Raw genomic sequence first — 72089 nt, forward strand, 5'->3', positions numbered from 1 at the left:
AAAATCATGCTCAAAATGCTCACCCTACAGCTGATTGGAGCAATGAGGTTCTCGATTCAGTAGTGAAAAGGGGAATGGAAAAAAAGATTTGCACCAATATCATGCATGTACTGGCCATAACTAATAACCACCATGTAACCATGCGGCATTTTTACAATCATTAAACACACCATCAATCAGGCAAAATTTGCATCTCATAATCTGTAAAAAATGCATACCATATTTTTACCTAATAAGTAGTAATAATATCGTATCTTCGGAAATTTCATAAAGAGTAGCAATACATTAAATAGTACAGTAGAATGAAAGGTTATCAGTTTATACCTACTGCATATGGTTACTACTGATAGTACGACAATACCTAACACATTTCTTTGAAGTTCTGCCAGCAATCAGTCACTTCGGTCACAATAATCCTCAAGGAAGGCTGCCCATCACCCCGCCATCATAAGCCACAAGAAATATTCGTTCTTATTCACCTATTTGTGCCAAATCTTATCCAAAGATGAATGGACCACCTCTATTTTTATACAAGTATACGTGGCATAAACAGAATACTATAGTATTTGAACTGGATTGCCATGACAAAGTAGTTTGTAAATTATAGAATTGAACTAACAATTTAAAGATAACAACTGACGTCAAAACTGACCCCGTTATGGAGACTATATATGACTCCAGCTGAGAATGTGGCACTGTCCAAGAGGAAGCCATCAACATGCCAGCCCGGCAGCATCTTGGTCAGGTATTGGGAGATGCTGCTGCCATGGCTCGCGCTCGCCTTGGCACTGGCATCGCTGCAGTAGCCTGCATGAGCCCGTGTTGCAGGGGCTGCTGATGTTCTATTCCTCCCCCGGTTCCTCCTGACAGTGATGACATTGTGGGTTCCACCGGCACCATCGAGAAGGGCACGTCGGTGAGCAAGAACCGATTGTGCAACCTTGTAAGCTCACTGGACATGTGCACCCATGGTCAATCAAGATGTATTACAAACATCTGTCACACTCATCAAATCATAGTAGAAGATATCGAGCTCATCAAATCATGAACAAAATCCCACTTCACATAAACTTGTACAGGATGTGAAAGCATGCACTTATGCAGTTTGTCAAGAATCGCATCCGCATTTGTCCTTGGCTCCTTGACATCCCTAATTCCACCAGAAAAAAAGAATAGGTGGAGACCGGCAAAAGAAAAAACAGAGAAATTGAACCTGACACCAGGAGCCGCTTCACACTTCGTGGCTCCGTGCGCTGGCAGCATCGCTCCTCCCAATCCCAACAAGCTGAAAAAGAGCAGAACTCACGTTACAATCACGACATAAAATTAGGCGCAAAATGAATACATCGACATCTTTCATGACTTGATCCAACGCTTCTTGGGTGGCTTGGCCTGCTACTCCCTGCCACTGTCGTCGCTTTCTTGGACGTTCCCATCGCCGTCAGCGACCCCAACATCCATGATCCAGCGGAGGAAGGAGGTTGGAGGTGGAGGACCCGTACATGCCGCTATAGTGCTGGAGGCAGGGTGGCGACGAGGGGAAGAAATCATCCACGAGAAGGCGAGAGGATGCGGCACAACACATTGGTGGGGATGCCAAGGGCAGCGCTACGAGTTGACGTGATTCCCGTATCCTCCAGCACGCGGGTAGTTCCACTCCGGCGACAACGCCCGTGGCATGGCTGCTGCTGCCGTCGCTTTCTTGGACGTTCCCATCACCGTCGGCGATCCCAGCATCCATGATTCAGCGGAGGAAGGATCTAGCATGCTCGACGCCGCGACCATGCCGCCGCTGTAGAGCACCACGACCTCCCAGTCCTTGCGCCGATGGTGATGGGGGTATCCCATGCGACCAACGTGGGTGAGGGACGGTGAGCATAGGCGGCGGAGGCGGCAGCGAGTTTTTTATTGAGACACATGGGATCGAGAATGAGAGGGCTGGGGGAGATCATGCCTAGGACGTGGGTCGCGGAGATGAGAGCGTGGGCTGGTTTTCCGGTTTCCTCGTCCTCGTGCATGCGGATGGACCGATTTTTTTTCGGGTTTCCTCGTCCTCGTGCGTGTGGGATGGATTGATTTTTTTACTGCGCTTGATTGAGGGGTGAGACCATGAAATCGAACGAGGCGGGGGATGGAACGAGGTCGAACCATCACGACATTCGATCCCCCTTTAATAGTAGAGATAAGTACCTCTCCACTGAAATAGTTGGGTTAGATGGAACTAACCCACTCTAACCCTCCCTATTTGGATACTTTTGGGTTATTTAAGCCTCCAACTAACTTAAACTAAGAGGGCATTACAAGTCCCGTGGATGCTCTATAACACGCCAAAATGGAATGGAACTGACAACCATTAATTGCCTTGCCTCTCGCGGCAACGGTGTCAAACCCGGCATCAATCATGAAGCGACCGCATTAATTGTCTTGCCTCTCGCTGGAAACGACCCCCACTTCCCCGTTCTCCTCTCCGCTCCTCTCCTCTCCTGCCGCACTCCACGGCTGCACGCCTGCACACGTACAAGAGAACCCCAAGCGTCAGGCCCCAAGTCGACTGGGCTCTCCCATCGGATCCAAGCCGAATATGTCGTCGTCGGTCGGAGGTGGAGGGGGAGGCGGCGCGGCTTTGGCCGGAGGGGACGTCGCTGGCCTTCTGGACAAGGCCAAGGAGCTGGACCAGCTGCGGAAGGAGCAGGACGATGTGGCCACCGAGATCAATAAGATCCACAAGAAGATCATCTCCTGTAAGCAATTTGCTCGAGGCCCGTCTCCCTTTTCCATGCTGTCATTTGTCTGGTTGTCATTTAGGTCGATTCGATACGGATTTTGAGCTCCTTCGTATTAGTTACTTACATTAGGGAATTTTGGTGGTATGTTCGACATGCTTAGCTGCTTGATTGCATTTTATTTGTCGTGCATGTGGGTGCCAGATTTGTGCACGAAGGGCTTTTGTCTTCACTCTGGGATGTTGGAAATGTTTTCTTTTGGCTTTGTGTATCAGATATTCAGATACGTTGTCCTTTTCCCTTTCTTCACTGATATATTTATGCCTTCATTGATTTGTTATGCTCCACTGCCTGGCGAGGGCTTTCTTGTTGGTGTGAACTATGTGTCAACAGAAGTAAAAGTTACTCCATGACAATTCTTCTCAACACGTCCCGAAGAGCAACATTAGATGCCATAGAGGTGGGCAAAGTGGTGGTTTCCAGGAAGGGGGAGCAAGATAAATTCGAAGAGTTATTTAAAAACACCATGCGTTAAGTTATCTAGCTTAACTCTATACTATTCATTAACATAAACATAAAAGTATAGTTAACAATCCTGTGTTGGCATTTTGTAAGATACTAAAATCTGTAATATAAGCACTAATTGCTGATGAAATGCTGATTAACAGTTGATTAATTGCTGATAAAAGTATTAATTGAGTAGTATCATAGCACACAAAAAGATGTTGTGGCACTATAATTAATGACGAAAGAGGTGATAGTACATAAAATGAGAACATTTAATGCTAAATAAATCTTGTATACTCCCTCCTTTCCGGTTTATTAGTCTCATCTCATTTTCTTGGTTTTTCCGGTTTATTAGGCTCATCTCATTTTCTCCTACCTCATTTATTGCTATGCCATGTCGTCAATATGCCTAGTTGACATTGCATTAGGATGTTTATACTACCCTATGATAGCCCATGATTAGTAACCTTGTATGATGTGATTCAGTAGTTCTGTGAAAAAAAAATGTGACGGAAAAGAAGAGTTCTAAATTAGTAGTTTTCTTGGCATGGCCTTACAAAAGTATTCATGTAAGAAAAGAACAGAAAATCAGGTATTTAAAGTTGCTTGTTCTGTACCGGAAAACAATCAGCAAATATTCGTGTAATTTCCCTGCTAGTCTCTAATATGGAATTCAATAATCAGTTTGCCCCTTACTGTCTCACTTACTAAGGCATCTAGGTCCATCTTGTTGGTTTACTTGGTCAATTGCTTATCCCTTCAACCTCCCAATCCATTCCACTTGTAACTGAATTGGCAACTAGCTTGTTTGTAGTATCCTGATAAGGGTCAAACCAATGAATGAAATGCACCATTTTTGAAAAATGATCAACTACCACAAAACAAGCAATAAATGTGGTCATTTGAAAAGTTGCAACATTTGAAGCATCATAGCTCTTATTGCAAGGAATGAAATGCGCCATTTTGGAAAAATGATCACCTAGTGCTTCTACTTGATCATCATAGACCAGCAAATCCATTTGAGAGTCGTCTTTCTTTGATGGCAGTGTCCTTTCTTCACGCTCACCATCTTTGCAGAGCTTAACAAGATAATTCACGCCAACAACCAGAGCCAACAAGCCTCGCTTGGAAGCTCTTTCTTCATCTAAGCTTTTAATAACAAAGATAGGCCTTTCCATGTTTAGTTCTAGGTAACCCAAGCACAGAGTCTATACTAACATCTTCCCAAGGTGCATGTGGAATAGGCAAAGTTATATAAAGACCATGGGAAAGAGCTTTTGACTTAGATTTCCGACATGTGATGCAGCGATGGACAAAGCGCCCAACGTCTCGAAACATCCTTTGTCAAAAGAAGTTGTTGGAGAGCGTGGCATAGGTCTTGTCACATCCAAAATGTCCCATGAGTCCACCGCCATGTGATTCTTGCAAAAGTAGTAAACATAAAGAACTTTCGGGAAAACAGAGTTTGTTAGCACGCATAAGATATGCATCACATATAGTATGCTCCCACCAAGTGCCATCTTGGCAGTGAGCAAAAGGCTTAGCAAAAACTTTGATGTGATCAAATCCAATGACATTACGCTCAAGCTTTGAAGCAACATGTATTTGCGGGGAAGAGCATTCGCCACAACATCATCTTTACCCTTCTTGTACATGATGACATAAGGAAAATATTATATGTATTCACTCCATTTAGCATGTTGACGGTTTAGTTTGGCTTGGCTCTTAAGGTTCTTAAGTGGTTCATGATTGGAATGGATAACAAATTCCTTAAGGTGCAAGTACTGATGCCAAACTTGCAAGACTCAAAATATGCAATTCTTTATCATAGATGGGGTAATTCAATTGAGTGCCAACCCCCCCCCCCCCCCCCCCTAAAAGTAAGCTAGGATGATGCTCTTGCATAAGCACACCCTCTATGTCGGTACCTAGTGTCACACTCAATCTCAAAAGTGTTTACGAAATTCGGCAAAACAGGCAATGAGGCATGAGTTAAGCGGTTCTTAAGTTCAAGAAAAGCTTTATCTTGTGAAGGACCCCATGTAAAAGGCACACCCTTCTTGGAAAGAGCATGTAATGCTGAAGCAATGATGCTGAAGTCCTTAACAAAGTGACAATAAAATCCAGTCAAACCAAGGAAACTACGCACTTGAGTCAAATTGGTTGGCTGTGGCCAAGTTTTAAGGCCTGTTCGGACTCACTCCCACTCCGCAGCTCCGCTCCGGAGCGGAGTGGCATGCAACTATAATCTACGGAGTGGCCAGAAGGGCGCTCCGTCCGCTCCGCTCCGTGGCGGGGGAGTGGAGGCTTTCCGAACAGGGTCTTAGTTGCATCAGTTTCGGACTCATCTACTTCAATACCATGGGGAGACACAACAAAGCCCAAGAAAATGAGTTTTCAGTGCAGAATGTGCAATTTTCAAGATTAGCATAAAGTTCCCATTTCTTAGCACTTGAAGAACTTGGTTGACATGCTTGGGGTGATCATCAATATAATATCAAGATGTCATTAAAGTACACAACCACAAATTTGCCAATGATTTGCCTAAGAACATGATTCATCAAGCGCATGAAAGTATTGGGTGCATTAGACAATCCAAATGGCATAACAACTTAACAAATTATTCATAAAGCCCAAATTTGGTTTTGAAAGCAGTTTTCCATTCATCTCCCACTTGCATATGTATTTGGCGGTAACCACTTTTCAAATCAACGTTGGAGAAGATAGTGGCACCATTAAGTTCATCTAGTATATCATCTAAGCAAGGTATGGGGTGTCTATAGCGAACGATGGTGTTATTAGTAGCACGGCAATCAACACACATTTCGCCAAGTTCCACCTTTCTTTGGCAGCATGATAACGGGAATGCCACAAGGGCTCAAGCTACCGTGAACTTTCTCATTGTCAAGTAGCTCTTGTACACGCCGTTGTATTTCCTTGGTCTCTTTGGGGTTGACTTGGTATTAAGTCAATCCGGTGCTTGATGCCGCATAGTGGAGGAAGTCCCGGTGGTGTGCCTGGAGGGAAACTCAAATTCCGCCAAAACATGCGACATGGAGCTGGGAAGAGCTTGTGAGGTATTAGTCAAAATGACTTCATCTTTGTAGAAGAGCACAAAGTGAAGCTTGGACGGGTTCTCACGCACTTCCCTCAAATCAGATTTGGTGGCTACGAAGACAATGTCCTTCTTGGCACTCATCATGGACACACTCATTTTTGGCTTGTGGCGCTCACTCTCCGTTTGATCTCTTACTAGACTCACCATGATCACCCAAAGGTCTTGGCGATGCTTGTGTCTTTTCGGCGATGAATTGGTTTGGGGCGGACCACATATTCCTTTTTCTTCCACTTGTAGCTATGGTGATTGGTGCGTCCATTGTGGATGACGCCACAGTCAAATTGCCACGGGAGTCCCAAGAGAAGGTGCCAAACGGTCATGGACGTCGATCTTGAATGGTACTTCAACAATGTGCTCGACGGTGCTAGTGCCGATGTCACTAAGCCATTGGAACTTGTAGGGTCGAGGATGGCACTTGTACTTGAGGTGCAACTCGGAGCAAAGTTTTTCACTAGCCAAGTTGTAACAACTACCACCATCAATGATCATTTTGATCGATCTTCCATTGATTCCGACTCTTTTGTCAAAAAGGTAGCATCGTTGGTCGGCATTATCTTGTTGTTGAACAATCAAGATCATGAAGAGACAACAAGAGCGGGGCTCGCATCATTGTCACAAAGGACTTGATCATCTTCTTGATTTACATGCTAATGACGAGCAACGTGTTGCGAAGATTCCATTTCTCCTTCACTCATAGATTTATACTCTCCATCTTCATTGATCACCATAGTGTGTTTGGAGGGGCACTTGAATGACTTGTGGCCGTGGCCCTTGCATGTGAAGTACTCAATCTTGCTTGTGTTGTCGGTTGAGTCCCTTGAGTCATTTGCACTTGGTGAAGCTTTAGGCTTGGAGGATCTTGGAGGTAGATGGCTTAATGTAGTCGCCAGTGCCTTGGAGCTTGAAGGACCACCACTAGAGGGTGTAGCCCATGGGTATGGCACCACACTTTAGGTAGCTTGATGATTGGCAGTAAAGTTCATTGAAGTGCTTGGAGTACTTGATGTCATCGTGGACTTATCGCTCTGCCTTCATTGCTTGGTGAACCAATTCGAGCAAGTTGCTGTAGGGTTGAAAATCCGCAGTTCTCTTGATGGGATGGTGTCCATTGAGGAAACGCGCCATCGTTTGCTCATTGGGTTCCTTGACATTAGCTTGGATCATTGCAATCTCCTTGTAGTACTCTTCGACGGTCTTGGTCCCTTGCTTGAGAACTTGGAGCTTCTTGAAGAGGATGCGAGTATAGTGTGTGGGCACGAATCTCGCTCTCATGACTTGCTTCATTGCATTCCAAGTGTCAATGGGGGTTTCTCTTTGTTCTTGGCGAAGGTCTTGAACTTGTTCCCACCATAGGAGTGCATACTCGTCGAACTTGAGGGAGGCTATGGCAATCTTCTTTGTCTCGTTGAAGTTGTGGACTTGGAAGATCTTGCCCACCTTAAGGGCCCAAGAGATGTCGTCTTCGGGGTCTATGCCTCCGAAGAACTTAGGCATTGTGAACTTTAGTTTGCCAAAGTGATCTTTGCCTTCTTGAAGGTTGCAAGGCTGATGTTGTTTGCATTCTTCTCCTTCTTGAAGGTTGCGAGGATATAAGAAGTCCTGGTTGCCTGCATGATACACTTTGTCTGTGCGATTGCGATCAGCTTGCAACTTCATGCGATTTTGCGTTCAGTCAAGTGTTGACGTAGGAGGGTGTGTGCGCTGCTCTTTGTTGTAGTGTTCCTTCCAAAGATGCAACACTAGATGCCGAGGAGGGGGGGGGGGGGTGCATAGCTCCAAACTTACAATTGCCGCCATAAAGGGCACAAAAGGGAATCAACTGAGAGCGGTGGGAAAAGATGCATTGTACCAAAACTCAATAGGGGGGAGCCAAGTGCGCAATTTTTTTAGCTAAGTCACGCACTACGCAGCGGAGAGACATATCGAGCCATTGGTTCATCCTAGGTCAGCCCATCTGTTTGCGGGTGGAGTGCCGTTGAGTAGAGAAGCTATGTGAGCGTCATAGAGATCTTTCCAGACACAGCTGGTGAACACCTTGTCATGACCGGTAACGATTGATTGGCTCATTCCATGTAGATTGACAACATTGTCTAAGAACACTACCGAAACTTTGGTAGCAGTGGGTGGATGGCAGAGCGATACAAAATGAGCGTACTTTGAATAGCAATCGACCTTGGCGAGAATGATGTTGTAGCCTTCAGACAATGGAGCCCCTCGACGAAGTCCATGCTGATGTCTTGCCACACAACTTTGGCTATGGGCAGCGGCTAAAGAAGGCCAACCGACTTTTGAGTTGTTGTGCCTGGCGTGTTGGCATATTGCACATTGTTGAACGTGGATTTCCACTTGTCATTTCATGTTGGACTAATTAAAAACATTCTTCAGATGCTGATAGGGGCAACCATGCTTGAGTGATCTCCAACCACATTGGAACGAAAAGAGTGGATCCATTTGATTTGGAGTGCCGAATTCTCCCCAATCCATAGCTGGTTGTGTTGATAGATCTTGCGCGGTTTGAAACCATGGTCTTCAGACAATTGCAAGGTGGGTGGCTGGGTCAATAGCATAGGAATTCAGTACCTCTTGAAGCCACAAAGGGCAACATTCAGAAATGGCTTGCAGACATAAAAAGGTGGCCAGTGTGGGACAAACCATCCGCAACATGATTTTCCTTTCACTTGCGGTAAATAATTTTAAACTGGAATCCCATGAGCCTCGTCATGGCCATGTCCTAAAGATCAGAAAGGAGAGTTTGTTCCTCCAAATAGCTGAGGCTGTGGTGGTCAGTGCGAATCACGAACTCAGCTTGCTGAAGATAGGGCCGCCACTTCTTGACGGCGAGGAGGAACTCCTTGTAAATTGACGGGTGTTGGCGCTGGGCTCAACACCTTGCTAGGAAAGCAATCGGATGATGCTTTTGGATAAAGACCAATCCAGCGCCAGTGTCGTGCATTTGTTTCCACAATGAACTGCTACTGGAAGTACGAGAGGGTGAGGATGGGGAACTGGCCATCGCTGTTTTGAGCTGATTGAAGGCAGATTGAGCAAGGTATGTCCAAGTTCTTGTGGAGCGAAGTGAGGGAGGGGCTTGGTGATGAGATCGTAGTGCCTCATGAAGTTGTGGCAATACTTTTTCTTACACCCATGCTGACATCATCAACATTAGTCGCCAACTTTGAAAAGTCAATATGATTTATTACATAAACCATTAATCCGTTTAGTGATCCGTCTTAATTGTAGGGTCCGTATTACAAGATCTCATGTTGTTTTTTATATTTGAGGTTTTTTGCCGTCATTGCTAGTTGATAGGTTATAGTACCGTGGTTGCCATATTATAGGCGAACAATCAAGAACACCAAAATGTTGGTTGGATAAGTTACACGAATCGATGTTACAAATATAGGACAATATATAACTTAACTGCGCGATTAATCCTTGCTCAAGGCATTTCGATATGAATAAGCCCTATTCAATCCAATTAAACGGGATATTTATGATTAACTTTAGTCCCATGGGGTAGACAGCCAAAAAAAATGGGCACTTGGCCCCTAGGGTTGGGGGATTGGGGCGTGCTCCTTGCCTTCCCCTCGTATTTCCTTGGCCACCAGCCAGTTCCTCTGCTATGGAAAGGCTGACTAGGAGCCGTGGGGGTGGCCGCCGGGGAGCAACGAGCCTTCAAATCGGCTGCGGCGACCTGTGAGATGGCAGTGGCCACGAGCGAGCGGGTGATGGGCAAGAGCAATGACAAGAAGGCTAGCAAAGGGCAGCAACATACAAGGAGCAGCGGCTGGTCAGCAGAAAGCTGGCGGCAGCGAAATGCCCATCCTGGGGAAGCCAGCTTTGAGGTGGTCCAACACGGACTTGAGGCAAAGCAGCATGGGGGAGCAGCTGGAGCGACAACTTAAGGGGGCTTTGTACATGGCGGAATGAAGCGAATTGTGAGATTGGAGCAGCAGTAAATCGGGTCAAGGTGGTGGAAAGTGACAGATCGGCCAAGAGATTGATTTCGAGAGACCGAGAACTTCGATCAAGAGAGGAGAGGAGAACAAGACCGAGAACTTTGATTGAAAAGCGGGGGATGAGTTGCGGCATCCGGTGGGAAGAAAATAAAATTAAAAGTTTAAAACCCTAAACTTGGGGTTCTAAAACCATGTTAGGAAATATTTGACTTGTATTCCCATGGGGCCGCAGGCCAGTATATATACACGTACAGGTGCAGCAAACATCCTGAAAGCCCCTTATACAATGGGGAAAATACAAAGGCTCTACGACGCTTTAATATAACTCTAACAATGATTAAGTATATGTTGTTGCATCAGACAGATAACACTTGTAAGAGTCTGTCGTATCTGGTTGGACTTTTTTAGCACTGTGCTCGAGTTGGTTTCGAGATTGTATGGGTTTCAGCTCTAGTCTACCCCAACTTGTCTGGGACTAAAGGCTTAGTTGTTATTGTTTTTGTTGTTATAGAGAGCCAGCTGATTAAATGGCCAATATGTGTACCACTAGTTGCGCCATTCTGATGATCGAATTCTTTTATATTGTTATCATTACTTTCTATTGAAGCTGTGAGTATGGAAATCTTAACATTGTTTCACTTTGTTTTCTAGCCCCAGAGATGGTGGATAAATCAGTTGATGCCATGATGGCTAGGCTTCGTGGTTTTTATGTACAAGCAAGAGAACTCTCTGAGAGTGAAGTCAGGTAACATTTGAAACTTCTAGTCAGCGAGGTATTTTCTTCATGCAAAAAAAATTAAAAATTAGTCAGTTGAGGATCTCCATGTTAAATTAAGGTTCCAAAAATAAATAGTTGGAAGGCATCCATTTCTTAACTTCAAAGTGCCGCATTGCCCATTTTCATCGCTTGTTTAAGTTTGAACTTCGGGAAGTCTGTTTTATGTGGGTTAGTTTGGATGACTGTAGTACTAGATTATCTATTGAAGTACTTCCCAACTATAAAATGCGAGTGACTTGTCTGCAATATTGTGAGGACATGCTGTTCAGTTGACTTATGCAATGTTGTTGAAACCACCTATATTAAAATATGCAATTCAGTTGACTTATGCCTTCTGTGTGAGGTGAAGAGTGCTTAATCAGGGTGTTAGGTATGCGGAATTTGAATTGGTAGACTTAAATACTCTTTTGTTTTATCAAGTTCTGCACAATATAGCCAAACCCCTTTTATTTGTTAGGAAGTATTAGTATTGGTCTAGGAGTCATTATTAGGCTAATTGTCCTTCCTTATACCCCCAAGTCTTGTGTAATACCCCTCCCCCTCCCCCCCTTGGGCCTTGCAATACAATCAAGTTGCTTCCATAACATTATTTAGAAAATGGAAGCTTTTTGTAACATCTATGTAGTCTCGGGCACAATATAAGTTGTCGCTCTATTTTAATGCTCATGGAGACAGAATATATAAAGCTTCGCTCAAACTCCAGGCGTTTCTGTAACATCTATGTAGTCTTAGGCACAATATAAATTGTCGCTCTATTTTGAATACTGGTGGATATCAAGTCGAGGCAAATTATACAAAGTTTCACCCAAACTTCAGGCATTTTCAATTAGAATGCGACTAGGGGTCGATGCCCTCGCGATGGACATGAAGCGCGACGCCCAAGTGGCCCAGCTGCGCCATGGTCACGTGGACTGTGCCTCATGAAGTAACGGATGACAATGCAATCCATGGCGTCCATCGTGTCGCACACAATGACTATAACTCGAATGTTTGGCAAATATATTCTTGTTTTAATTAATACCATCCTAGTTAGGAACAGAATGTTTTACCATGGAGCCAACTCAGGACATCATAACGTTTCATTTCACTTGAATGTCTTACCTTGGAGCAAAATGTGAGCATAATCCGAGTACCCCTGAACCAAGCTCTTTGAGTCGATTTTTGAATCGGCTCCCTTCACCTAGCTTCCCCTCCACACCACTGTCTTTGTCCCCTCGTCCTCTTGCTGCGCTATGCGCTTCTCGCGTCTCAGTCTCACTTGCCCCTTCTCTGACAATTTTTTTCTCTCCTCCATGCGTGTCTACCTCGTGCTTCTCCTCCCTGTACTGGATCGTTCTCTCGGGCGCTCAAATTTTGCTGCAAGTAGACGATCTTGCGGGAGATGCTACCTCGGGGGCGGGTTGGAAAAGGATGATCTAGGCTGGCAGAGCGAGTTGGCCATGCGTGGACTTGTGGCTACGGAATGATGAGTGTCAATAAGATCTGTGCCACATATGAGTTGGGGGCTATGAAAATGAAGAATGACGGTTTGGGGTGTCAAGACCGCTCCCGGGAGCAGTTAAGAATTTGAGCAGCAGCAACATCTGCAAGAAACATGCTCTTTTTTTTCCCGCAAAAAAAAGTTGCACAGTCCAAAGGGGACAAACATATATTATATGAAGGTGCAGGTAGGAGATTGATCAAGAGGAGAACGATCTGAAGAAATCGATCAAGAGGGAGGAGACCGAACGAAAAAAAAGTATCTAAACCTGGGCTCATGATACCATGTTATGCGTTTATTGTGGTTGTTCGGTTAACACAGTGGCGATTCGGAGCAGGGATGGGGTGGATGGAAAGGGTGTGCATGTCCTTCTCCATCATTATGGGGGTCCTAAACTAAACTTTCCAGTGCAATCAATGACTACTTTGCTTGAATTGTGTAGGGGTATGACATGGATCACAAGTTGGATCTTCATTTTCTCCACATTTCCATGCCTGCTCGTTGCTACGTGTATACCTTATTATTTGAAAACTGCATCATTCAGCAGTGATCAATTAATTCATAATCCTTCATACTGCAGTGCTTCATCTGCTTTGGTTGGACTATTAGATGGTTTGTTGCAATCTGGAGTTTCAGCTGCACCAAGAAAAAAGATAGGTAAGCACTAGAATTAAGACTTTGCAAGTTAAGTTCAGAGGTTTTAAATGTGAAACACAAAATACCATAGACGCTTTCTACATCGCAGAAATCAGTGAACAGAAAAAGAAGAGGATGAAGTCTGATACAGATACAACACGATTTTCCTCTGCATCTATGAGGAGCCAACTTGACCAAGCTGCAAACCTTAAAGGAGAGCAGGTTTCATTTCCAGCTGAATTTCGAAATATCAGTTAGTCTTTGTATTTCATGTACTTGTGGGTACATGGTACTTCGATGGCAAAGCTTTTTTCTTTCCATGTTAGAGAGGATATGAACCTTACTATATTCTTATATAGTTTCATGGGATTGCTTGCACTTGTTGAAGGTGCCAATTTTTCAGCAGTGTCAACATCCAAAATGTCCAGCATGACAGTCCGGTTGTTGAATTTGGATTTGTTCTTACAATCTTTTGCATAATTTATGCCTTTTTTAATATTCACGAGTGCTTTTAGGGGATTTGTCATTGCCGATTTCCAAAGATTTATAATTTCTATTACGTAAAAATATTTATTTAAAATTCGTAAAGGCCTCCTTTCCCCGAATGAAGTCATGCACGTTTTTTGTTTTTGGAGTTTCGAGTCGACAACTAATTTAACTGCATTGACAACTAATCATATTTGCGCACACGTTACATTTAATTCTATCTTGGTGGTTGTTTGGATAACTAGCATTTGGAACAAGTTTTAGCAAAATCAGTTTTAAGAGGATTTTTAGGGAAAAAACAGTTTAAGTTGTTGGTTTGTAGAGTGCTTTGTTTGGGCTTAAAAACTTCAAATATGGTACTAGTTTGGGTGAGACTAGTATTGAATGGATTTTCATCTCACAACCGAATGTCCACGAGCTCCTACTCGGCCTCCTGTTCCCCGAGGTCGTGCTCGGCCTCCTGTTCCCGAGCTCGTACTTGGCCTCCTGTTCCTGAGCTCATACTCGGCCTCCTGTTCCACGAGCTCGTACTTAGCCTTCTGTTCTTTGAAGCTCATATTCGGCCTCCTATTCTATACATCATCTTCTTTTTAGAAGCTTTGATGCACGTACTTGATCTCCTGTTCCACGAGCTGCAGCATTGATGGTGTGGTCACCAAAGGGCATAGGTCTGGTCGATGAGCCTACATCACCTCGCCGTCACAGGAGCCGGCCTTGATTATCGGCGCCACGGCAGATGTTGTGGAAGGGTTGTGTGCTGGTGAGAAGCTTGAGGAGCAGCACGCTGAGGCTGTATGCGTCGATGTCCCTCTTCTTGGTGAGCACGCCGAAGCCCAGCACAACATGTGGCAGGTGGACGACCGCTGAGAACCCAGCATGCGTGGAGCCGAAGTCTTAGAGCCTTGGCGCCCATGGCCGCGTCGAGCAACACGTTGGAAGCCTTGACGTCGTCGTTCACCACCTGGGCAGAGACGCTCGGTGCTGGGGTGCACCTTGATGACCGCAGTTCTGAAGCCACCCTAGCCGACCATGGCCGATGTGAATCCCGCCTCATGGCCTCCATCTGCGCCCGCGACTGCTGCATGGCGTCCTTGCCGCCAAAGCCAGGCTGCTGGACAATGGCGTCGTCGTCACCTCAGCCAGGAAGCCAGTTTTTGCAAAAAAAAAATGACTATTTGTCAATTCTCCAAAAACGCAGAATTATGCGTACATGCAAAACTGATTTTAGTAATCCATGGATTGGTTACGTTGTGCAAATAGAGTTTACGTCAAAATCGGCTTAAATGGGTTGCCTACAAACACGGCATCCAAAGCATATGTGCCTTTGTATTTTCTTGTTTACCTACACGGACATAATAGGTATGATACAAAGAAACACAATCAGTTCTAATTCTGGTCTTCTGGATAATGGACTTCCTTTATTTATTTCTCAGTTTCTGTTGATTTAATCATTGCTGTTATAATTGTAGACCTCTAGATAGACATGAAGGACAAACGTGCAAGTTATAGCATTAATCTATAATACCATGATACCTTGTTAACTTTGATTGTTTTGTTTAAAACTATGTATGCTTACTTATGTGCTTGTCTAACAGATTTTCACCCACATATGATCGTATTATCAAATAATTAAGGTGCATATGTTTTCAGTGTCTTTAGTCTAAATAAAGTGCACCAAATTTAATTTTGCTTCTAGTAATATCATGGCTCGCTTGTTCAGTAATAAGTGATGGATTCAGCAGACACTATGCATGTGTATGAGTTAAAAAGTGCTGACCACTCATCCTTGCTAGGATTTTGTGTTGCACCTCTTGTTCTGGGTCATCGATAGACTTAAATGTAAATATATTTCTTACTGTCCAGGAAGACAATAAAAACACATTTGATTGACGAAAATTTGGATTGATAAAGAAGACTATTTCAACTGGAAAATAGCCATAGGTCTGCGATTCCCAGATAGTTTTTCTTATTCGAAATAATGGCTTATGTGGCCCAGGCTTGTACTGAGATTACTTTCCTACTTATACTTGATTGTATTTTGCTGGACTGGAGTTATTGAACTGCACAATTCTTGAACTTGGATCATATTCTAGCAATTGTATTCCTTAAGCCCTCTGTATTATAAAAACATAACCTGTTTGTAGAAAAGCAATACGGTGAAACGGCTGTGGTGGGTTTCTGTTCGACGCGAATTGCTTGGTACAATGGCTTCATGCAATACTGTCCATTATGCAACCAGGTTTCTAGCAGTGCAGAATATGGACTTTAGCAAATGAAATACTAGTGTATTAGATCCAGTTATTCAAACAAACAATGGTTTCAATTTTTCTGTAAAAATGGACATACATTACTCAGCAACGGTAGCTTCATGGTGTGGTAAATCAAAGTTTATTAGCATGCTTAAGAAAGAACATGAAGTGACAAACGGAGCATTACTGTTCGCTCTTGTTGGTACGTTTAGGTTGTAAATTTGTGACATTGTTGTGTCGTAAAATACTAAGTTATTTAATTCACCATAGTATAGCACATACTTCTACATACACATTCATATAGCAGGTTGATCATTAGAGATTGCAAAGAAGTACTTCAAACGGGAGTTATTGAATAAAATAGTTAGAAGCTGCACTCTCATACCAAGGTCCATGGAAGATTTGGTATAGTTGGTGATATTACATCAGTTAGTCATCAAACCGTTGTACTGACAACATCTATATGAATTATTTAACCATACTCTGTTTTTTCTCGCACATGTTAATACAACTCCCTAGAAAAATCTTTTAATGAGTACTTCTACTCAAGGTTTTTTAAGAGCTAGGTGCTGAGTGAGTGTTTTGCCTCCGCCTTGCCCTTTTCTGACCAAAGCGGAGCGGAGCTTAAGCACAATTAGGCGGATGTTAAGCGCTAGGCATTAATCTTAAGCGCGCGCCTAGTTTTTCAGTGCTTGTAATTGTAGTGGACGATTATGCTTGAGTTTGAGAACTTAGCTCTTCATTTATTGTTCACGTTAGTCCTTCACATATTTGTGTAGTTATTTAATGTTGGACATTTGTGCTCTGTCATTTCAGGTTGCAGCTAGGGTAAAATCGGATGATGAAAAAGACGAGTGGTTTGTGGTGAAGGTCATACATTTCGATAAGGAAACAAAAGAGTATGTATATGTTTTATTTCCTTCTGTCTATTCTGCAAATTATTTTTTGTGATATAATAGCTGCTATGCAGAAAATAGCTTATGTTGAATTGAGTGAGTGTTAGGCAATACTAGTTAATTGTTGTTGGGGCTGTCTTATTAGTTACTGTTACTTGAAGAGGAGTCCTGATGCCGTGAACCTTTTTATTTTTTTAAATACCGAGGTAGACAAAACACCAATAAATAACAAGTCGAAGGTTTTAAATTACTGGGGCACGATTCCACAATTGAATACAAACAGGGGAACAAACAGAGTAGTTGATGCATTGTCCAGAATACAATGTAAAATACACACTTCGATAGCCTGCTCTGCTAAACCTGCTTGGTTTCTGAAGTTGTGACCAGTTACAAAAATGATCTCAAGTGAAAGGACCTACTAGTGCAATTAACTACTACTCCTCGTACTGTTCTTAATTACACTTTACAGCAAGGTGTACTCAGGTACAAAAACAGAATTGTTATCGGAACAGACACACCTCTCAGAACTAAACCAGTGTCTGCCGCCTGTGGGTGCCACCTGACCTTCCGGGAGGGCGTCGGGGGCTACCCTTCCTCTCGCCTCGTTGTGTACCGGGGGAAACCCTTGGCAGCAGCGTCGTCATCGTCGCGATCCTTCTTGGAGGTGTTGATAGGTGCCGGCGCTTCGGAGTCTTGGTGGAAGATCCCGGTGGGGGCAACGATCGCGAGGCTTCTTCGTTCTTGTTGATCCGCCGTTGTCGGCATTTGTTTCTTTTGCTCTTTCTCTGTCTTTTCTTTTGGGTGTGACTGTGCTGCTTCCGCCCCAGCACCTATCCCTGTATGGTTCGGTTGGTTGCTTTGTATACAAAGCGGGGGGAAACCCTTTTTCAGCAAACCAGTGTCTGCTTTGCATAATTCTGAGCTTGTGGCCATTCTGTATCCCAGGCCTAATAATACAGTTCAAAAAAGCGCTAGGCGTTAATTGTGCGTTTTGCCACCGCCTTGCACTTTTCTGACCAAAGCGCATGCTTATGCGCAATTATGCGCGGATTAAGCGCAGTTATGCGCCTTTGCTATCGCCTAGAGCCTAGGCGCACTTAAGCGCTCGCTTAGGCACGCCTTTTTTAACTATGCCTAATATATAAAGGCACCACAGGGTGGCCAATAGACAAGACAGTAGGCTAGGCAAGAGATCATGAGGGGATGGTCCGGACACCCGTGGCAGGGGTGGTCGAACCGGCCGTGGTGGGTGGTTGGAGATGCTGTCTGATGGCCCTGTTGGGCTTGTTGGGCTTGTTGCCGACTGTACTATGATGATTTAGCGCATGGGGAGGAGCGTCCATAGTCATGCTCTGAGGATGTAGCCATGCCAGTGAACCTCGTTAATAAACCTTTGTGTGATTGCTTGTCCTTGTATGATCGACGTGCGCCTTGGATTATTTGATTGGGGCCATTAAAGCTATTGACAATATACGACGAGGTTTTCTATGGAGAGGAAGGATGCTAAGAGTGGGCATTGTCTGGTCGCTTGGACTAGGTCCTGTCGCCCTCTTGAGCTTGGAGGTTTTGGTATCTCTACTCTTTAGTACCTGGGTTGGGCCCTCAGTATGATAAGTCTTGTTACAAAAAAACGGACCTCTGCAAGCTGTGGTCGGCCTTCCTCATTCATGTTGCTCAATCTGTGCGAGCTTTTTTTTTCTATGCGGTAGTTTCCGAGGTCGAAAGTGGAGAACAACACTTCTCGATGGATAGATGGATACACAGGCAAAGAATTGCTGACTTGCTCCACATTTGTTTCCTCATGCAACTTCTTTATTTGATCCATGCCTGGAAGTTCAGCCTCAAAAGAAGTCACGAGACATGCATGGACGACCCAAAGCATCGGCTACTCGATTGGTTGCTCCCGATTTATGCACAATGAGATAGTTAAACCTCTCAAGATATGTTGCCCATCTTGCTAGCATGCAACCAAATGCTTTTGATTTCTAAAATGCTTAACGGATTGATGGTTAGTGTAAACGATGAACTGTTTCCACAATAAATAGACTTTCTAAGTTCTTAAAGCTCTAAAAATAGCATAAAATTCTTGCTGATAAGTACTACATTTTTTCTGAAAACACACTTCATTTTATTGAAAATGTAGAGGAGTGCAACAAGCAAGCCTACTGGGTGACAAAAATACAAACAAGAGTCTGAGGGGCTGTTTGGTTCTAATTCTAACAATGCCACACTTAGCCACACATTTTTTCCAAACTTGCCTAAGGTTAGTTGAATAAAGTTGGAGCCACAAGTTGGCAAGCTTAAGGGAATCTTGCGACACTATGAGTATGGGATGTGGGGCCCTAGTGTGGCAAGAAACACCATGCCTAACAGCCTAAGGTGTGGCATGAACCAAACACCCACCTAAGTTGGTTAAATTTGTCTAACCTTAGGTGTGACAACTTGAGGCAACCTTAGTCTGAAACCAAACAATCCCTAAAACAACACTAGAACACACTCATGGGATATCCCAGTTTCCAGATGTGGAAATAATTGACCCTTGTAGAGTACAATGTGGGATGAGACTTGGAGTACAAGACAAGTCGTAGCATGTTTAAATTATTCTACTCTTATCTCCTTATCTCTACACAATTATACTTCTAACACCTGACAGCAATGCCCTAAGGCCATTGGCCCCAGCTTTCGCCTAAAGCCTCACTTTCTCTTTGATCCTGGCCACCACAGAGGAGGTGCTTGGCCTGGCATGCTCAAAAATGCACTCGTTGCGTTGCTTCCATATCAACCAGCAAGTGAGCAGCGTTATGGAGGCGAAACCCTTGCGCAACGACTTTGGCGTGCGGTGGTGAGAGAAATGCCACCAATCCATGATGGGTCCCCCTGAGCCCAAAGTCAAGACGGCGTCTCAAACCAAACTTGCTGTGAAAAGGACAATCAACAAGTAGGCGTTTGCATTGTTTCCTAATGTTGATCGCGAAGGAGGCAGGTAGGCGCTCATGTGGTAAGCTCCGGCTCGCTAGTCTTTTAGCAGTCCAGCAACAGTCCATGGTGGCGAGCCAGAAAAATAACTTACAACATGTTTGAGCGTGTTTGGTTCGTGGGAGTTAGAGATGGGGAATGGGAGTTGAGGTGTAAAGAGACTAAAAATCCACTGATTGTTTAGAGAGAATGGAAGTTTAAGTGGGAAAGGAAATGGGAGTTGAGGGTGCCAATTCCCACCGATTTCTACCCATGGGGGGACCAAACAAGCGATGAGAGTAAAATTCGTGGGCAGGACTTCATCCTGGACTAATTCCCATCATATACCAAACAAGCGATTGGAGTAAAATTCTATTTCCCACGCCTAATCCCTCGACAAACTCCTTCGTGCAAACTCCCATTCGGCTACGCAAAGGTTACCAAATAACCTCGTGCGGCGCCCACGATCTCTAGTTTAGCTTCCAAGATCTCCAGTTTAGCTTCCAAGAACCAGAACGTGAGGCGCCAAGGAAGGAACCAGGGTAGCAGGAGGGGGCGGAGTAAGAGCCGCTCAAGCTCCACCTCAAATTAAGTGAGACTCATCGGCGAGTTGAATTTCGCTAACAGCAAGCCAGAGCTTGAGAAATTGCAGGAGCGCAACTCCTGAGAGGTTGCCACGGATGTCCTGCACCCAGGCGTGTCCGGTGAGGCCCTCCGCCAACGTCCTCTTCTTCCGGGTGTGCTTGCCCATCAGCTCGTACACCTTGGGGGGCAATTTCGAGCAAACGGTCTTCCTCGAAGGCATAGTGGTGCCGTTCCCCACCTGCATCAGGGTGGAGGCAAAAGAAGAGACTTCTGTCTGCATTGCTGAATTGGAGATCGAGGTTGAACCAAGGCCCGCTGGGATTAGTGCTTCTCAGCAGGAGCCATCTCAACCTGAACCACAACCTTGTGCACTCCAGGTCTGAAATATCCAGCCCGCCAAGGCTCCGACTTGTACAATCATGGCTCCAGTTGCCGCCATTGGTAGTCCCAAACCTCCCACAAGAACCTTGTTGAATTTTGTCCACGGCTCTAATGAAATTCTTATGAGGCGCCGTGGATGGAGGTGTTAAAGTTGTGTCGAATATTAGTGTACAAGGTAGGTTACAATTGGACTCTAAGCTGTATGGTGTGTAGATAGGATTACAGAGTGTCCTAATAGGACACTTGTATCCTAGGCCTCTTTTTTTTGAGTTAAAACAAGACTTCGTTCATTTGAAATAATCAGTACATCGTTTGTGAGGGGGTAGACACACGATGTAACCTAAGCCAACATAATAGCAGAGGTACGCAGGGGGAGCCGCTCGGCGTGTGCCGGCGCCCGGGTGGCCTGTGTGCGGTATTGTGACGGTGTCATGGGGAGGAGCGCCCCTAGTCAGTCCTCGGGGATGTAGCCATGACGGTGAACCTTGTTAACAAATGTTGGTGCCGTGCTCGTGTGATTGCTTGGTCCGTGGTAGATCAACTATTTGCCTCGGATTTATTCTAACAAGTGGTATCATGAGCTAAGTAAAATGTACGGGCCGCCACCGCCGCTCCCACCACCCGCGCCCTCCGGACCGCCGGCTCTCCCGTGGTACTTGGTGCCCGCGGCCCTCACCGGAGGCTACCCGGTGCTACAGCCGCCGGCCGCTCCAGCGCCGGCTTGGCCGTAGTGGCCCGCGCCAGCGCCCGCGGCGCCACCTGCGTCTGCCGCGCCTGCCCCAGCCCCGTGGCCGGCCCGGCCCGCGCCGGTCCCGTCCGTGCCGGCTGCATCGGTCCACACGCCATCGCCGCCACCCAGCGTCGGCTTGAGTCAGGCCACTCTCGGAGGGCTCCCGATTCAGCAGGTGCGGTTTCCACCGTCGCCTTCTCCGATTTCGGCCTGGCTCACCGGGGCGTCGCCACCGCCAGTTTACACGGAGGCCGGGGACCCGTTAGTGCCCCCGCTGCAGTTCGGGGCACCGTCATCCGCTCTCCGCATCGCCGAGCCGGTGGGCACTGGCGCGCCGACCCCGACGCCACCCTGGTTCGCCCGGATCGACTTCGCCACCTATGACGGCTTGGATGACCCTCTTAACTGGTTAAACCAGTGTGACCAGTTTTTCAGGGGGCAGCGCACGCCTGCGTCGGAGCGCTCTTGGCTCGCTTCCTACCACCTCCGGGGTGCAGCCCAGACATGGTACCATGCCCTCGAGCAGGACGAGGGCGGCATGCCTCCCTGGGAGCGTTTTCGTGAGCTGTACCTCCTTCGTTTCGGGCCCCCACGGCGCGGCAGCCGCCTGTCCGAGTTGGGCCGTTTACCCTTCACCTCCACGGTCCAGGATTTCGCCGACCGTTTCCAGGCTCTGGTGTGTCACGCACCGGGGGTGACGGCGCTACAGCGGGCTGAACTCTTCGTTGGCGGCCTTCCCGACCACATCCGCGTGGACGTCGAGATGAAGGGGCCCCAAGACCTGCAGACGGCCATCTACTATGCTCGGGCGTTCGAGCAGCGCGCCTAGGCCTTGACACGGCCAGCCGCGCCTCGTGGGAGCCGACTTCCTCCACGGCCACCGTCGCCCGCGCCTGCACCTTCAGCTGCATCACCGGTGACCACCCCGGCCGCGACTCGGCCTTTCCGGCGCCCTTCGCAGGCAGAGCAGCTCGAGCGCCGCCGCCCGGGGCTCTGCTTTAACTGTGACGCGCCCTACGCCCCGGGCCATGTCTGCCCGCGCCTCTTCTACTTGGAGACGACCGACGAGACCGAGGACGAGGACACCGATGCTGGACTCGGGGACCCGGCCGCCGCGGAGGTCGTGCCGGCACCCGTGCCCGCGCCGGCTATGGCCCTCGTCGTCTCACTTCATGCGTTGGCCGGCATCCGCCCGGGGCTCTGCTTTAACTGTGACGCGCCCTACGCCCCGGGCCATGTCTGCCCGCGCCTCTTCTACTTGGAGACGACCGACGAGACCGAGGACGAGGACACCGATGCTGGACTCGGGGACCCGGCCGCCGCGGAGGTCGTGCCGGCACCCGTGCCCGCGCCGGCTATGGCCCTCGTCGTCTCACTTCATGCGTTGGCCGGCATCCGTAATGAGCGAACGATGCTTGTACCGGTCACGATCCATGGCGAGACTCTGGTGGCCCTCTTGGACACGGGTTCTACACATAACTTCCTACCTGAGGCTACCATGCGGTGCCTCGCGCTACAGCCGATCGGTGGGGAACAGCTGCGGGTCACCGTCGCGAATGGCGACCGCCTCCGCTGCCATGGGCTCGCTCGGGACGTGCCCATTACTATCGGCGACGAGCACTTCACCATCACTTGCGCTGGCATTCATTTGGGCTGCTTCGACTTCATCCTCGGCGTCGACTTTTGGAGGACTCTCGGTCCCATCCTTTGGGATTTTGACGCTCTGACGATGACCTTCTAGCGTCTCGGCCGACGCATCCGGTGGGAGGGTGTTGGAGGCACCCCGGCGACGCCTCCGCTCCAGCTGGCCGCGGCCACCACTGAGGCCAAGCATCCGCTGTTAGATAACCTCCTGCAGCAGCACAGTGATCTCTTTGAGAACCACAGGGCCTTCCGCCGGCCCGGGTCTACGACCACCGTATTCACCTCCTGCCAGGCTTGGCACCGGTGGCAGTACGACCCTACCGGTACCCTCAGCTGCAGAAGGACGAGTTGGAGCGGCAGTGTGCACTCATGCTTGCCGTGGGCATTATCCGGATCTCCACATCACCCTTCACGGCGCCGGTCCTCCTCGTTCGCAAGTCGGACGACACGTGGCGCTTCTGCATCGACTACCGCGCCCTTAATGGTCTCACACTTAAGGATAAGTTCCCTATCCCGGTGGTCGATGAACTCCTGGATGAACTACATGGGGCGCGCTTCTTCACGAAGCTGGATCTCCGGTCGGGGCACCATCAGGTGCGCATGCATCCAGACGACATCGCCAAGACGGCGTTTCGGACTCATCACGGCCACTTCGAGTTCTTGGTGATGCCCTTTGGCCTCTCCAACGCCCCGACGACGTTTCAGGCCTTGATGAACGATGTCCTTCGGCCCTACTTACGTCGGTTTGTGCTCGTTTTCTTTGATGACATTCTTATCTACAGCGCCATCGGTCGCTTACCTCGGCCACGTCATCTTGGCCGAGGGAGTGGCCATGGACGCCGACAAGGTGGCGGCCGTCGCCGCTAGGCCGATTCTGCAGTCGCCCCGGGCCCTTCGCGGCTTTTTGGGCCTTGTGGGATACTACCGGAAATTCATCCGGGAGTTTGGTGTCATCGCGGCCCCGCTCACGCGCCTTCTCCGTCGCGATGCCTTCTCTTGGGATGCGGAGGCCACCACCGCGTTTGATGCCCTTAAGGGGGCCCTCACGACGGGTCCAGTCCTGCAGATGCCTGATTTCGACCTACCGTTCACCGTTGACTGCGACGCCTCGGGTGCGGGTTTCGGTGCGGTCCTTCATTAGGGCGATGGACCCCTCGCATTCTTCAGCCGGCCCTTTGCCGCCCGCCATCTTAAGCTGGCGGCCTATGAGCGTGAGCTCATTGGCTTGGTGCAGGCGGTGCGTCATTGGCGGCCCTATCTTTGGGGTCGCTCCTTCCGGATCCGGACGGACCACTACAGCCTCAAGTTCATGCTGGATCAGAGGCTCTCGACCGTACCGCAACACCAGTGGATCAGTAAGCTCTTCGGGTTTGACTTCATTGTCGAATACCGTCCGGGTCGCCTTAACACGGTCGCAGACGCCCTATCTCGGCGTGACGCCGACACTGACGATGGGTCGGCTGAGGGAGCGGCCTTCTGCATCATCACCGGGCCCTCCTTCGCGCTTTTCGCCGACATCCGGCGGGCGACGGCCGACGCGCTTCTCCTGCAGCAGCAGCTCGCTGCGGGGGAGCTGGATGCGCCGTGGCGCCTCGCCGACGGCCTGCTGCTACATGGGCGCCGGGTTTTCGTTCTGGCGCATGATGATCTTCGTCACTAGGTGCTGCGCCGCGCTCACTCGGCGGGCCATGAGGGTGTGCAGAAGACGCTCCATCGTCTCCGCGCCGACTTCTACATTCCAGGTGATCGTGCCTTGGTCCGTGACTGGGTGCGGTCGTGTGTGACCTGCCAGCGCAACAAGACGGAGACGCTACGGCCGGCAGGTTTGCTCCAGCCTTTGGAGGTGCCGTCCCAGGTCTGGGTGGACATTTCCATGGACTTCATCGAGGGCCTCCCCAAAGTGGGCGGCAAGTCCGTCATTCTCACGGTGGTTGATCGCTTCTCCAAGTATGCCCACTTCATCGCGCTCGGGCATCCCTACACGGCGGCATCTGTTGCTCGGGCCTTCTTCGACGGTATTGTCCGTCTCCACGGGTTTCCATCCTCGATCGTCAGTGATCGGGATCCCGTGTTCACTGGACATGTATGGCGCGACCTCTCCCGGCTGGCAGGCGTTAAGCTCCGCCTGAGCACAGCCTTCCATCCTCAGAATGACGACCAGTCTGAGGTCGTTAACAAGGTGATTGCCATGTATTTGCGTTGTGTCACAGGTGATCGCCCTCGCGCATGGGTCGATTGGCTATCATGGGCGGAGTACTGCTACAACACCTCTTATCACTCTGTGCGATGCCGTTTGAGGTGGTGTATGGCCGGCCACCCCCGTCGATTCTTCCGGTTGATCCGGCCCTGGCGCGGACCGAGACGGCCAGGGTTCTTCTACGGAACCGTGACGAGATGCTGGCAGAAGTCCGGCAACGCCTCCTCCAGGCCCAGCAGTTGGCCAAACACTACTACGACGGCAACCATCGCGAGGCGGAGTTCGTGGTGGGTGATTGGGTCTGGCTGCGTCTACTTCATCGCTCTACGCAGTCCCTGGACCCCCGTGCGAAGAGGAAGCTGGGTCCTCGTTATGCCGGTCCCTTTGCTATCCTGGAACGCATTGGGAAGGTGGCTTACCGTCTTCAGCTTCCGGCGGGTGCACGGATCCATGATGTCTTCCATGTGGGTTTGCTCAAGCCCTTCCGTAGAGAGCCACCTGCGGTTTCCCCCACTCTACCGCCGGTTGCTGACGATCGCCTACTTCCGGAGCCGGTGAAGGCGTTGAAGGCTCAGCTGCGTCGTGGCTCCTGGTACGTGTTGATCCAGTGGGGTGGACTTTCTGAAGAGGATGCTACTTGGGAGCAGCGCGAGGAGTCCACCAACACTATCCAGATTTTCAGCTCGAGGACGAGCTGTTTGCGCAGGCGGGGAGAGATGTTATGACCGGCCGGGCCTACAGCTGTAGGAGGCCCACCGGGCAGGCTTAGGCCGCAAGTTATCTTAGTTTTATTTTCAGATCGTGGTTATATATACAAGTTGTAAGACTATTTTCAGATTAAGCAATAAGACTATTCTGTTGCCCGGCTCCCAGAGGAGTCGGAACCCTAAAACCCTAGCCGCCTCCTGCTTGCGCCGCCGCCGCCGAACCGCAAGGACGGCGCCTCGCCGCCGGCCGCCGCGCTCCAGCCCTCGCCCACCTCCCTCTTTTCCCTACAACCTACGCCCTAGGCAGGGCAAAACCCCAGTTCCTATTCTGTGGTGTTTGGTGCATATGCCAATGTGCGGGTGACAAATACAGAAGGAGGCGGAGTGCTATAGCTGTGGGGCATGTAAGAGACTATCCGGAAAAAAGGATGAGACAACTGCGATTTTGACTCAAGGTGACACAGGGCGACGGTGAAATTTCGGTGAAATTTCTTCAAGTTTCAGACAGAGGTCAGGAAAGAGTGGTGATGTTGAGTTCAGGTAACTCTTATATGTGGCATCCAATAGGTGAGTTGTTCACTTTCATGCAGATCAGTGATCGGTGTGTGATGGTGTCGAATGAATACTCCGGAAGTTGGGATCACAAACTTGTGTAATGAGGAACTTAATTTTGCGCGAGTATTGACTGTGAAGGGACTAAATTTGCAGGTGGAGTTACATGGAGTTTGGGAGTAGCAGCGGTGCTCATGGCGTATCTCAAGTCCAATGCACATGGAGGTTCGACGTATCGATGAATCCAAGATGATGGAGAATATTCTCCAAGGTGGAGTTTGTTAGAGTTGTGTCGAATATTAGTGTACAAGGTAGGTTACAGTTGGACTCTGAGTTGTATGGTGTGTAGATAGGATTACGGGGTCGTGTCTTAATAGGACACTTGTATCCTAGGCCTCTTATATATGAGGGGGTAGACACACGATGTAATCTAAGCCAACATAATAGCACATGTATGCAGGGGGAGCCAGCAGCGTGTGCCCGCGCCCGGGTGGCCGGTGTGCGGTATTGTGACGGTGTCACGGGGAGGAGCGCCCGTAGTCAATCCCCGGGGATGTAGCCATGACGGTGAACCTCGTTAACGAATCTCGGGGCTGTGCTCGTGTGATTGCTTGGTCCTCGGTAGATCAACTATGCGCCTCGGATTTATTCTAACAGGAGGTAAGCATCGAGTTGACCATGGCGACCCTCCCTATGTTGGACATAAGCTTCGCCTTCCAGGAAGGCAGTCTGTTGGCGATCTGGTCGACGAGGCGTTGCATCTGGTTGCTAGATGGCTTGCTCATGGTCAGGGGGATCCCTAGGTAAGTGATTGGGAACTGGCAACCAAATTGCAAGCTGATCGGCGTCTTCTCGTCGTTGCTGCAATTGATGGCAGTGGTGGCGCTCTTTTCATAATAGGTACCTAAACCCAGAAGTGTCGCCGAAGAGCACGAGGATCTCCTTGGAGGCAAGGCGCATGCCTGCCGTCGGGTTGCAGAAGAACCACGTCATCCGCGTACAATAAGAAGCATGGGAAAGCAGACAATGCTGGAACAGCGCGATCACACCACAATTGGAGGCATGAGTCATGAGCCGGCTCAAGCCGGCGACCACCAGCTAAAAAATCATTGGGGAAAGAGGGCGCAGCAGCGCGAGCACACCACAGTTGAGGGCATGAGAGTCATGAGCTGGCTCATGGCGTTTCATTGGGGAATGAACTTGGGTTTGAGAGTATTGTTTACGTGCGATCTTTATTTACTAGATAGACTATCAACTTCTGAGTAAGTACAAATGCAATTGCCATGGTCATTATATGCAATACAATTTATAGCAGGTTAGCCTATACTATTCAGGGAAGTAGTACTCATTCACTCTTAATGAATTTGCAGATTTGAAGTACTGGATGAGGAGCCTGGTGATGATGAAGAGAGTGCCCAAAAGTTTGAGAGGTTTATGTCACAAAAATATATTCCCTTTGTGATTTCTTTGTAGTGTACGGGCGAAAAATGTTATTCTTGATCTATTCTGAAATGTCCTCAGAACACTGCTAATCCGTAATATTCCGTGTACCTTAGTTAGGCGAGTTAAGCAAATATTTTACTAATAAAGGGCCAATTTTGTTTTGATGTGTGGAGCTGTTCTTCACCACAAGTTAGGCCAATTAAGCAAAAAAATAAATTGTTAGGCACTTTTAAGCTATGAACCAAACAAGTCATGAGTGTACTTGACCCTTGTCAATTGTTATCCCTATCCGAATATGTAGCACTCCCTGACTCTTAAATCATGCACTTTTCACCTCTAGGCTTCTCGTTCTGCCGTCTAAACAGCTATATCGTGGATCATTTCCTAGCAGCTACACATATACTCCATCCGTCCCAAAATAAGTGACGCTGATTTAGTATAACTTTGTACTAAATCAGTGACACTTATTTTCGGACGGAGGGAGTACATCTTAAATTCTGGACATTTGACTGTTTTTCAATATTGAGGGCACATGTTGAGGACGCGCTAGCTTCTGTGTTGCCCTTCTGCTGGTAGCTTACCGAAAAAGGCTTTCGCCCCGCTTTATAAATAAAGCAAACCACCAAGCACAAAGTCATCAAGGTACCAGCCAAACAACACACACACACACAACGCCACCGCAGGCAAGGTCCAACATACACGCACGCAAACACTACACAAGGTTCAGCTGTGGGCACAACACAACAAGCCCAACACAGAAATGAGGCACGCACAACACATAAACGGCGGTGGTGGCGAGGAGAGAGGATCTAATCCGGCTCTGGAGGTGGTGGGGGAAGCGGAGAAGCCATCCGGGGAGCCATCGCGCGAAGCTGGGTGATGATGGAGGTGATGGCGTCTCTCTCCCTGGGGTGGCTAAGCGGCCGCCAAAGCTGCAAGTAACCAGACCATTTGAACAAAGCGTCAGTAGCGTGACGAAGAGGTACGTGCTGAATCACAAGCTTATTCCTAATAGTCCAGGCTAGCACACCGATGGCCAGCCACCTAATGTGGCGAGACGCGGGTGGTGATGCTTGGAGTTCGGCGAAGAGAGCAGGGAAGTTGTTGGGCTTCCACCCACCAATTCGCGGAAACAGCTCCAAAGAAACTGCGCGGACACACAGGAGAAGAAGATATGGTTCGTATCCTCTTCAGGTCCGCAGAGCGGGCATCGCCCGTCCCCAGGGCCATTGCGCTTCAGGACCTCTATGCCGGACGGAAGGCGGCAGCGAACCCATTGCCACAAGAAGATCATAATCTTTAAGGGGAGCCGGATCGCCCAGATGGTGGTGAGAGCCTCAGGACCCGGCGAAGGGGCTATAGCCTGGTAGAGGGATTTAGAGGAGAATTGCCCAGAGGCTCTAGACGCCACCTGGTGCTGTCCTCTCCCATCTCCAGGTCCGGCTCGTGCAGAGCAATGCAGTCGAGCAGGTCCTGCTAGCTTGAATGCTGTCTCCTTGGCACCTATGCATCTACAGAGACCATTGAACTTTGATTTTTGTTGCACACAGCTTTTATTTTCACTGTGTGTCGCTGCTCCCTGCACATGCACTATTCTTTCCTTGTGGTACATTTATTTTTTATTTTTTTGCTAGCTGTCTTTTGTTCTCTGTCATCTGAAAAGAGAACAAATGTAATAGAACTCCAGTTTTTGAGGCGGTGTTAATGAGGAACCACATTGTTTATCCCTTTTCACATAACCACAGCCTTTTGGATATTAGGCAACACAGCAACCAAAACAGAGGATATGGCACCCTTTTGCCAGATGTTCACTGAACATGCGGTCCATGCTGCTAAGATTTGGTGGTCAGAGAGGCAAAAGGCTGGGTTAGTACGGTTATGTGAAAAGAAAAGAAAAGAAAAGAAAAAAAAAGGAACTGTGGTTTTGCCTGAGCACATCCGGATTAGGTGTGGTCCTGTGTAATTTACTCAGATAAAAAATGTTGATGAGTTTCGATGTTAATGGGTAAACATTAATCTGAGCCTCTGAGGTACCTTCATTTGTGGTGAGCAGATCAAGTGATGCTTTGTCTTTTTGCCACATAAGTGTTACTTTTTCTTGAAATTAATTTTCTTCTGATATTCTTTTCCCTACTAGTGTGTAATGAAAATCCCCCCCTAATGATATGCCGTAGGCCAGCTTTGGGAGTAGATGAGACCCATAAGAAACTATAAGAAATAGATGTAGTTAAGGACACCTTAAATTCGGCGATGCTGTTTGCGTATTTGATATTCAGGGCTAACTCTGAAGAAGCTGAAAATGTTATTTGTGAATTGATTACTAGTAGATGAATACACTGGGCCCCTTTGGACTATTTGACAGCAATGAACTAGCTAGTACTCCTCGGTCCACTATTATAAGATGTTCTAACTTTTTTATGGTTCGGATGTATACAGACACATTTTAGTGTGTTTGTTCACTCATTTCAGTCCGTATGTAGTCCATATTGAAATATCCGAAACATCTTATATTTGTGAACGGAGGGAGCAGTTTTTTATCGGACATAGTCAGTAGTTTATATCAGGCATAGTCAGCAATGAGCTAGTCAAACATATGGAGCTTTGGGATCTTTTGTCGGAGACAGTACTGAAACCAGGAGTAGAGGACTGGAAACTCTTACCCTGTGGACATTATTCGGCTAAGTCAGTCTATAGAGGTTTTTTCCAGGGAGCTACCCTTTTTGAACCTTGGGTTCGCATCTGGAAGACCTGCGAGCCGTGCAAACGCCGTTTTTCATGTGGCTAGTGGTGCACAACAAATACTGGACTGCTGATTGTCTTGCTGGCATAATATGTGTATCTGAGCGCCTGAAACCCTAAGCTTTTGTCGTCCAAAATCCGCTACTTTGAATTTGGTTTTTGAATTTCTCGTCAGTTCTGAACTTCAGTTAGACAGATCCCTGAGATAAGGTTTGTAGGTGGCCGGGTGTGTGCCTTGTAAGGGTTCTTACCCCTTCTTTTCCTTCTCAATGTAATAATACACGGGTCTCCTGCGTGCTCGAGAAAAAAAGATATCCAGCGCTGTGATATGCTTCATCAAATTCTTAGTTAGTTCAGTTGAATTATTTGTTGGTCTGGACTTTTTACATCCAATAGTAGATTCTTGCTAGACTTTAGAGCTTACCTACTTGTGCATCTTCAAATATTGTCAAAATTTATGTACCCACCCTTGTATGTACAAATTTGCTTTCCCCTTATTTCTTAAAGGTCCATCCGATCATTAAATTTCTCAATTCCACATCAGTTGTCATATTGTACTATTTCTTTACATTTTGTTCTTTTTTATTTGTATGAATTTCAGTGAGACCACAGCTGTTTTATTGACTTTCCTTTAAAAAAAATCTATATCCTTGCAATAAAAAGTTCTATTGGTACACTCTGGGCTAATTTGCCTTATCCTTAATGTCTGCGGCCCATAAACTGATGCTGTTCCATCCCAACCATGTGTACAGGAAATACAAGTTGCCTATGTCATATATTATTCCATTTCCAAAGAAAGGAGATCCGTCTAGTGCTCAGGATTTTGGACAGGGTCGGCAAGTCTTAGCTGTTTATCCTGGCACAACAGCATTATATAGGGCTACCGTAGCCTCTCAACGTAAGGTAACATCTTAACATGCACATGAATCTTCGGCAGATCATCAATTCTTCATAATAATGTGACTTTTTGTTCTGTTCACAAGGTTGGACATCCATATGTGTGGATGTATTCACTGTCGTATTTTCAGCTTCATCTAGTTATGAATTCAATGGTGCCATTTTATTCTGTGTGAAACAGTCTCCTTGATTGTTAAAACCATTTAAATGGAGGCTACCTAGGAAGTGGGAATTTGAAACTTATATAGGCTAAAAGGTGGGGAGTAATCTGAACGTCAGAATATTTTGTTATCATAGGATCATCTTCCACCAAAGTAGTGAAACTGCTAAGCATTGATTGGTGCTTACTGATAGGCGAAGCTTGTTATAGTGTATTGCCTGTTATTCATATGCATCATGTACCCTTCCATTAAAGGACAGACCCAGTGTTGGAAGCTCCCACACCAGGTGGGGTCTGGGGAGGATTATACGAGGCAAGCCTCTTCCCCATGCACAGTGCAATGCAGAGAGTCCACGTCGAACCCGGGACTCCTTGGCACAAGTAGGGATTACTTCACACTGCGCCAGGCCTGTCTTTTTACCCTTCCATTGTAATGCTTAAATTAACCAACTTCAACATATTTAACAAATTCGAAGAACTTGGGAGAATTGCATGGTCATAGTGTTAGCTCTCATTTTCCCTCCATATGCTCCAGATAATTAGTGGTAGCATGGTGTTCAAGGAATTCCTCTTGGATTCATGGACTCTATTTCTGGCCTCTTGCCACCAATCCCGGAATTCAGGAGCATTTTGAGGGTTGACCTCGCTCAGATTTGCCCAAAAAAGCACTGAACTCCAAATGATGGTCACTACACTGCAACCCGTGAAGAGATGATGAGCGAATTCTTGCGCAATTTGCAGAAACAGCATGCAGCATTATGAGGCAAATCACGCTTAGCGAGACGGTCCGCTGTCCAGGCCCCTGACGACCAGCCAGCCAGAGAAAGAGTTTGCATTTTAGAGGAGCCTTCCAAATGGTGCAGGCAGTACTACACATGACCAATGCAGCGAAGTGTGCTTTATAAACAGATTTCGCCGAGTATGTACCTTTAGGATGAGCAACAGAGAAAAATCCCGACGAGTCAGAGGTGCCAGGGATCCATCCGCTCCTCCCCAACTCCTCACGCGTCGCCCCGCACGGCGGCCGGGGGGAAATCCTAAATCCTAAGCCGCCAGCCCCCCCCCCCTCCTCCCCCCTCCCTCGCCGTCGCCAAGGGGCTCGGCCGGGCAAAGCTCGACTGGAGCCGGCGGCAACGAGGATTTCACGTCCCTTCGCATGCAGGAGCTGGCGCGGTGGTGCTCCTTCGTGTCTGGGCGCCGGTGCTGCGGCTGGGTCTTGGGCGGCGTGGTGGGTGGAGGCGCGTGCGGAGGTGGCTGTGTCAGCGGTGTGGCTTGGGCCAGATCTGCAGGGTGGCCGCCTCTTGCGACGAGGGCCGCGGCGGCGTGGGTCGGCCTCTGCTGTTGCGTTCCGGCGTGGTGAGGACTCCGACGTGGTGGTGCCTGCTCGTGGGTGCTCGATCCGTCAGGCTCGGGTGGCTACAAGCGGCCTAGGTGGTGCACTGACCGACAAGGCGTCTGCGGCGGCGGGTGCTGCTTAGCGGCGGGGTGTGGGTGGTGGTAGCCCATCCCTTCTCCTGGGTCTTGGTCAGCCGCGCGGTTGTGCGCGTTGCGGAGATGGCCGGACCTGGGGCTCGTGCTCGGGGGGATCGGTTTGGGGCCCGAGACAGTTTGGAGCTCTCGCTCCGGGTAGGTGATGGTGGGTTTGATCCAGGTGGTATCCGCGGGTGGTCTCTCCCCTCGCGGATGCGGTGGTGGTCCGGTCGCCCCTATCAGTCGGCAGATCAGCGTCGTTGACCACGGGCATGGCGTCATTCGAGAGTGCTCGACGATGGCCGTCGGTAGTCACGGGGTTGTGTCCCCCCCCCCCCCCCCCCCAGGTCCATCGGGACTAGCTGGGAGGTGTGGAAGCAGCCTACCGTGGAGGCATCGACACAAACTCCATGACTGATGCTGGGCTAGGAGTGAAAGGAGACGCCTTTTACTCTTCCTCCGTTCTGTGGTTGGTGCACCGTGATGTGGATGATGGGTGGTGTGGCTCGGACATGGATGCCGGGGCGGCGGCTCTGGAGGGTGCTCCGCATGGTTGGCTCTCCGGCGAGCACCATGTTGTTGTGGTGGCTTTTCCTCTTGGTCGTGTGGACGGCAGGAGGTATAGCGGTGGTGGCCTGGGCACGCTCCTTATCTTTGGCAGTGGCGTCGCCCTGATCCGGACCTGGAGATCTGATCTCGCCGCACTTGTCCTGAAGACCTCGTGGGGGCATAGGGGAGCTGCCGAGCGAAAGCTCCGCGCTTTGTCGTCGACGACGGCGACGCTCGCGGGCGCCGTTCTCTTCCGAAGACGTCGTCGTGGTGCTCCTCTCCGTGTCAGAGTTCCGGGTGAAGACCCTTGTCCCTTCTGGACTCGACGCGGCGACACTTTGCGCCGTTCTCCCTCCTGGGCGTTGTCGTGGAACTTAGGTGTTTAGGGCTTTGTGTTGCGTTGTTTTATGCTCTTCCAATGTACTCTTTCGGTAGCATAGTCGCTTGCGTTCTATGGGATCCGTTTATCTTGGGATCGGCGTTGTACGAGGGTTACCTCACCATCTTGCATCATTCGGCCGTGTACTTGTTGTGGTTGTTGCTTTATATATAAAGCGGGCGAAACCCTGTTTCGAGAGAGGTACCTTTAGGATTCCATGACCAGTTCCATTTGTCTTCAGCACCTGTATAATCTGAACTTCAGAAATCACCTCCCATAAGTTTAAAACCTGATGAAAGATACGAATATTTATTTTCCCCTTTATGTCCTTATAATCCCGACTGCACTGACCATTGCTTCTGCTACTGTTCTTCTCTCCCTGGCGACTGAAGGCACAGAACTGAAAACTTCCGGCGTGATATCTTCTACTGCTGCGCCATTGATCCATCTATCGGTCCAAAAAAAATCTATTCCCATTACGTAACTCAACATGAGCAGCAGCATCGAGTAGACGCCTTTCATGATTTTCCAAAGGGTTTATCAAGATGCTCCACACATGATTATTTGATGTACGTGCCTTCCAAGCCCAACGCAACCGAAGCACGGAGCTCATGATCTTTAGGTCCAGAATGCCTAGTCCTCCGCTCTCCTTCGGACGACAAACTTGATTCGAACTCACCAAGCAGTGGCCACCTTTTACCACATTAGTACCTTTCCGAAGGAATGCTCTGCGGATTTTGTCAATGGCCTTGAACACCCATGGTGGATGGTCAAGGGACATTAAGTGAAAGATTGGGATGGCTGATAACACTGCTTGGACTAAAATTAAATGACCGCTCTGGTAGAGGAATCCAGTTCGCCAGAGCCCTAATCTGTTTCTCAACTGGTCAATCAGGCCCTGAAAATCCTCCTTACGAAGCTTCTTCTGCCTGCTCCCATGCCTTCTCAGCGCCGTGTGCACGCTGCTCCGTGCTGGCTGCAGCTCTCTTCCATCTCCTTCCAGCGACGCGTCCAGCTGCTCCTTGACAGTGCTACTGGTTGAACTCTATTCCCGTCTTGCTTGAAATTAAGGGTGACGGAGGTAGCACTGTCAAGCAGCAACTATGAGGACATGAAGGACACCCATGTCGATTCGCCCTTGGGTCGCGAATCAGACAGCAAATCTGGAATGAATCGAACGAATTCGAACGCCAATCTAGATCGATCGATCTAGATCAGAGTTCGACAATGGTTTGAGCGAATCTGGTAACTATGACTCTGACTAGACATACATTGCAATCTTGTAGTTTTGTGATGTGTGCAAAACAGGTTAAGAAGACACTCTGTAAAGTATGCGCTTATTTCAGCATTTTGAACATGCACTATTAATATTTAGCGCTATTGCCTGTCATGCAGGTGTTCTGTTATGTACCATAGATGGACAAATAAGGGCTCTTAGCAGTGTTCCCGATACAAGACATGGTAGCTGTTACCTCTGTCAAGATGGGTAAAGCGTCTCAACTCTCCTGGTGGAGAGCCCGCATATTATATATTCATAGGATGGGGCTTATCCCATAAATGCATACACTTGATTGTTACAATTGTGCGTAGCACGTTGAGAGTAAGAGAGATACACGGAGGTTTACAAGAGAGTTAAAGAAGAGAGTTACAGGCATCAACTTCTAATAAACCATGTACGTTTAATCTTGATCTTTAACTAGACATCCATAACATCCGCCATAAGATATCCATAACAGCCGCCATAATATATCTTTAACACCCTCCCTTAATCTGAACTTCCCAAGTTAAGATTACGCTTGAATTCCTCAAACGGTCGTGTGGCCAATGCTTTTGTAAAACCATCTGCAACTTGATCCTTTGAATGAACAAACCGAATCTGCAACTCCTTATTAGCAACTCTTTCCCTCACAAAATGATAGTCAATCTCTATGTGTTTGGTTCTTGCATGAAAGATAGGATTAGCAGATAGTTATGTAGCACCAAGATTGTCATACCAAAGACATGGGGTTGGTGTGTGACATGCCAAGTTCCTTAAGCATGGACATGACCCATATAATCTCTGCTGTTGCATTTGCCAATGCTTTGTATTCTGCCTCATTACTTGACCTGGAAACTGTGGCTTGTTTCTTTGCACACCATGAGATCAAATTAGGTCCAAAGAAGACTGCAGAACCACCTGTTGATCTTCTATCATCTATGCAACCTGCCCAGTCAGAGTCAGAAAATGCACTAACAAGTGTGGATGATGACTTGCTAAAGGTTAGGCCAATACTCAAAGTATTTTTCACATATCTCAGTATATGTTTGGTAGCAGTCCAATGAGCTGTAGTTGGTGCATGCAGAAACTGACAAACCTTATTGACATCAAAGGAAATATCAGGCCTGGTCAGAGTTAAATACTGAAGTGCACCCACCAAACTTCTATACTTAGTACCATCCTCTTGACTCAGGAGTTCTCCTTCAGCAAGAGAGTTTTTCTGAAATGGACAATGGTGTTGGTGATGGTTTACAGCCCTGCAATCCAGCTCTATTCAAAAGATCAGTTGCATATTTTTCTTGGGAAAGATGAAGACCACCTTCCTTGTTTTTATTGACTTCAATTCCAAGGAAGTAATGCAGGTCACCTAGATCCTTGAGGGCAAATTCTGAATTCAAATCCTTTAACAATGCAGTTACTGCCTCATTTGATGAGCTTGTGACAATGATATCATCAACATATATAAGCACAAATATGGATGTTTTGAACTTGTTGTAAATAAATAGTGATGTGTCGGATTTAGAAGGAACAAAACCAAGTGTTTGCAACTTTGAACTCAGACGTGAGTACCATGCTCTAGGGGCTTGCTTCAACCCATAAAGAGATTTATCAAGCCTGCACACATGAAAAGGTTTATTCTTATCTTCAAACCCCGGAGGTTGTTTCATGTACACTTCCTCTTCCAGAACACCATGAAGAAACGCATTCTGCACATCTAGTTGTCGGAGACTCCAGCCTCTGGATACGGCAATAGACAAAACAAGACGGATACTGGCAGCCTTAACAACAGGACTGGATGAATGTATCCTCATAATCTATGCGATACCTCTGTTTGAATCCTTTAGCAACAAGTCTAGCCTTGTAACGATCTATTGTACCATCTGACTTTCTCTTTATCCTGAACACCCATTTGCAGTCAATTAAATTTTTACCTCGATGTGAAGGAACTAGGTGCCATGTCTTGTTTTTTCCGAAGTGCTTGGAACTCTTCCTCCATAGCTTTTCTCCACTTGGGATCCACACTTGCTTCTTGAAAAGTACTAGGTTCTCCTGTTGAACACGCCAAGCTAAATTTAACTTTATAATTTACAGGTTGAATTACCCCTGTTCGAAGTCTTGTACGTGGTGGTGTACTATGTTGCTGGACTGTTGTAGATGATCCAGGCGCAGGAAATACCATAGACTGCTCCTGGACAGAGGATCCAGGCAATCCCGAGGTTGCTGCTGTGACATGTGCCGCTGCCGGATCTTCTATGGCCATATTGTTGGATAAGTCTGTGTACTAGGGTCGTTGTGGGGCTGCAGCACATGGTCCTTGTGGGGCTGCAGCACATGGTCCTTGTGGCAGTTAGGATAGAGTTCCTGACCATCAAGGACTGGCAGTTAGGATAGCATCTTAGACTGGCGGCATCTTAGTAGCATCTCAGCATATGCTTGGCTGGCTAGCAGCCTATAAGTATGTAACCCCAACCCCTCAGGTTGGAATGGCATTGTGTGAGAAATAAACCAACGAAAATTGTCCCAACTCTCCTAGTGTCATCCACAACTATCAATGCTCAGGCTCAAAGGTCTAACACATATATGTGGGCGAAGCTTCAGTGGATGGTGCAGAAAACCCAGGCAAGCCAGCTGAATCAGGCTGGGATCCCGCGCCTGCATCGGGCTGGCGCACCGTCCGCCTGACGTAGACTTGGGTCCGGACCAAACCGCGTGGTCGGCCAGTCCTGCAAGCGTGGATGACGGCCCCCCAGGTGAGGACGTGGCAGGTGGGGGTTGGCGAGCAGCAGCTCCTGGCGTGGATTCTGTGCTGTAGCGCTCCGATCCTGGAGCGGATCGCGCCTGTGCTGACACCGCCGTTACCGAAAAAGGCTTTCGCCCCACTTTATATTATAAAGCAACTGCCCAAGCCAACATCCGATAAGGTTCACACACACACACACATAAAGTCTCACAAATACAAAAGTCTCACACAGAGGGAAATCCAAGGGTTAGTGCTGAGGGCACAACTCAACAAGCCCTGAAAACCAGAAAAAACAAGCACACGCGGAGCGCAAAAGAGTAGCTAGTCGGGCTCGGGGGGTGGGAGCGGGGGCGCCAAGCGGAACGCCATCGATCGGTGGTCGGCGAGGAGAGTGTTGATGGCGTCCCGGTCCTGGGGGCGGCTAAGCGGCCGCCAAAGCTGCAAGTAACCACACATTTTAAAGATTGCGTCAGTAGCACGTCGAAGAAGCACCTTCTGGATGACAAGCTTGTTGCGAACGGTCCAAAGCGTCCAGGCAAGGACCCCAACGCACAACCATCTAATATGGCGGTAGCGGGGAGGGGATGCGCGGATTTCCGCAGCAGGTCGGGGAAGTTGGTGTTGCACCACTGGCCACCGACAGTCTCACGGAAACAGGATCAAACAAACTGGGCCGTGGAGCAAGAGAAGATGTGGTTAGCATCCTCTACCGTGCCGCACAGGGGACAAATCCCATCTCCAGGTCCATTACGCTTAAGGACCTCCACCCCGGACGGGAGGCGGCCGCGGATCCATTGCCATAGGAAGATCCTGATTTTCAGGGGCAATCGGATATCCCAAATCAAACTAAAGGGCTCGGGGGCCGTCGAGGGGGCGATGGCCGCGTAGAGAGATTTGGTGGAGAAGCAGCCGGAGGGCTCCAGTCGCCAAGAGATGGCATCGGGGGTGTCGACGCCGTTCATCGGGAGGAGGGCGATGTCCTGGAGGAGGGCATCCCAAGCGGCCACTTCAGGCGGGCCAAAGCGGCGGCGGAAGGCGAGGCGCCCTAAGTCATAAGGGCCGCCTCGATAGATACCCGAGGGTCCACTGCAAAGGTGAAGAGCTCTGGAAATCGCGCGGCCAGGGGGAGGTCGCCGATCCACCGATCAAACCAGAACAGGGTCGAGGACCCAGTACCAACCGAGATGGACGTGCCAATGCGGAGCACAGGTAGCAGCTGGATGACGGCCTGCCAAAACTGGGAGCCACCAGAGCGCTGACAGAATGCGAGTGGCTGGCCCCGAAGGTACTTGTTCCGGATGATGGTGAGCCAAAGGTCTCCATCACCATTGGCAATGCGCGAGAGCCAACGGGTCAGGAGGGCAATGTTCATGCGCCGGGAGGACAAAAATCCCAAGATCGCCCTGGTCCTTGGGTTTGCAAATATCGGGCCAGCTCACCATATGGTATTTCTGCTTATCACCCTCACCAGCCTAGAAGAATCTGGATTGGTACTTGGCTATTTCCTGATGGAGCGTCTCATGCAGGCTATAGAAGCTCATGAGGAACCAAAGAAGGCTGGCAAGTGAGGAGTTGATGAGGATCACACGAGCTGCCTTCGACAACCAGCGCCCTTTCCAGGGCTCAACCCGATGTTGCATTCAGGTCGCCGTGGGGCGGAGGTCGGCCACGGTGAGGCGTGTATCACTAATGGGGATCCCCAGGTAGGTCGTGGGGAAAGAACCCAACCGACAATTCAGTCGGTCCGCAATAGCCTGTGCTTCGTCCGGGGAATACCCAAGAACCATCACTTCGCTCTTATCGAAGTTGATAGTTAGCCTCGACATCTGTTGGAAGCACAGGAGGAGGAACTTCAGGTTAGCAATGTCCTGAACTGAGCCCTCCACCATTATAATGGTATCATCCGCATATTGCAGGGGGGAGACCCCTCCCCCTCCGACTAGATGGGGGACGATGCCGCGAATATGGCCGGCAACTTTGGCCTTGTCAAGGATGGTGGCAAGGGCATCAACCACCATGTTGAACAGGAACGGCGAGAACGGGTCACCCTGACGGACCCCACAAAGGGTGGGGAAGTAGGGCCCAATGTCGCCGTTAATGTTCACAGCTGTCCGGCCGCAGGAGATGAGCTGCATAACTCTAGTCACCCACCGGTCGTCAAAGCCCTTGCGGAGCAGCACTTCCTGCAAGAAGGGCCAGTGGACCGTGTCGTACGCTTTGTGGAAGTCAAGCTTCAAGAAGACTGCACGATGGTGTTTCACCCGGACCTCGTGAAGGACTTCGTGGAAGACCAACACCCCATCCAGAATAAATCGGCCTTGGATGAAGGCAGATTGGTTAGGGTGGGTAACCGCGTCAGCGAGCAGGGTCACCCTATTGGCGTACCCTTTAGCCAGGATCCGGAAAATCACATTGATCATTGTGATGGGACGAAACTGGCGGATGTCGGAGGCGCCCGGGACCTTGGGGATGAGGGTAACGATCCCATAGTTAAGGCGCCCAAGATCCATGGACCCCGAGTAGAACTCCTCAAATAGGGCCATGACCTCCGGCTTGATGGTCTGCCAGAACGTTTTAAAGAACATAACGGGCAGACCATCCGGCCCCGGGGCCGAGGAGGGGTTCATCCGCTTAATAGCGGCGAGGACCTCGTCTTCAGCGAAGGGGGCCACCAATGCCGCATTGGCCTCAACAGAGACCAACTGGTTACCCGACCAAATGTCGGGGGCAAGGCTAGCCCCACCCCGATGGGTGGGGGTAAATAGGGCTTTGTAGAAGCCATCAACATGGGCACGGATGGCCGAGGGGCGAATGAGAGGCGTGTCTCCATCCCACAGACAGTGGATGGAGTTCCGCCGCCGCCGCCCATTAGCTATCGCCTGGAAATAGGCGGTGTTAGCGTCGCCCCGAAGCACCCACCGTTGGGTACCGTGCAACCTCCAGTAGGCCTCCTCATCCGTGTAGATGGTTGAGAGCTGGTCTTCAAGATCATATCTTAGCATCCATTCATTCGGGGAGATCCCGGAGGTGTTAGCACGGGCGTCCAGGCCTTGGATAGCCAGCAGGAGGGCCTTTTTGCGCTCGTGTAGGTCCCGGCCAAGGTTAGCGCCCCATCCCTTCATGAATTGGCGGGCGAGCTTGGCACAGAACTGCCACGAGTCAACTGCGGACATGGAGCGATGAGGGGAGGCGCGAGCGGAGATCTAGCGAGCGACGACAGCCTCCCGGAAGCCCGCCTGATTAAGCCAGAAGAGCTCAAACCGGAACCGCGGCGGAGTGGGGGGGCGCTCGTCCGCGGTGGAGAGGAGGAGAGGGACGTGGTTAGACCCGATCCGGTAATTGCATGAAGCGATCCCGAGGCAGATTCGGGAGCAGCCCTGTCACGTAGCGGGGGACACATGAAATATGGGCCATTTTGGCCATTTTCTTCACCATTTGACGCCAAATTGTATTCTATTGCTTCACCACTTGAGCCTGCGTCATCACAGATCTCATTTGCACGGTTAGAAGAGTTAGTCAAGTGGTCAGTACAATTGTCATTCCCTTGATGAAAACCAGACAAATGAGGTGGTAGTAGAAGGATTTCTTGGCGAAGTAGGGCACCGGCATTAGGATGTAGATGAGCAAAAGGGAAGACAGTTTCATCGAAGACCACATCACGAGAAATATATACTCGACCTGTAGGAACATCAAGGCACTTGACACCTTTGTGTTGCGCACTATAACCCAAGAAAACACATTATTTTGAGCGAAACATGAGTTTGCGAGTATTGTAGGGACGAAGGTTTGGCCAACAAGCGCATCCAAAGACACGAAGAGAGTTATAGTTCGGTTGAGTATGAAGGAGTCGTTGCATGGGTGTTTCATTGTTGATGACACGATTGGGTAGCATATTGATGAGATGAACTGCAGTAAGAAATGCCTCATCCCAAAATTTGAGAGGCATGGAGGCGGCTAGGAGAGCAAATCCTACCTCAACTATATGCCTATGTTTGCGCTCGGCAGATCCGTTTTGTTGGTGAGCATGCGGGCATGAAACATGATGCAAAACACCCAACTTTTGGAAAAACGAGTTTAACTTCTCGTATTCACCACCCCAATCAGATTGGACAGCAAGGATTTTAGTGTCAAATTGGCGTTCAACAAGTGCTTGAAAATTATGAAAAACTTGAAAAACATCAGAACGTTTTTTAAGAAGATAGATCCAAGTGAATTTACTGTAGTCATCTATGAAACTAACATAGTAAGTATGTCTACCAACGGAAGAAGGAGTTGGACCCCATACATCAGAAAAAACAAGTTGCAATGGCTTGGTAGAAATACTAGTGGAAACAGGATATGGTAATTGATGAGCTTTCGCTTTTTGACAAGAATCACAAATAGTTTCAAGACTACGCTCACCAACACATGGGAGCTGATTATTTCGAAGCACTTGTTGAACAATAACAAAAGAAGGATGTCCTAGCCGCGCATGCCACCGTTCCAATGAAATTTTGATGACACCACACACTTGTTTATTGAAGCTTCTAAACTGAGGAATCAAAGGGTAGAGCCCATGCACACATCTACCGCGGTAGAGAATTTTCCTCGTGGCTTGATTACGAATCAAAAAGTAGGGGTGAAACTCAAGAAGAACTTTGTTATCTATGGCAATACGATGAACAGAAAGATGATTTTTCTCAGTTTGTGGGACATGTAAGATATTTCTAAGATGAATATTCCGATGAGGGGTATTGACAATTGCATGACCAACATGATCTATCTTCATACCTTCACCGTTTGCGTTGTGGACTTGATCATGGCCACGGTACTTCTCGCTCATGGTCACCTTTTCAAGCTCATTGGTGATGTGATTTGTGGCTCCAGAGTCAACGTACCAATTGGTATCAACTCCATAAGATGTATCTGCAGCTGCTGCAACTTTCTTGCGTTGTGAATTGTTCTCGGCATAGTGCCAATCACAATCCCTTGCAATGTGGTTATTTTTTTGCAAATTTGACATTTATTTTCATACTCATCATAACCTTGAAACGGACGACCCCTATTGTTGTTATAGGAGGGGCGCCGGTTATTGCCGGAGTAGTAGTAGTTGTTGTTGTGGTAGTGGCCGCCGCCACCACCACCACCGCTGCCGCCACCGGTGTTGTAATTGCTGTTGCCACCGGTGTTGTAGCTGTTGCCACTGTTGTTACCACCATAGCCACCGCCACGACCACCACCCTTGCGGTAGCCCTTGGGAGACCCGCCACGGCCTCTGGCAGCGAGATTGGCAGAGGATTTGAAGGCACCTGCCCCCGTTCCTTGTAACATCTCGACTCGTTGGTCGAAATTTGAGACCATGCCGAAGAGATCATCCACGGTCAGGGGCTCCGCGCGGACATCCAGCGCTGAGATGAGGGGCTGATAATCCATATCCAGCCCCCCGATGATGGAGAGAAGCTCCTCGTCCTTGATGGGTTTGCCAGCTGCAGCGAGCTCATCAGAGAGGGCTCGCATCTGACTGAAGTAAGTAGATGCACTCTGTGAGCCTTTTTGGGCGTTTGAGAGGGCGATGCGGCAATTGTTGGCGCGGGAGAGGGATTGGGCGGTGAACATGTTAGCGAGTGCTGACCAGATCGCTTGGGATTTTTCTAGGGATGCAACCTGAACAAGAACTTCCTTAGAGAGGTTCCGGAGGAGATAGGCCACGATCTGTTGGTCCTGGATGAGCCAGGGGTTGTAGGCGGGGTTGGGAATGATCTCTTCTTTCTCATCGGAGTTCTTGGTCATGATGGTCTTTGTGGGTTCGACTGTGGATTGATCGATGTACCCATATAGCCCAGCCCCCATGATTTGGGAACGAGCTTGGGCTTTCCAGATGACATAGTTGGTTCGGTTGAGAGGCTCGGATGTGGTGTAATTGAGGCCAAGGGGAGAAACTTGGGTGGAGGAGGACATGGCGGCTCAAGGTGGAAGATGAAGGCTGCGGTGGTGAGGGGTTTGCTAGATGTGATGGAAGAAGGAGGCTCTGTATACCATGTCAAGATGGGTAAAGCGTCTCAATTCTCCTGGTGGAGAGCCCGCATATTATATATTCATAGGATGGGGCTTATCCCATAAATGCATACACTTGATTGTTACAATTGTGCATAGCACGTTGAGAGTAAGAGAGATACACGGAGGTTTACAAGAGAGTTAAAGAAGAGAGTTACAGGCATCAACTTCTAATAAACCATGTATGTTTAATCTTGATCTTTAACTAGACATCCATAACATCCGCCATAAGATATCCATAACAGCCGCCATAATATATCTTTAACAACCTCTTTGGTGTAGAAATGCATGTGGATACTTTTGCTAGAAATATCACAAAACTTGGAAAACAAGTCCTAACAACTTTGGAAACCCGAGGTACTTTTCCAGTGCACAAGATGAACTTTCAGGATACACTCGGGCTCTCTTGGCCTGCCTAGGTGTATCGCATCACCTGGATCCTGTGGTATGATTACCATGGGAGCAACTAAATTGGGTGGCACCCCATGGCTGGGTGTCCCAGCGGACACTTTTCTGGTGTGCGGGAGCGTCCCAACGCCGCCACATGTCGCGCGCCAGGCGCTTCCCGCACCGGGGCGGTTTGGTTTCTTTCTTGTTTATTTTTTTTTTGGGGGGGGGGGGGGGGGGGGGGTTGATTCGGTTTTTTCCTGTTTTTGTTTTGTTTTGCTCTTTCTTTGGTTTTAGGACTCGAACCAAGGTAACAACTTTACCGCTGCGCGAAAGTTCCCCTTCCCCGGACCCTGCAGGGAAAGACTGCGTACAAAAGAACTAAAGTGGTTGGATCCTTCCCCGAACCCTACGCAAGCGGGAGCTAGGTGCACCGGGCTGCCCTTTTTTTCTTTGTTTTTTCGGTGTTTGGTCTGTCAACAGCGTGAAGCATGGTAGTGCTTCGTGTCTGCGTGAGCACAGTAGTGCTTCCCGTGAAGCAAAGTAGTGCTTAACCCGCGAACGGAGCACAATTTGTGCTTCTGTCGGGAAACACAGTTTAGTTTGTATTGGGAGCACAGTTTAGTTCACACTGAAGCACAAATTGCTACTAGCTGGAAGCATAAATTTGCCCCAAAAAAGTTCATCGAAATCTACCAACGTGGGATAGTTTGAAAATCTCGATGCGAGAAAGGCAACGGAGAAAACAGTTCGTGATTTGGACACGCGGTTCAGGAGATAAAACATTTGAAAAAACGGATCTACAAATAAACACACAAACAAACACATCGGTGCCTCCCATGCATGGGAAAAAATGCCGACAAAACTCCCTGGTTGCAAAAAGTGTCGCACATGCAGTGCACCACTTGTCACCACCAGAGGAGGTGTGAGTGACCTTTGCTAGGGGTACCCCTTAACGATTTCGGAGTACCATTGTAGTTACGAACATGGTTGTTGGCATTGGCCTATTATTGCATACGCCTACCCCAGGAAGGTGCCTGTAAGAAGCTGATACTAACTTGGTTCACTATAGTTAATTTGACTACTACTGTGTTGCGTCACCTGAATCCTGGGGCATGATTACCAGTGTGGTTACGAACATGGCTGTGGGATTGGGCGTATGGCACGCCTACTCTAGGACAAGTTGATACTAGCTTGGTTCACCATAGTTAATGTGACTACTACTGTGCAAATAGTATTATCTTGTCAATATTAATGCCATTAAAGACGCAATATATTAGTATCATTTGTCCTGTTTATATACATGCTTCAGCATTGTACAGTCATTCCATCTGGGTGGCATAAACATGATTTTTACTCGGTTAATTCCTTGGCATGTATGAAGTTTGTGGAGGCTGTATGTGCTGTTTAAAGCCACCAAGTTGCTGTTATCGATTTGTTCTATCTTTTCCGTTATTTGCTATGTCACTAATACTCTCTTTTTGCCATCATGTGGTGAAATTGCACTGCAACAAATTGCAGAGGAAGTCTGATGAGTACGTAACCTATACTTCTACAACCTTCTATGATGTACAGTTATGTGCAAATGACACATTTTTCATTTCGGAAGTGTCTATTTCTATGTCTACTTAGAAATTCTTATTTCCTGAGTATTGCACATTTTAGAAGTTGTATACAGCTTGGTTTACTTAGAGATAGTTATTTCGCCATGGATCGAGAGATGACAATCTCCTTCCATTTTTACTTCATTTAGTTTGGGTCTATGTTTATGTTTGTGCTTCTGCCTTCTCAAAACATAAGATATCTTGCATAACAATAAGTAAGATAGCCCGTCTCCATGGAATTGGGCAATATGGTTGTGTCATATGGTCTCCAGTATCTGTAATATATGCAGGACTAGCCAACGGTACTCAATAAGGAAATCTTATAGCTTTATCTGATGATATTTGGATCAATTTGTGATGTTATAAATTATGACTTTGCATGAGAATTTAGTCTGGTGTTTTTCTTGTCAGTAGCACAACTGTTTTCAACCATCTATTGCACTAGCTGCTCTGCATGTACGATTGTACGTGGTTCTTATTTACGAAAATACAACAGTACTTTCGTGTTTGCTTTCTTTAAACACACAATAGGGCTTTGATTAAACGTAGCTGAAGTTGTAGATGGGACATACATATGCACATATCTGTTACAATGAAACCTTCTGATTACTCGGTTTTTGCCCGGTTTTCCGTTAATTAACTGGGCAATTCTCTTCTGCTTAATTAATCGATGAGGCAAATCTTTTGCCTCCGTTTCGAAAAAAAAAACCTTCTGATTACCACCGTTCAGCTAATACTGTATTTAATAATAGTAATAATGTCCACCTTTTCTGAAGAATATGTTGTGACTGCTACCTTAATTTTGATAGTTACAATCTCTTATTTGATGATGACGAAGAGGATGGGAATCTACCAGAGAGAGCTGTTCCATTTTACAGAGTGGTTGCGCTCCCGGAGGGCCATCGGCAATGAAAAGCCTCGATATGGACAACTGGCTTGCTCTAGCAAATGATAGTGTGTACGAAGATGACAGTTTTCGAGCCTGATGATGTCGTAATCTTATTTTACCTGCAACCGACTACGCGGTGCAGTTCATATGACTCTACTAGTGTACCATTATGTATATATCTTGAGTTAGAGTTGGCTTGCATGCCATGTACTGTATTTCATAGGCTTTGCAAGTGGAAGGTTATGTAAATAGAAGTTGATTGAGCGTTGTTTTAGAACATAAAGTGGCCCTATCGGAATATATGTTTGCCTCACTTCACACGTTGTAAAATACTTTGGTGACAATCTGATCAATTACTCCTGGCTTCAACTAGATTCCTACCTATATATACTCTGTAGAAAGATACTAGTCAAATGCTTAATGAAATCCCATGGCTTGCAATTTTTCTATTGTCTTGGAAAGTTTCTCATGGGATAAGAAGATAGATTGTGCATTCGATTTTCTAATCGTGAGTGGTTTGAAGGATGTTTCAGTGAAGGAGATGATGATCGTAAAAGGAGACTGGAAAACAAAGCGAAACAGAAGAGATTGAAAGCGATTGAAGTGACTAGTTGGAAGTTCCTGAAAGGGGAAAGCGATAATTGACTTTTCTTGAGTAGGGACCGAAGAATGACGACTGTATTCATAGGGGCTTTCTTTCGAGAAGGCTTACCGGATACTATGCTGACCCAATGCGAGGTAGTTCCTGATTGCCTTTATGCTTGAGTTTCGGCATTCTTTTACTCCAGTCAACTGTCATTTGACTAAAAATTGAGAACCAGTCAATGCCTAAAATAAGATCATAACCTTGTACATCAAGCACCCTAATGTAACGCTCTGAGATCGATGTGTCAGGCGTCTTCCAGTTATGCGCCGTCGTTGCCATGTCATTTGCTTACGTGTTGCTTTTTGCCTTGTCATCATCCGCATCGCATACGCTGTCGTTGCCATATCATTTGCTTACGTGTTGCTTTTTGCCTCGTCATCATCCGCATCGCATATGCATGTTTTCAAAACTTGCATACATCCGGGTTCCCCCAGTTCTCTTTGTTGTCTGTTCTGAGCCCAGACACACTCGCACGCGCCCGCAACACGTCCGAAATAGTATTTTTTAAGTGGCCGAAAAATGTTCTCGAAATGGGATGAGATTTGGCGTGCGGTCGTGTTATGATGTAGGTAGGCCGCCTGCTAAGTTTCATCGCGTTCGGAGTCCGTTTGATGCCCCAACGGATAACTATAGCGGCATTATAGTCGGTCAAACGTCGGACGTTTTCGGTCTCCGAAAACTGTTGCCAGGCTTTCCCTCTTTTTCCTCCCTAGACCATCTACACAGTCCACTACCAACCGCTAGGCCCCGAACCCCCTCCTTGCACAGTGCACAAACCCCCTCGCATGCGTGTTCGAAACTCACCCGAACCCGACCCGCTCCATCATCACCGTTGGGTCCGGATCATCCCCAAAGATCTATAAAACATTCTCCGTTTTTTTAATTGGACTCCCTAGCCTATTTTTCTCGACCGTCGGATCTAATCGGAGGGGCCCTAACCTAACCACTCACTATATAATCAGACCAATCCCTAAAACCTAGGCCATCTATCCCATCCCCATCCTCCCGCCGCCACCCCTCTCCCTCGGGATCCAAGCCCGCACCAGATCCAGATCCTCTCGGCCTCCACTCACAGCCTCCGCCTACCAGTCCACCGATCCATCCAACCACATCCTCCCTGTCTCCTGGACAAGTCCGGCCGCCGCAGCTGCCTTCATCCGCGCCCGCTAGCGGCAAGACCACGGCCAGGCCGTGCCTTCTCCCTTCCCTTCCTTTCACCTATTGCCTCCCGTGCTCGTGGATGCCCGGCGCCCGAGGCCTCCTGCCTCCCTGATGCTCATCGCCCTGAGCACCAGTGCTCCAAGGCCGGCCCTTCTGCAGCTCCCCATCGCCTCCCTCTCCTTCTTCCCCTGGTTCTTCTCTCTCCCTAACCTCGCGGTCTCTTCCTGTTTCTTCAGGACGAACAGGAGCATGCCCCGCCATGGCCGCCTTGTTCCGAAGCAAGCTCGCCGGCGTCCTCCTCACCCTAGCGCCGTCCACGACCAAGTCCGGCCGAATCCGGACGAAATCGAGCTTCACCGCCCAGATCCGTCGATGCCTCGCCTCCTCCTTCGGGTCCCGACGACACAAGCCCTGATGACCCCTCTAGGACCTGCCGATGTCGCCAAGTTCCCCGCCGTCTCTGCCGTCTAGTGTGCCGTGCCCCTGGGCATCTACAACGAGCCCGCCTGAGCGAGTTGACCCCGGCCCTGCCTCGCCAGCCGCCGCCGACCTCCGTTCGCCTACATGCCATCCCCGTCGCCAAACCCTGCCGGCGTCGTCGCGTCCCTGCTTCCTCTGCTTCAAGGACGAGCCAGGCGCGCCTCGTGTTGACCCTCTGAATCGACCGTGCTACCGCACGCGTCAAACCGCTGCCTGCCTGGGCCACCACAGCCTCCCAAGGCCCAAGCCAGATCTGGCCTCCCGAGCTGGCCCACTCCTCCACCGACCGGGCCTTGGCCCAGGGTGAGCACCCGCCCTCTGTATGCTCCTGTTGGGCCAGCGGGATTCGGCCCGACTCATGTTTTTTCCCGTGGAGCGTTTTACTAATTATCCAGGAGTTTGGCAGTTTTACAAAAAAGACCATAGCCTTCATGCATATAATTACTCATGAACAGAGCATCAGAATTAAACAAACTTTATATGTAATATGCTTAGAATTTTGTCTAGTTTCATAATATGCATGTTTCATCCATGTTAAAAATGTTTAAAATGCTGTTTGATTAAATTTGCTTAAATGCCATGCTAAAATGATTTATTTCATAACTAAATAACCGTAGCTCCATTTTAAATAAACTTTATATGTAATTGGGGTGGAAAAATGCCTAGATTAACATGGTGGCAGTACTTTGAATGTTTAACAACTCTAAAATATGGTTTAGGGCAGAACAGTACCAACTTTAAAATATGCACATGAGGATTTTTCCGGACTTGTTGCTTGTTGTTCCGGCCTCATTTAAACTTGCCTAGTTAGGTAGTTTTATTATGCTTCACCCTCTTGCCATGTTAACCAACATTTAATATTGTTGAGTAGATTAAGCGGGAGAGAACTAAATAATTAAATGTGGTGTTTCATCAATATGCAACTCGTTGCATATTGAGCTCCGCTTAACTTGTAGTGTTGTTTGTGCACTTTGCCATGCCATGCCTTTTTAAACCGGACATGCATCATACTTGATTGTGCATCATGCCATGTTTATGCTTGGTTGTTTACCATGTTGTTTGCTCCTTTCCGGTGTTGCTTCTTCTTGTTAGTTCCGGTAACGTCGCGTTTGTGAGGATCCGTTCGACTACGTCCGTTTGTCTTCTTCATGGAGTCGTTCTTCTTCCTTGTGGGATTGCAGGAAAGATGAACATACCCTCGATATCACTTCTATCTTTGCTTGCTAGTTGTTCATTCTACCACTATGTCGCGCTACCTACCACTTGTTATATCATGCCTCCCATATTGCCATGCCAAGCCTCTAACCCACCTTCCTAGCAAACCGTTGTTTGGCTTTGTTACCACTTTTGCTCAACCCCTCTTATAGCATTGCTAGTTGCTAGTTGAAGGTGAAGTTGAAGTTTGTTCCATGTTGGAACATGGATATGTTGGGATATCACAATGTCTCTTATTTAATTAATGCATCTATATACTTGGTAAAGGGTGGAAGGCTCGGCCTTATGCCTGGTGTTTTGTTCCACTCTTGCCGCCCTAGTTTCCGTCATACCGGTGTAATGTTCCTTGATTTTGCGTTCCTTACGCGGTTGGGTGTTATGGAAACCCCTTGACAGTTCACTTTGAATAAAACTCCTCCAGCAAGGCCCAACCTTGGTTTTACATTTGCCTAACAGCCTAAGCCTTTTTCCCTTGGGTTTCCGGAGCCCGAGGGTCATCTTTATTTTAACCCCCCGGGCCAGTGCTTCTCTAAGTGTTGGTCCAAACTAGAGCCCCTTGCAGCGCCACATCGGGGAAACTTGAGGGCTGGTTTTAGTTGTACGGACTGCTCATCCGGTGTGCCCTGAGAATGAGATATGTGCAGCTCCTATCGGGATTTGTCGGCACATTCGGGCGGCTTTGCTGGTCTTGTTTTACCATTGTCGAAATGTCTTGTAACCGGGATTCCGAGACTGACTGGGTCTTTCCGGGAGAAGGAATATCCTTCATTGACCATGAGAGCTTGTGATGGGCTAAGTTGGGACACCCCTGGAGGGTATAAAATTTGGAAAGTCGTGCCCGCGGTTATGTGGCAGATGGTAATTTGTTAATGTACGGTTGTAGAGAACTTGACACTTGACTTAACTAAAATACATCAACCGCGTGTGTAGCCGTGATGGTCTCTCTTTGGTGGAGTCCGGGAAGTGAACACGGTCTTGTGTTATGCTTGAACGTAAGTAGTTTCAGGATCACTTCTAGCTTCTCGACCGTTGCGTTGCTTCTCTTCTCGCTCTCTTTTGCGTATGTTAGTCACCATATATGCTTAGTGCTTGCTGCAGCTCCACCTCATTACCTTACCTTAACCATAATCTTAAATAATCTTGATCTTGCGGGTGTGAGATTGCCGAGTCCTCGTGACTCACAGCTATTTCCAAACAGTTGCAGGTGACGATGATACCAGTGCAGGTGACGCAACCGAGCTCAAGTGGGAGCTCGATGAAGATCTTGGTCGTTGTTATGTGTCTTTTCCGGATGATCAGTAGTGGAGACCAGTTGGGACGATCGGGGATCTAGCAATTGGGGTTGTCTTCTTTTATTTTGGTTCCACAGTCGGACCTTGATTGTACCCTGGATGATGTATGTTTAACTTGTATTTGTGTGAAGTGGCGATTGTAAGCCAACCCTTTATCCGTTTCTTATTCAGTACATGGGATTGTGTGAAGATTACCCCGCTTGCGACTAAACCACCATGCAGTTATTCCTCTAAGTCGTGCCTCGACACATGGGAGATATAGCCGCATTGTGGGTGTTACAAGTTGGTAATCAGAGCCATCCCTGACTTAGGAGCCCCCTGCTTGATCGAATCGCTGAAGTTGTTGAGTCTAGAACAAAATGTTTTGAGTCTTAGGATTATATATATCGGTGAGTAGGATTCTTTTTACTCCTTAGCCCCTTCGTCGCTCTGGCGAGGCCTCCTGACGTAGAAGTTTTGACTTTTCTCTCCTCAAATTTCACGAATTTTTTAAGGATCACACGGGTATCTTGAAATCGTTCCGATAGTCTTGTGAAGAGAACATTGTTCTTGGTGCCTCCTGACATTTAGGGGTTGTGGCAGTGTCCCGAGGAGTTGAGCTCCGAGGTGTTGTCACAATTTTATCGTTGCAGTTCTGGAATACCTGAGCTCGCCGACATCGAAATCTCTTTTATGCAGTTGTTGGTGAGATAACCTCGACGCCACCCAGTACTGAGGCGGGAGTTCGGGAGTATTGCCATAACTCGTATAACGGATGCTTTTTCGAAGGTTGAGGTACATGATTTCCGAAGGTTTCTTGGTTATGTGTTGAAGGATGGATACAGCTGGATGTAGGGAATGTTAGTTTGGGTGAGATATTATGCTTCCTCTGTATCCCAACACCTGATTGCATAACCGGAAAGTTTCGGGAGTTTATAAGTGGGAATTCAAGTATATCGCAGGATATCTTTCCAACAGACACATGATACGATATGGGGTCTATCATATGTTTGTTTCTGGCTTATTCTGCAAGCAAATCCTTTGTTTTCTTTTGGTTTGTGGTATTCGAGTTGCTTCAATGTCAAGTGTGGATTCCATACCTTTCCTAAGCGGTGTTCTCATATTCCTATGTGAATAATAATCCTTCATGATAATCGAGATTTTCATGTCAATCCTTTTCAACTGGTGTGCTTCTCTTCAAGTTAATCCCATCCCTTTCAATATTTGCTGGATCAATTCTCAGTTTTCTCAATGGTGTTTGTTTCATCCGTCCCAAGTTGTCTTTGTTTTTCCCGCCCTCCCACCCTTTTTCTTCAAGGACTCAGATTTCCTAATCAAGTATCCATCTTATGGATGTGAAGTTGCTTCATTCTTTCCTTCAATGTTTTTACCCGGTGGTTCTCATGAAGATGCTCTTCAAGTTTATCATTCTTCATTCTCTTTGTCTTCTAACGGTGGGTTCTATTCAATATTTGTTAATCATATCCTTGTAGCGACCCGGCCTCAAACGGTCAAGTCTCTGTGCTTCAGTGTCATCCCTGGATCAGTAATGTTGGCACACACAGTACTCAAAGGATTTATAACAGAGTGGCAATCACACACTTATTACATCGAATGTCTCAAAAGAGAACTTATTACAATAAATATGGCTTAAGGCCATCTAATACGATAACAACAGAAGGCTTGGAAGATAAAGTGAGTCCATCAACTCCAACGGCATAGCTGAGCTGCACGGCAACGACCTAACGAACCTTACTCCTTGTCTGAAAAGTCTACAACATAATATGTTGCAGCCCGAAAACGGGTCAACACATGGAATATGCTGGCAAAGTAACACAGTAGAGCAAGAACATAATAATGCTATCACTACATGCATATTTGGCTGGTGGAAAGCTGTATGGTTATAGTTTTTGCGAAAAGCCAATTTTTCCCTACAGCAAAGGAATAGAATTTTATTTAACTATCATGGTAGTTGAAACATCATTGAGAAGGTTCCTCCAACTCAATCCCAATTAAAGTAGTTATCAACCCAACAATATTAACTTAGAGTGATGAGATACATATGATAATCCAAGTACTAGATACTCAAGATGTCCATAACCGGGGACACGGCTAACCATGATTAGTTTATACACTCTGCAGAGGTTTGCGCACTTTTCCCCACAAGACTCGATCTCCTCCGTCGGATTTCTCGCACTACATGATGTTTGAGAAACGGATGACCGAGACACAGCTTTTCAGAAGCATTAACTCTCTACTTCGGATAGACTATACCACCTACAACCCAACTACCTGCTAGTCTACCTCTTCAAGAGCTTCACGCAACTTACTCAACTATGCTAGAGCCCATAATAGCTTGTGGCTGCACACGGAAGTTTCTAGCATGAAATATCTTAGTTCCCTTGGAGCTTGGGTGGCGGACCATAGGATTATCACACGGGTACTCCGAGATATCCTAGGACAACACTGGATTCTCTAGGTGCCCGACAAACAATCCACCCAGATGTGTATTAAAGTTGCCACCTTAAGTTGAACCATTAATTATCAATCTCACATCTGTCATGGTTTCACTCAAACACAATCCACGTCTACGAGCATAGCATAGCAATATAAGCAGTACGCAGAGGTAACTCCCAGGGTTTGATAATAACAGGGTAATAGGTTCTACCTCATCAACTACTTCCCAAACCCACATGTTAACAAGTCCTAATCATGCAATGTTTGAGGATTGGAGCTAATGCATAAAAACTGGGTGATAAAGGGGTATGATCAAAGTGTTACTTGCCTTGCTGATGATCCGCAAAACCTAGAGACTCGTAGTAGCACGCTTCGCACTCCGGGTGTTCTATCACAAACAAACAATAGCATACATAAGCAATCAAGCAAAGAAGCATGGGTAAAACTCAAATAAGAGATCTAACCAGAAAGTTCAACTTAAGAACTCCGGGTTGCAAAAAGAATCAAATCAAACGGAGCAACGAAACTCAAACTGCGAAAGAAACAAGATCCGATTACTAATCTGGACTAAGGTCAAATTTTACTGTATAAAAATCTTGTTCAAGTTGGTTAAACAGAAAGAGGGTTTCGAGACGAAGATCTAGGCGCTTAAATCACCTGATTTCGATAAACGAGCGAAAAGATAAACTAAAACGAAAATTGGATCAGAAATCGTGATCGAAAATAATCGCGAAAAAAAATCCGAGAAAAAGAAAACTGACGAACAGGCTAACGAACGAACGTTCGTTGTCTGCGGCTAACGAGTGAACACCGTTCGTTAAAACGAACGCACGGACGAACGTCTGCTAAATAAACTTAACCAAAAAAAAATAAAACCGATCTATTAAAAAATGAACCTAGGGTTTTCCAAAAAAACCGGATCGGTTTAAAAATAAAACCGAATGGCGGCTTATATCTCCGGCAAGGTCCGGTGAGGCGGCGGGGTTCGGGTGGTGGTGGAGTCGGGGGGCGGGGGCAGCGTATATATAGGAGGGGGGCCTGCTTGGGGGAGGGGGCAAGGCGGCGCGGGGGAAGAGTCCCAGCCGGACTCGGCGTCGGGCGGCGGCGCTCGCGGTCTCCTGGAGGGAGACGAGGCGCGGGGCGGTTGGGCCGGCTCGGCTTCAGCCCAGTCGGGCGCTGGAGACTTTTTTTAAATAATTTCGCCGAAACTTAAATAAATCCTAGAAAATAAAATAAAAATCTAAAAAGGCCAAAACAAATTTTCACCGTCTAAATAAAATTCAAATATGAAAACAGTGAAATCCCCAACTCTCGCCGAGGGTCCTTGAGTTGCTTAGAATTTCGAGGATCGCGAAACGAAATGCAACAAAATATGATATGCATGAATGATCTATGTATAACATTCCAAATTGAGAATTTGGGATGTTACAATCCTTTTCCTCATTCCAAATGTTTTATCATGCCAGTGCACCTAATAATCATTCCCCGCTTGCTATTCAATTGTTCCGGAGTGCTGAAGATATCTCGAAGATTCGTGTTTCCACTCTACATTCGTTCAAGCTCTTTCGAGGATGTTATCTCTTTTGAGCCATTTAAGTCAACCGGCGCAACCTCTCTTTTAAATCATTCCAATGGTGTTCCTCTTGAGTGGGCCCTAACCCACATGTCTTTTCCTAGGATCTTACCTGACTCTTCTAATTCTTTTTGGAGTGATTCTCAAATTCATTTCAAAGTGTGACGTAAGAATGAATTATCATCAGTCAGATGACTTTCTCCAAGATCTTTCAAATTCTTTTCATTGTTGATTCAACCTTTATATTCTGCTTTATTTCGGAGTGCCTCAACAATTCATGGTGGCGTTTCTCGTCGTCATTCTCGGATTTGAAGACCGAAAAAGATTTTTCTCTCAATCTTGTCCATTCTCTCAAACATTCATGGTTCTAGCTTTATGCCATCCTCTCGTAATTGTTTTTGATTGTGAGAATTCCTTTCAACCATCCGGAGAATTCAAGAGTCTTTTCAATTTGATTCTCCAGAGCCATCATCTCAGAATTATTCATTCTTAGCTTTCAGATCTCATTCTCCAAATCTTACCGGTGCATCGTTCAAATATCCTCTAATCAGTTCATGATCTCTTTGTTCTCATGTATCTAAATTCTGTATCTTTATTCGTTTTCTATTCTTCCCGGTGAATTGTGCCTTTGCTACTTTCCTTTTCAATTCTTATGGTGGTTCATTCAAGAGTTCTATTCCTTGGTTATCATATTAATTCATTCGTTCTTTCCAATCCTACCGGCGGATCGTTGAAGACTTTTCTCAAGTTTGGCTATATCTCTTCAATCTTTTTAAGAAGAATAAGTAGTATGCCAAATCCGCTGCTTCTCATCAATTTAAATTGGTGAAGGATACGCATAACGTAATTCTTATTATTGTTTCATCAAAGGGATCTAATTTCTTCTTTCAGAGTTGTTCATCTTTCTTTTACGGAGCTCCAAGTTATTTAAATTATTGATGTCTACTACACAACCTTCTTCTTGTAGACGTTGTTGGGCCTCCAAGTGCAGAGGTTTGTAGGACAGTAGCAAATTTCCCTCAAGTGGATGACCTAAGGTTTATCAATCCGTGGGAGGAGTAGGATGAAGATGGTCTCTCTCAAACAACCCTGCAACCAAATAACAAAGAGTCTCTTGTGTCCCCAACACACCCAATACAATGGTAAATTGTATAGGTGCACTAGTTCGGCGAAGAGATAGTGATACGAGTGCAATATGGATAGTAGATAATGGTTTTTGTAATCCAAAAAATAGAAAAACAGCAAGGTAACTAATGATAAAAGTGAGCACAAACGGTATTGCAATGCGTTGAAACATGGCCTAGGGTTCATACTTTCACTAGTGCAAGTTCCCTCAACAATAATAACATAATTGGATCATATAACTATCCCTCAACATGCAACAAAGAGTCACTCCAAAGTCACTAATAGCGAAGAACGAACGAAGAGATAATGGTAGGGTACGAAACCACCTCAAAGTTATTCTTTCCGATCAATCCGTTGGGCTATTCCTATAAGTGTCACAAACAACCTTAGAGTTCATAGTAAAATAACACCTTAAGATGCAAAGCAACCAAAACCCTAATGTCACCTAGATACTCCAATGCCACCTCAAGTATCCGTGGGTATGATTATACGATATACATCACACAATCTCAGATTCATCTATTCAACCAACACAAAGAACTTCAAAGAGTGCCCCAAAGTTTCTACCGGAGAGTCAAGCCGAAAACGTGTGCCAACCCCTATGCATAAGTTCAAGAGGTCACGGAACTCGCAAGTTGATCACCAAAACATACATCAAGTGGATCACGTGATATCCCATTGTCACCACAGATAAGCACGTGCAAGACATACATCAAGTGTTCTCAAATCCTTAAAGACTCAATCCGATAAGATAACTTCAAAGGGAAAACTCAATTCATCACAAGAGAGTAGAGGGGGAGAAACACCATAAGATCCAACTATAATAGCAAAGCTCGCGATACATCAAGATCGCACCACCTCAAGAACATGAGAGAGAGAGAGAGAGATCAAACACATAGCTACTGGTACATACCCTCATCCCCGAGGGTGGACTACTCCCTCCTCGTCATGGAGAGCACTGGGATGATGAAGATGGCCACCGGAGAGGGATTCCCCCCTTCGGCAGGGTGCCGAAACGGGTCTAGATTGGTTTTTGGTGGCTACAGAGGCTTCTGGCGGCGAAACACCCGATCTAGGTTTCTTTCTGGAAATTTTGGGTTATATAAGAGGTGTTGGAGTCGGGGACAAGTCAGGGGGGTTCCCGAGGCAGCCACGAGGCAGGGGGCGCGCCCCCACCCTTGTGGTGGCCTCAGGACTCTTCTGCCCCACCTCCGGTACTCCGTGGGCTTCTTTTGGTCCAAAAATGATCTCCGTGAAGTTTCAGGTCAATTGGACTCCGTTTGATTTTCCTTTTCTGCGATAGTTAAAAACAAGAAAAAAAACCAGAAACTGGCACTGGGCTCTAGGTTAATAGGTTCGTCCCAAAAATCATATAAAATAGCATATTAATGCATATAAAACATCCAAGGTTGATAATATAATAGCATGGAACAATCAAAAATTCTAGATACGTTGGAGACGTATCAAGCATCCCCAAGCTTAATTCCTACTCGTCCTCGAGTAGGTAAATGATAAAAACAGAATTTTTGATGTGGAATGCTACCTAACATATTTATCCATGTAATTCTCTTTATTGTTGCAAGAATATTCAGATCCAAAAGATTCAAGACAAAAGTTTAATATTGACATAAAAATAATAATACTTCAAGCATACTAACAAAGCAATTATGTCTTCTCAAAATAGCATGGCCAAATAAAGCTATCCCTACAAAATCATATAGTCTGGCTATGCTCTATCTTCATCACACAAAATATTTAAATCATGCACAACCCCGATGACAAGCCAATCAATTGTTTCATACTTTGGATGTTCTCAAACTTTTTCAATCTTCACGCAATACATGAGCGTGAGCCATGGACATAGCACTATAGGTGGAATAGAATGGTGGTTGTGGAGAAGACAAAAAGGAGAAGATAGTCTCACACCAACTAGGCGTATCAACGTGCTATGGAGATGCCCATCGATAGATATCAATGTGAGTGAGTAGGGATTGCCATGCAACGGATGCACTAGAGCTGTAAGTGTATGAAATCTCAAAAAGAAACTAAGTGGGTGTGCATCCAACTCACTTGCTCACGAAGACCTAGGGCATTTTGAGGAAGCCCATCATTGGAATATACAAGCCAAGTTCTATAATGAAAGATTCCCACTAGTATATGAAAGTGACAACATAGGAGACTCTCTATCATGAAGATCATGGTGCTACTTTGAACCACAAGTGTGGTAAAAGGATAGTAGCATTGCCCCTTCTCTCTTTTTCTCTCATTTTCATTTTTTTTCATTTTTTTATTTTTTTATTTGGGCCTTTTCTCTTTTTTTATGGCCTCTTTTTTATTTTTTTATTTTTCGTCCGGAGTCTCATCCTGACTTATGGGGGAATCATAGTCTCCGTCATCCTTTCCTCACTGGGACAATGCTCTAATAATGATGATCATCACACTTCTTTTTACTTATAACTCAAGAATTACAACTCGATACTTAGAGAAAAATATGACTCTATGTGAATGCCTCCGGCGGTGTACCGGGATGTGCAATGACTCATGAGGGACATGTATGAAAGAATTATGAACGGTGCTTTGCCACAAATACGATGTCAACTACATGATCATGCAAAGCAATATGACAATGATGGAGCGTGTCATAATAAACGGAACGGTGAAAAGTTGCATGGCAATATATCTCGGAATGGCTATGGAAACGCCATAATAGGTAGGTATGGTGGCTATTTTGAGGAAGATATATGGTGGGTTTACGGTACCAGCGAAACTTGCGCGGTACTAGAGAGGCTAGCAATGGTGGAAGGGTGAGAGTGCGTATAATCCATGGACTCAACATTAGTCATAAAGAACTCACATACTTATTGCAAAAAATTATTAGTTATCGAAACAAAGTACTACACACATGCTCCTAGGGGGATAGATTGGTAGGAAAAGACCATTGCTCATCCCCGACCGCCGCTCATAAGGAAGACAATCAATAAATAAATCATGCTCCGACTTCATCACATAACGGTTCACCATACGTGCATGCTACGGGAATCACAATCTTTAACACAAGTATTTCTCAAATTCACAACTACTCAACTAGCATGACTCTAATATTACCATCTTCATATCTCAAAACAATTATCAAGTATCAAACTTCTCATAGTATTCAATGCACTTTATATGAAAGTTTTTATTATATCCCTCTTGGATGCCCATTATATTAGGACTAAATTCATAACCAAAGAAAATTACCATGCTGTTCTAAAAGACTCTCAGAATAATATAAGTGAAGCATGAGAGTTCAACAATTTCTTCAACATAAAACCACCACCGTTCTCTAAAAAGATATAAGTGAAGCACTAGAGCAAATGACAAACTACTCCAAAAGATATAAGTGAAGATCAATGAGTGGTCGAATAATTATGCAAGTATGTGAAGACTCTCTAACATTTAATAATTTTAGATCTTGGTATTTTATTCAAACAGCAAGAAAAACAAAATAAAATAAAATGATTCTCCAAGCAAAACACATATCATGTGGTGAATAAAAATATAGCTCCAAGTAAAGTTACCGATGAACGAAGACGAAAGAGGGGATGCCTTCCGGGGCATCCCCAAGCTTAGGCTCTTGGTTGTCCTTGAATATTACCTTGGGGTGACTTGGTCATCCCCAAGCTTAGGCTCTTGCCACTCCTTATTCCATATTCCATCAAATCTTTACCCAAAACTTGAAAACTTCACAACACAAAACTTAACAGAAAACTCGTAAGCTCCGTTAGTATAAGAAAATAAATCACCACTTAGGTACTGTTGTGAACTCATTTGTTATTTATATTGGTGTTAAACCTACTGTATTCCAACTTTTCTATGGTTCATAAACTCTATTACTAGCCATAGATTCATCAAAATAAGCAAACAACACACGAAAAACAGAATCTGTCAAAAACAGAATCTGTCAAAAACAGAACAGTCTGTAGTAATCTGTAGGTTTCAAATACTTATCGAACCCCAAAAATTATAAAATAAATTGCTGGACATGAGGAATTTATCTATTAATCATCTTAAAAAATAATTAACTAAATAGAACGCTCCCGTAAAAAAGGCAGCAATTATCGTGAGCGCTAAAGTTTCTGTTTTTACAGCAAGATCGCAAAGACTTTCTCCAATTCTTCCTAAAGGTTCTACTTGGCACAAACACTAATTAAAACATAAAACCACATCTAACTAGAGGCTAGATAGGTTATTTATTTCTAAATAGGAGCAAAAAACAAGGAACAAAAATAAAATTGGGTTGCCTCCCAACAAGTGCTATAGTTTAACGCCCCTAGCTAGGCATGATGATTTCAATGATGCTCACATAGAAGATAAGAATTGAAATATAAAGAGAGAATCATGAAGAATATGAATAGCACATTTAAGTCTAACCCTCTTCCTATGCATAGGGATTTTGTGAGCAAACAACTTATGGGAACAATAATCAACTAGCATAGGAAGGCAAAACAAGCATAACTTCAAAACTTTAAGCACATAGAGAGGAAACTTGATATTATTGCAATTCCTACAAGCATATATTCCTCCCTCATAATGATTTTCAGTAGCTTCATGAATGAATTCAAAAATATAAATATCACATAAAGCATTCTTTCCATGATCTACAAGCATAGAAATTTTATTACTCTCCACATAAGCAAAATTCTTCTCATTCGGAATAGTGGGAGTATCATAAGAAACTCGAATACTATAAATTGTTTCCATATTAAAAGAGTAATGTTCAGAAAAAGGGTAATCATAATCATGACAAGTTTTATAAATATAATCATCACCACTTTTATGGCATAAGTGTCATCACAATAATCATCATAAGTAGCAACTTTGTTCTCATCATAATCAATTGAAACCTCTTCCAAGATAGTGGAATCATTACTAAATAAAGTCATGACCTCTCCAAATCCACTTTCATAATTGTCACAATAAGACTCAACACCCTCCAAAATAGTGGTATCATTACTTCCTAAAGTTGACACTCTTCCAAACCCACTTTCATCAATATAAGCATCATAAATAGGAGGCATGCTATCATCATAGTAAATTTGCATATCAAAACTTGGGAGGTTAAACATATCATCTTCATAAAACATAGCATCCCCAAGCTTGGGACAAACATTAATTGCAGCAAATACATTCTCAAACAAGTCATTCTCATCAAACATAGCATCCCCAAGCTTGGGCCTTTTCGTACCATAAGCACAATCACTCTCATCATTAATAGTATGTATAGCAATTATCATCATCACCATGATTAATAGAAGCAACATCATTTGGGAGGGATGCCTTTTTACCTTTGCTTCTCCGTCTTTTCTTTTTCTTCTTCACATCATGTGTGGGTTTATTCCTCTTTTTGGAGCTCTTTATTAGTGAGATTGGTTGAATAGAAAGCTCCTCCTCGTTACCTGATTCATCGTAAGAAAGAATAGGAGGATATGGGGAAATCTCTTCCCTTCCATTAGTATTCTCTTCATCTTCTATTTGTTTTCTTGACTTTATCTAATTGACAATATAAGGATTTTCAATGCAATTCACCGCACAGTACATAAAAATTTCTTCTAGATCAATATTGAGGAATTTCTCAAGGTTATATTCTGGAATATGCTTAGTTATAGGTTTCATTTCTTCATAAACCAAAAGAAAACTAAGTTCATTATGATGTGCAATGGAAATGAAATCATCACAATTTTTGGACACGACACAATCACGGAACAATTTGCATCGGAGATTTAAATGACCATGTTCATTGCAAAGTTCACAAGTATGGTGAAGAAATTTTAAATTTTCAGCACAAACATCTAGCCTCTCTTGCAACCACTTAGTTTCCAAATACTTATGCCTCTTGCAAAATCTATCTTCCCTATTTGGTGTGTACTTGCAAACACTATGCACTCCACAAAAGTTGACATGGTTATAAGAGACATTTTCATCATGACTAGTGCAATCATCATTAGTACTATGGATATTCAAGGGTTCATACTAACAACATTGCAAGCATGCTCATCATTCAAAGATTTAGTACCAAACATTTTAGAGACCTCTTCTTCTAGCATTTGAGCACAATTTTCCTTTCCATCATTCTCACGAAAGATATTAAAAAGATGAAGCGTGTGAGGCAAACTCAATTCCATTTTTTTGTAGTTTTCTTTTATAAACTAAACTAGTGATAAAACAAGAAATAAAAACATTTGATTGCAAGATCTAAAGATATACCTTCAAGCGCTAACCTCCCCGGCAACGGCGCCAGAAAAGATCTTGATGTCTACTACACAACCTTCTTCTTGTAGACGTTGTTGGGCCTCCAAGTGCAGAGGTTTGTAGGACAGTAGCAAATTTCCATCAAATGGATGACCTAAGGTTTATCAATCCGTGGGAGGCGTAGGATGAAGATGGTCTCTCTCAAACAACCCTGCAACCAAATAACAAAGAGTCTCTTGTGTCCCCAACACACCCAATACAATGGTAAATTGTATAGGTGCATTAATTCGGCGAAGAGATAGTGATACGAGTGCAATATGGATAGTAGATAATGGTTTTTGTAATCTGAAAATAGAAAAACAGCAAGGTAACTAATGATAAAAGTGAGCACAAACGGTATTGCAATGCGTTGAAACAAGGCCTAGGGTTCATACTTTCACTAGTGCAAGTTCCCTCAACAATAATTGGATCATATAACTATCCTTCAGCATGCAACAAAGAGTCACTCCAAAGTAACTAATAGCGGAGAATGAACGAAGAGATTATGGTAGGGTACGAAACCACCTCAAAGTTATTCTTTCCGATCAATCCGTCGGGCTATTCCTATAAGTGTCACAAACAGCCCTAGAGTTTGTAGTAAAATAACACCTTAAGACGCAAATCAACCAAAACCCTAATGTCACCTAGATACTCCAATGTCACCTCAAGTATCCGTGGGTATGATTATACGATATGCATCACACAATCTCAAATTCATCTATTCAACCAACACAAAGAACTTCAAAGAGTGCCCCAAAGTTTCTACTGGAGAGTCAAGACGAAAACGTGTGCCAATCCTATGCATAAGTTCATGAGGTCACGGAACTCGCAAGTTGATCACCAACACATACATCAAGTGGATCACGTGATATCCCATTGTCACCATAGATAAGCACATGCAAGACATACATCAAGTGTTCTCAAAATCCTTAAAGACTCAATCTGATAAGATAACTTCAAAGGGAAAACTCAATTCATCACAAGAGAGTAGAGGGGGAGAAACATCATAAGATCCAACTATAATAGCAAAGCTCGCGATGCATCAAGATCGCACCACCTCAAGAACATGAGAGAGAGAGAGATCAAACACATAGCTACTAGTACATACCCTCATCCCCGAGGGTGGGCTACTCCCTCCTCGTCATGGAGAGCACCGGGATGATGAAGATGGCCACCGGAGAGGGATTCCCCCCTCCGACAGGGTGCCGGAACAGGTCTAGATTTGTTTTTGGTGGCTACGGAGGCTTCTGGCGGCAGAACTCCTGATCTAGGTTTCTTTCTGGAAGTTTTGGGTTATATAAGAGGTGTTGGAGTCGGAGACAAGTCAGGGGGGTTCCCGAGGCCGCCACGAGGCAGGGGGGCGCCCAGGGGGGTAGGGCGCACCCCCACCCTCGTGGTGACCTCGTGACTCTTCTGGCCCACCTCCGGTACTCCGTGGGCTTCTTCTGGTCCAAAAATGATCTTCGTGAAGTTTCAGGTCAATTGGACTCCGTTTGATTTTCCTTTTCTGCGATAGTTAAAAACAAGAAAAAAAACAGAAACTGGCACTTGGCTCTAGGTTAATAGGTAGTCCCAAAATCATATAAAATAGCATATTAATGCATATAAAACATCCAAGGTTGATAATATAATAGCATGGAACAATCCAAAATTATAGATACGTTGGAGACGTATCAATTATATCATTTCAAAGCTTCATCTAATCATTGAAAGGCTTCTCCCGGAGTTCTTTTCAACTTCCCCTTTCGTTTTTTCATCCTTTTATTACCGGAGTCTTCATGGAGGCTCTACATGGTGGTTCGTCAAGGATTCTTTTCATTCTTCATTTGTTCTTTAAGATTTCTCTCGAAGTTAAGATCCGCCAAGCTATACTCTCAAATAAACATGGTGCTTAACACATGTTTTGTTTTGAGGATTTCAAGCATTCTTCATCTTGCATTCCTAAGTGCAATTCTTTCTTTCTTATCTTTTGAGGTGGTGTTATGTCACTCTTGATAATTTCACTTCGTGTTTCATGATTCACAAGTTGTCCGGAATGACATATTTTGAACCCATCATTTTCAATTCGTTCATGAGATCCTTTGCAACCCATCAATCTCTTCATTGGAGTTATCTTGGGTTATATTTCACCTAAAGCTTTCCCTAAGGATTGTTGCTATTTATGGTGCTTATAAATGACCCAAGTCCTTCATTTATCCTCCCAGTGAAATAAGTTTTCAACTCTTCGTTGATCTCAATCAATCTTTGTTTTCGTTAGTGGCAGAATTTCGCCTCTATTTTGAGAAGTTTTCCATAGGCCCACAACAAGCTTATTCTTTCGTTGTTGATTTTCAACAACTCCATTCAATCATTCTTTAAGGATGCCTTCAAATTCATTGGTGGTAGATGTTATCATTTTCTTCTACTTTCTTTCTTCCTAACGATCTAGCTTCTATTCGTTCGTTCCGGAAGCATTGTGATGTGACTCTCCTCGACCCATTGTCTCGCTTTATCAAATTAGGTTCTTTTCCTTGGCTATACTTTCAACAAGAGTGTCGTTTCCTCCATTAAAGTTCTCTCATCTTATCAAGTTTTACCCCCCTTCTCAACCGGAGTGTTGTCCAAATTTGTTCTTCCTTGTTCCTTGTTTATCTCGTTTCAACCAGAGTAGTTTCAATTCCTTCTTGTCCATTGTGATCGTCATTCATAGCTTTGCAACCTCCAAGGTTCACATGGTGTTCCTTGTTTCTCTTTTCTACCAGAGTGCGCTCAATTCCGTTCAACTCTGCTGTGTTCTTTCTTTCAACTCTTCAACCTCTCAAGGTTCATTGGTTTCACTCTTTTGGTCAAAGAAGCAACTTAGTTTACCTCTTCTCCTCTTCCGTTTCTCTCCGGTGCCATCCTAGATCTCGGGACGAGATCCTCTTGTAGTGGTGGAGTGTTGTAACACCCCGAGACCGATGTGCCAGGCGTCTTTCAGTTATGCGCCGTCGTTGCCATGTCATTTCCTTGCGTGTTGCTTTTTGCCTTGTCATCATCCGCATTGCATCGTCATGTTTTTGAAACTTGCATCCGTCCGGGTTCCCCAGTTCTCTCCGTTGTCCGTTCTGAGCCCAGACACTCGCACGCGCCCGCGGCATGTCCGAAATAGTATTTTTTAAGTGGCTGGAAAATCTTCTTGGAATGGGATGAGATTTGGCGTGCGGTCTTGTTATGTTGTAGGTAGGCCGCCTGCCAAGTTTCATTGCGTTCGGAGTCCGTTTGATGCCCCAACGGATAACTATAGCGGCATTATAGTCGGTTAAACGTCAGACGTTTTCGGTTTTCGAAAACTGTTGCCGGGCTTTCCCTCTTTTTCCTCCCTAGACCATCTACACAGTCCACTACCAAACGCTAGGCCCCGAAACCCCTCCTTGCATAGTGCACAAACCCCCTCGCGTGCGTGTCCGAAACTCACCCGAACCCGACCCGTCATCACCGTTGGGTCCGGATCATCCCCAAACATCTATAAAACATCTCAATTTTTTAATTGGACTCCCTAGCCTATTTTTCTCGACCGTCGGATCTAATCGGAGGGGCCCTAACCTAACCACTCACTATATAATTAGACAAATCCCTAAAACCTAGGACGTCTGTCCCATCCCCATCCTCCCGCTGCCACTCCTCTCCCTCGGGATCCAAGCCCGCACCCGATCCAAATCGTCTCCGCCTCCACTCACAGCCCCTGCCTACCAGTCCACCGATCCATCCAACCACATCCTCCCTATCTCCTAGATGAGTCCGGCCGCCGCAGCTGCCTTCATCCGCGCCTGCTGCTGGCAAGACCACGGCCAGGCCATGCCTTCTCCCTTCCCTTCCTTTCACCTATTGCCTCCCGTGCTCGTGGATGCCCGACGCCCGAGTCCTCTTGCCTCCCTGATGCTCGCCGCCCTGAGCACCAGTGCTCCAAGGCCGGCCCTTCTGCAGCTCCCTGTCGCCTCCCTCTCCTTCTTCCCCTGGTTCTTCTCTCTCCCTAACCTCGTGGTCTCTCCCTGTTTCTTCAGGACGAACAGGAGCATGCCCCGCCATGGCCGCCTCATTCCGGAGCAAGCTCGCCGGCGTCCTCCTCACCCTAGCGCCGTCCGCGACCAAGTTCGGCCGAATCCGGACGAAATTGACCTTCACTGCCCGGATCCGTCGATGCCTCGGCTCCTCCTTCGGGTCCTGACGACACAAGCCCCGGCGACCCCTCTAGGACCTGCTGATGTCGCCAAGTTCCTTTGCCGTCTCTACCATCAAGTGTGCCGTGCCCCTGGTCATGTGCAGCGAGCGCACCTGACCGAGTTGACCCCGGCCCTGCCTTGCCAGCCGCCGCTGACCTCCGTTCGCCTACATACCGTCCCCGCCGCCAAACCCTGCAGGCTCGTCGCGCCCCTGCTTCCTCTGCTTCGAGGACGAGCCAGGCGTGCCCCGCATTGACCCTCTGAATCGACCGTGCTAGCGCACGCGTCAAACCGCTGCCTGCCTGGGCCATCACAGCCTCCCAAGGCCCAAGCCAGATCCGGCCTCCCGAGTCGGCCCACTCGTCCACCGACCGGGCCTTGGCCCAGGGTGAGCACCCGCCCTCTGTATGCTCCTGTTGGGACAGCGGGATTCGGCCAGACTCATGTTTTTTCCCGCGGAGCATTTTACTAATTATCCAGGAGTTTGGCAGTTTTACGGAAAAGACCCTAGCCTTCATGCATATAATTACTGATGAACCGTGCATCGGAATTAAACAAACTTTATATGTAATATGCTTAGAATTTTGTCTAGTTTCATAATATGCATGTTTCATCCATGTTAAAAATGTTTAAAGTGATGTTTGATTAAATTTTCTTATATGCCATGCTAAAATGATTTATTTCATAACTAAATAACTGTAGCTCCATTTTAAATAAACTTTGTATGTAATTGGGGTGGAAAATGCCTAGATTAACATGGTGGCAGTACTTTGCATGTTTAACAACTCTAAAATATGGTTTAGGGCCGAACAGCACCAACTTTAAAATATGGACATGAGGATTTTTCCGGACTTGTTGCTTGTTGTTCCGTCCTCATTTAAACTTGCCTAGTTTGGTAGTTTTATTATGCTTCACCCTCTTGCCATGTTAACCAACATTTAATATTGTTGAGTAGATTAAGCGGGAGAGAACTAAATAATTAAATGTGGTGTTTCATCAATATGCAGCTCGTTGCATATTGAGCTCTGCTTAACATGTAGTCTTGTTTGTGCACTTTGCCATGCCATGCCTTTTTAAACCGGACATGCATCATACTTGATTGTGCATAATGCCATATTTATGCTTGGTTGTTTACCATGTTGTTTGCTCCTTTCCGGTGTTGCTTCTTCTTGTTAGTCCCGATAACGTCACGTTTGTGAGGATCCGTTCGACTACATCCGTTTGTCTTCTTCATGGACTCGTTCTTCTTCCTTGCGGGATTGCAGGCAAGATGACCATACCCTCGATATCACTTCTATCTTTGCTTGCTAGTTGTTCGTTCAACCGCTATGTCGCGCTACCTACCACTTGTTATATCATGCCTCCTATATTGCCATGTCAAGCCTCTAACCCACCTTCCTAGCAAAACGTTGTTTGGCTTTGTTACCACTTTTGGTCAGCCCCTCTTGTAGTGTTGCTAGTTGAAGGTGAAGTTGAAGTTTGTTCCATGTTGGAACATGGATATGTTGTGATATCACAATATCTCTTATTTAATTAATGCATCTATATACTTGGTAAAGGGTGGAAGGCTCGGCCTTATGCCTGGTGTTTTGTTCCACTCTTGCCGCCCTAGTTTCCGTCATACCGGTGTTATGTTCCTTGATTTTGCGTTCGTTACGCGGTTGGATGTTATGGGAACCCCTTGAAATTTTGCTTTGAATAAAACTCCTCCATCAAGGCCCAACCTTGGTTTTACATTTGCCTAACAACCTAAACCTTTTTCCCTTAGGTTTCCGGAGCCCGAGGGTCATCTTTATTTTAACCCCCCGGGCCAGTGCTTCTCTAAGTGTTGGTCCGAACTAGAGCCCCTTGCAGCGCCACCTCGGGGAAACTGATACGCCCATTTTGCATCATGCTTTTATATCGATATTTATGGCATTATGGGATGTTATTTCACATTATGTCACAATACTTATGGCTATTCTCTCTTATTTTACGAGGTTTACATAAGGAGGGAGAATGCCGGCAGCTGGAATTCTGGGCTGGAAAATGAGCAAATATTAGAGACCTATTCTTCACAACTCCAAAAGTCCTGAAACTCCACGGAATACCTTATAATAAATAATGAAAAATCCTCACCAAAGATGAAGACCAGGGGCCCCACACCCTTTCCACGAGGGTGGGGGGTGCGCAGGGCGCGCCCCCTACCTCGTGGGCCCCCTGGTGGCTCTCCGATGACCATCTTCTGCTATATGAAGTATTTCGTCAAGAAAAAAAACCAGAAGCAACCTTTCGGGACGAAACTCCACCGCCACGAGGCGGAACCTTGGCGGAACCAATCTAGGGCTCCGGCATAGCTGTTCTGCCGGAGAAACTTCCCTCGCGGAGGGGGAAATCATCGCCATCGTCATCACCAACGCTCCTCTCATCGGGAGAGGGCAATCTCCATCAACATCTTCATCATCACCATCTCATCTCAAAACCCTAGTTCATCTCTTGCATCCAATTCTTGTGTCCAAGTCCGGGATTGGTGCTAGTAGGTTACTAGTAGTGTTAATTACTCCTTGTAGTTGATGCTAGTCGGTTTAATTGGTGGAAGATCATATGTTCAGATCCTTTATGCATATTATTACCCCTCTGATTATGAATATGAATATGCTTTGTGAGTAGTTACGTTTGTTCCTGAGGACAAGGGAGAAGTCTTGCTATTAGTAGTCATGTGAATTTGGTATTCGTTTGATATTTTGATGAGATGTATGTTGTCTAGCCTCTAGTGGTGTTATGTGAACGTCGACTACATAACACTTCACCATTATTTTGGCCTAGAGGAAGTCATTGGGAAGTAATAAGTATATGATGGGTTGCTAGAGTGACAGAAGCTTAAACCCTAGTTTATGCGTTGGTTCGTAAGGGGCTGATTTGGATCCATATGTTTCATACTATGGTTAGGTTTACCCTAATACTTTTGTTGTAGTTGCGGATGCTTGCAATAGAGGTTAATCATAAGTGGGATGCTTGTTCAAGTAAGAACATCACCCAAGCACCGGTCCACCCACATGTCAAATTATCAAAGTACCGAACGCGAATCATATGAACGTGATGAAAACTAGCTTGACGATATTCCCATGTGTTCTCGGGAGCGCTTTTCCTTATATAAGAGTTTGTCCAGGCTTGTCCTTTGCTACAAAAAGGATTGGGCCACCTTGCTGAACTTTATTTACTTTTGTTACTTGTTGCTCGTTACAAATTATCTCATCACAAAACTATCTGTTACCACTTATTTCAGTACTTGCAGAGAATACCTTGCTGAAAACCGCTTATCATTTCCTTCTGCTCCTTGTTGGGTTCGACACTCTTACTTATCGAAAGGACCATGATAGATCCCCTATACTTGTGGGTCATCAAGACTCTTTTCTGGCGCCGTTGCCGGGGAGTGAAGCGCCTTTGGTAGGTGGAATTTGGTAAGGAAAATTTATATAGTGTGCTGAAATTTACTGTCATTTGTTACTATGGAAAGTAATCCTTTGAGGGGCTTGTTTGGGGTATCTTCACCCTGACCAGTAGGGCAAAGAGTTGCTCCTCAACCTATTGAACCAATTGAAAATGAAATTCCTTATGAGTATCCTTCGGGTATGATAGAAAAACTGCTAGCTAATCCTTTTAGAGGAGATGGAACAAAGCATCCTGATGAACACCTAATATATGTGGATGAAGTTTGTGGATTATTTAAGCTTGCAGGTATACCCGATGATGTTGCTAAGAAGAAGGTCTTCCCTTTATCTTTGAAGGGAGATGCATTGACATGGTATAGGCTATGTGATGATACGAGATCATGGAACTATAGAAGATTGAAATTGGAATTTCATCAAAAGTATTACCCTATGCATCTTGTTCATCGTGACCGCAATTATATATATAATTTTTGGCCTCGCGAAGGGGAAAGCATCGCTCAAGCTTGGGGGAGGCTAAAATCAATGCTATATTCATGCCCCAATCATGAGCTCCCAAGAGAAACAATTCTTCAAAAATTTTATGCTCGACTTTCTGAAAATAATCGCACCATGCTCGATACTTCTTGGGCTGGCTCTTTTATGATGAAGACTATTGGATTTAGATGGGATTTATTGGATAGAATTAAACGCAACTCTGAAGATTGGGATCTCGACAAAGGTAAGGAGTCAGGTATGACACCTAAGTTTGATTGTGTTAAATCTTTTATGGATGCTGATACTTTTCGTAAGTTTAGCACTAAATATGGACTTGATTCTGAGATAGTAGCTTCTTTCTGTGAATCTTTTGCTACTTATGTTGATCTCCCTAAGGAGAAGTGGTTTAAATATCATCCTCCCATAGAAGTAAAAGTAGCTGCACCTATTAAAGTTGAAGAAAATACTATCACTTATAATGATCCTATTGTTCCTACTTGTTATGTTGAGAAACCACCTTTCCCTGTTAGGATAAAGGATCATGCTAAAGCTTCAACTGTGGTTCGTAAAAGCAATATTAAAACATATACACCTCCTAAGCAAGTTAAAGTTGAACCTAATATCGCTATTGTTAAAGATCTCTTGTCTGATAATATTGATGGGCATGTTATTCA

The 72089-nt window shown here is 46.3% G+C and overlaps 1 protein-coding gene across 5 annotated transcripts; it reads left to right on the forward strand.

Moving 5' to 3' along the window:
* The first annotated feature begins 2380 nt into the window (after positions 1-2380).
* SGF29A (SGF29 tudor-like domain-containing protein) lies at positions 2381-47503 on the forward strand. 5 transcript variants are annotated; one of them, XR_015604392.1, is made up of 11 exons: positions 2382-2741; positions 10959-11052; positions 13146-13222; positions 13311-13423; positions 16753-16835; positions 27954-28013; positions 31518-31668; positions 35616-35706; positions 36373-36479; positions 46160-46173; positions 47052-47503. XR_015604392.1 is itself a non-coding variant. In XM_087525843.1 (9 exons), the coding sequence occupies exons 1-9, from the start codon at positions 2582-2584 to the stop codon at positions 47067-47069; spliced, it is 804 nt and encodes a 267-aa protein (XP_087381969.1). In that variant the 5' UTR covers positions 2381-2581; the 3' UTR covers positions 47070-47503. The 5 variants fall into 5 exon arrangements, 3 of the variants coding, with proteins under 3 accessions (XP_087381969.1, XP_087381970.1, XP_048528990.1); XR_007283369.2 differs by lacking the exon at positions 36373-36479; XM_087525843.1 differs by lacking the exons at positions 35616-35706; positions 36373-36479 and having other exon boundaries at positions 2381-2741; positions 46160-46207.
* The last annotated feature ends 24586 nt before the right edge of the window (positions 47504-72089 follow it).

Source organism: Triticum urartu, chromosome 5A (genome assembly GCF_056163025.1).
Source record: "Triticum urartu cultivar PI428250 chromosome 5A, HENAU_Tu73, whole genome shotgun sequence".
Lineage (NCBI taxonomy): Eukaryota > Viridiplantae > Streptophyta > Magnoliopsida > Poales > Poaceae > Triticum > Triticum urartu.

Excerpts from the sequence above, each read along its gene's own strand:
- SGF29A (XM_048673033.2), top strand. The coding sequence starts at position 2,582 with ATGTCGTCGTCGGTCGGAGGTGGAGGGGGAGGCGGCGCGGCTTTGGCC. Across the intron at positions 13,424-16,752 it reads CAAACCTTAAAGGAGAGCAG|GTTGCAGCTAGGGTAAAATC; the intron begins GTTTCATTTCCA and ends CTGTCATTTCAG. Across the intron at positions 16,836-27,953 it reads TTCGATAAGGAAACAAAAGA|ATTTGAAGTACTGGATGAGG; the intron begins GTATGTATATGT and ends ATGAATTTGCAG.